Source organism: Meles meles, chromosome 3, assembly GCF_922984935.1.
Source record: "Meles meles chromosome 3, mMelMel3.1 paternal haplotype, whole genome shotgun sequence".
In the NCBI taxonomy this organism is placed as follows: Eukaryota; Metazoa; Chordata; class Mammalia; order Carnivora; family Mustelidae; genus Meles; species Meles meles.
The window spans coordinates 139,939,566-140,011,654 of NC_060068.1; the positions used below are offsets into that span (position 1 = coordinate 139,939,566).

Here is a 72,089-nt window from a genome sequence, read left to right on the forward strand (position 1 = left end):
GTATTTGGCACCCTGTCTCCAGGCTCCACTATGACACTAGTCCAAGCCTACAAAGCCTTACCCCTCAAACTGTGATCTTTAAATCTGTCCTATCGGCACCACCTTGGAATGTCTAGAAATGCAGAACCTTGGGGCACCCAGGTGGCTCAGTCGGTTAAGGATCCAACTCTTGATGTCGGCTCAGGTCAGGATCTCAGGGCCCTGAGATCAAGCTCTGCATTGGGCTCCACACTCAGCGGGAAGTCTGCTTGAGGATGGTCTCCCCTCCTCTCCCTCTGTCTCCCCAACTTGCTTTCTCTCTCTCTCTCTCTCTCTTTAAAATAAATACATCTTTAAAAAATTTTTTTAATAAAAAAAAAAAAAAGAAATGCAGGGGCACCTGGGTGGCTCAGTGGGTTAAGCCTCTGCGTTCGGCTTAGGTCATGATCTCAGGGTCCTGGGATCGAGCCCGGTATTGGGCTCTCTGCTCAGTGGGGAGCCTGCTTCCCCCTCCCTCTCTCTGCCTGCCTCTCTGCCTACTTGTAATCTCTGTCTATCAAATAAATAAATTTTTTTATAAAAAGAAAGAAAAAGAAATGCAGAACCTCAGCCCTGTGCCCCCTCCTTCCCACAAGACCTACTGCACTAGAATATTCACAAGACCCCACAGAGACTTGTATATATATTAAACTTTGAGCATCACTACTCCAGATCACCTATCATGATGCAGATAAGCTTTGTGAATCCTCTAATATGATTTCATAACTATTATTAACCACCACCACTCATCTCAGCTCTTCTGCTGGATACTCTGGAACCCATGGTCTATACAGAAAAATCCTCTATATCTTCAAACTTGGTTTTAGCTCCTCAATCACGTGATGAGTTGTGTGTCAATTATGAAACCTGCTTCCTTTGCAGGCCTTTCAAGTGAAGATTGTTTTATCTTCCACACCCCACATTGCAAAGAACATGGATGTTAAGCTAAGTGCTCTCCTTGATCCTTGTGATCACCTGTGGTCAACCATTTCCTCCTTCTTCCTTCCAAAATCCTGCTGTTTTTGAAGCATGGACCATCAAGCTCTACCACCCATTATCATGCCCTGTTGCTGTCACCTGCTATTCTCCTTAGCTTCCTTAGTCACTGATGACTTAGTCTCAAAATCACTGTCATACTCTTCACCCCTTCTACACTACCATCTCTTGTCCTCCTCTATTCCACAACTAAGTCAGCATTCCTGACCACTTCCACACCAATGCCATGGTCACCATCCAACCCTGTGCTTCTCAGCCCTTTACTACCTCAATTTTCTATGTCACCTCACTTTGGCCATCCACCACCATGCTCATACACTAGACCTTGTTATTGCTAATAACTGCAATGCTTATGAAATATGTTGTCAAACATCTGATCTTATTTTTTTAAAGATTTTATTTATGTATTTGATAGACAGAGATTACAAGTAGTCAGAGAGGCAGGCAGGGAGAGAGGAGGAAGCAGCTCCTCACCGAGCAGAGAGTCTGATATGCGGCTCGATCCCAGGACCCTGAGACCACGACCTGAGCTGAAGGCAGAGGCTTTAACCCACTGAGCCACCCAGGCACCCCACATCTGATCTTATTTTTGCAGCTAAGTTAATTTTATAATCTCCCATATATTCCTGTACAATTTCTCTAACTACCATTAGGACGTCCAACACACCAGGCCCATCACTTTTCATTGCCTATTACATGTCTTGTGCCCTCTGTTCCTCCCTTATGCTTCTTAGATGCCATGATCAACCTCTATATCCACTCCTTTCATTTACTCCCCTCCCCCAAACCCTGGATCTTCTTCCCTCTGTCAGTCTCGTTTGGCAAATCCCCAACTGTAGTTTAACTCAGTCTTCCACTTATTGTGCAAGGACACTCAAGCACCTGAAAGGGGATGGAGGAAAACTCAGTAGAGGACTAACCTGTGTCTCTTTAACTCTGTGACCACCATACTCAAGAGGGCCTCTTGTACCACCCAGTAATCTCACTCTATTCTCTCCAAAATTCACTCTTCCATTTCCTGAGGTGAATGTTCACACAACTTCATCTCCTCTAAAATCCTCAACACTCTCTCCTTTCTCTTCACTCTCAGCTCTTAACTTACTTTTTATTTCACTGAGAAAATGACTTGGCTCTTATGACCAGCATCTCTTTCTCCTCTTTATTACTTTCTCCCTAAATATTGGACCAACCCCAACAGCATACAAATACAGTACCATTTCATCTGTATTTTTAAAAGATCCCTCCAGTGGCCTCATGTCTTTTTCCAGCTGTTTTGTTTATCTACTCACTTTCAGAAAAAAAATTCTTGAAAATATGAAGATTTTTTTCAGTCTCTTATATTGTGATCTCTTTAACCCACTTTGGGCAGGTTTTTTTCCCACCACCATGAGGAAGCCACTGTTAACCAGAGTCACTAGCAAACCCCATCATGCACAATCAGGGTTAGCTCTCTACTACAATCTATACTCTGTGCTTCTTCCTTCCTTTTCTGGCCCTTCTTGTGCCCCAGACATTTTGCTGGGTGCTGTTCTAACTAAGAACCTCTTCTCAATTAATCCAGGAAGCATTAACAACTTCCCATTTAACATGTTCCTTATCCTAGAGAGATGCAAACTTAGTAACAGGCTCTTATTAAAAAACAAAAAGAAATAATCAAAAAGCAGCAAGACTCTGAGGAATAAAATCCTGTAATGGGATTTCAGGTATTATGACAGAAAGCTTCCTCATTTATGAGCTGTGGAGTCATAAAGCAAGTCATGTCATCCCTCAGGGCCTCCATCTCTCATCTGTAAAATGAGGAGGTTAGAGTCAGAAAAAGTCTAAGGTAGTTTAATTAGGAATGAGAGAGAAACTGTAAGCATCCCTAGAATGCGATGTATTATTGGTCAGTGGCTGAAGGCAGAACCAGGACTGCGTGAAGTCTGAAGAACTAGTTATATCATCACTGCGAGAGGAGGCACCGTAATTCTCTGATCTGTCAAATAGGAGAAAATAGCAACCACCAATGTGGCACTGAATCAGGGCCCAGGGGAAAGCATGGTCCAATCACAGAACTCGGTTGAAATGTGCCTCCTCCCTGCTTCTCAGAGCATGAAATTATTTAATAGGAGGAAACAAGAGCTTTCATTTCACAGTCAGAGATAAGAGATATAACTCAGGGATTCAGGAAAGTAGGGGGATGGGAAAGGTGAGCAGAAGAAAAGAGTTAGGACGTCAGGAGAGACATTTCAGGAAAGATGAAGACTGGGAAGATTTGGATTTCCTAAAAATGTCACCTACTGCCCAGTTTGACCGTGCACCCACTCTCTGGCTTGTAGGTTCTGACAAACGCATAGCTATTTTTATATAATATGTGGCGATTAATACACAAGAGTTCTTAGATGATTTAGATAAACTAAAATGTTACTGTTTATCCTCCCATAATGCCAAATTTGCATTCTTCCTATTCACTTTAGTATTCCAGAGCAGGAAGGGATCTTAACAATCATAGTCCAAATATCAACTTTTCAGCTGATGACACAAAAGATTGACATACTGGACATAAGGAAAACAAAGAGCGCCTCCCAATCTAGGTTGGAATTCTCCAGTTTTTTATTCAAGTAATAAAAGAAAGTAACATAGCAGGGAATGCATACTGACTGCTTTCCATGAGCCAGGGATATGCTAAGTATTTTACATTATTATTTCATTTAACCCTGTCAGCAGCTTAGGACTTTGCTTCTGTTATTATGCTTCTCGAATAGACAAGGAGACTCATCTTAGAATGATTAAGTGATTATTGCAAGTCATCTCAAACTCAAATCTAGGTTTCTGGTTCCATAGCTTGATCTCTTAATCAGAAGACTATATTCCTGTTTTGTTGCTGGACACAGGGCAATGAATACTAAATATTGAATATATGTCAAACATTTCCAAAATTGGCTCTAAGTATGGATCTTCCTCACCAGGGCTGAGATGTGTGTAAACTGGAATAAAATGAGAAATTTGAAGGAGTCGTGCTGGGGAAATTCTGGAAGACCTGCAACATAAGGCAGATGGAGAACAACATGAGGACATAACACTGTTCCCTCCAGTTTTGCCAGCACTCTTGGCTCCCAGTACACTGCAGCCCACATGCATCGAGGGCATAGAATATTTTGTTCATTGGCAAGATATTTTGAGACTTGGTTTCTCCTCAGGGATTGTAAATTTTATAGCATAAATATAAATTAATTAATGGACTTCTATTTTTAACCAATATACCCAAACATGAATCCAGATGACCACTGTTGTTTCAAAAGCAATTGCCTTATGAGGCTTCCCAGCTTAATTGATAGAAGGGAAAGAGACAATCTAAGTTAGATAATAGTCCAGATGGAAAAGATCTCTTTGGCTCATCTGTTGCAACCTCCTCATTGTAAACACAGAAGAAATTGAAGTCCAAACACAGGCATCTAAACAGTCCAAGAACATACTGTGAGTAGAATCATTTCTAAGTCTAGAACTCCGATCTCCTGACTTCCAATCCAGTGTTCTCACCACCATAACTTTTAGTTTAGTAAATTCCACATAAAGCTCAAGCAAGTGGAGAAAAAAATGTGAAGGAGAAAAAAAAATGTAAAGGAGAAAAAAAAAAGTCTAATAGAGACCAGGAAATGATTACCCCAAAAGGAAAGAGTCACATATCCTTTCATATTTGTAGTTTACAGAATATGTAAAATAGATACTGTTATAGCATATTTTCATTTATTATGAACCAGAGACTCAGAAAGTGACATATCTATTCATACATTTGTTCATGTAGCTAATGTTACCAAGTGCCTGCCAGGTGCTGGAAACACAGCCATAAGTGAAATAGATATGGTCCTCACTTTCATGAAGCTTACATTCCAGAAGCGCAGACAAACCATATGAGACAGATGAAGTAATCACAAAAGAACAGTAATTATTCATCAAGAAAATATTACAAATTGAGATTGCTATGAAGGTAAAAAACTAAAGGCTATAACAAAAAATAATAGAGTATACTTGCTTTAGGTAGGGTGTTCAGGAAAATTCTCTGAGCGTGTGACATTTAAGCTGAGAAATGACCTATGAGAAAGAAGCAGTTTTGCAAAATCCTAGGAGAAGGAACATTACAGGCTGAAGTAGCTGCATATGCAAAGGAGGAAAGGAGGGTAAGTCAAGGAACTCAATGAAATCTCCTGTTGCTGAAATGCAGTGGGTAAGAGTCAGAATGGAAAAGGACGAAGCGGAAGTGAGGTCTGGTCAAATGGTGTGGGACCTTGCAGAACAGAGTGAAGATGCTGAAATTTATTTGAACAGAAGAGGGAAGCTAATGGAGGATTTTAAGTTGGGGAACGACATGACTCTTTTTTGCATTTTATGAAGATCACTTCTTCAAGATCAGATGGGCTCCATTAAAACTCAACAAGGACTAAAACTCAGGAATCCCCACCCTATGGATGGTTATCTTGAGTCTCTCATGTGTACCTCACCTCATCAGTGGGGATGCCAAGGGAGTTGATGAATATGAAATCCCTCTGGGGGCACCTGGGTGGCTCAGTTTATTAAGCATCTGTCTTCAGCTCAGGTCATGGTTTCAGGGTCCTGGATGGAGCCCTGAGTCTGGCTCCCTGCCCAGCGGAGAGCCTGTTTCTCCCTCTCCTTTCTGAGTCATTGTCTCTCTCACTATCTCTGTTGCCATCTCTGTCTCTCTCTCTCTCTCTCTCTCAAATAAAATCTTAAAAATATAAAATAAATAAAACAAAACACCTCTGTAGTAGCAAGCACAGCCAAACTAACCCCAAGAGTAAGGAATGTCCCAGCATACATAGGGTCCTCAGTAAAGGCTGGAGTAGGTAACAGCTGTTACCAGTTCTCTTACATTTTCTCTCCTCTTGCTCACAACAATGCCAACAGGATGTATAATTCTCAGTCAGATTTATATACAAAAGAACTGAAGCTAAGAGGGGTTAAAATAGTCCTTTTAACTTCTCCATCAATAAGAAGTCAGAATCTGTTTCTAAGACTCTTGGTGTCAAGCCCAAATCTCAATTAATTCTACTTCTTAATAAGTCTCTTCCTCAACAAGAAGCTCTTAAGACCTTCAGCCTTTGACAGTGGATAAAACAGCAGCACAGAAATTTAAGAAAATTTCTATTAAGAAAATTTATAGACATTTCTGCCAAGATTCACCCTATCTCCAGGGAACCCACATGACTTAGTTTAATTTAAAACTAACTCAGTGTCACAATAATCCTCTGATATCATCCTATGATACCAAGTCACGAAGACCCATTGTAAATAGTACTTGAGCTCTAGGAAGGACAGACAGAAATATATCAAATGATGCCTCATACTAATGGGTTTGGAGACCAAGAAAGCAAAGACAGGGTAAGATAAGAGGTAGTGCTAATAGCTAGACAGGACATGCACTAAGAAGTCAGCTCTGAGCACTGATACTGTTTATCTTCTCAAGCCTTTAGGTCCATTCATAACACCCTCCAAAGTGAGCCAGGCTTTATTAGGAGGTTCAGGTCAGGGGCTTTAAATGACTAAATAAAGTTTAATATTTGGGGTGGGAAATCTTCTGGATTTATTTGCATTTCCATCAATTTCCTTCTGCTGAGGAAGATAAAGTTTTTGTTTTCTGAAAGCCTTTGGGAGCAGAATATAACAGAAGAATGTATCAAAGGATTAGGAAAAAAGATGCTTCTCATTCCAGCTCAATCTACTTACCTCTTGCTTACTGGGTCCCCAACAAGGGCTCTCCCATGTCTAGGTCCTGTTTCCTCATCTCTAAGTGGAAAAGTCAGCTTAGATCATTTCTAAGGGTTCTTTCGCTCTCATAACCCATAATTTTGTATACAAATACCCAAATTAACTATTCTCAATAGGTCATGAATCTGAGTTTTTCTAGAGACAATAGAAGGTGTGTAGGAAGACAGACATACAGTTTCCAGTTGTATCCACTAGCCGCGGAGCATATCTGTACATGTGTGTATACTGTACAGCCTATAACCGTACAGAGAAAAAGCAGACAAGATGATCAGTTCTTCAACTTGGCTATGTCTTTGCTAAACCTGGGATGCTTTGTGAATATGTTTATGAGAAACAATATAATCATAATCAAATAAAATATAGCTATGTGAGAAGAATAAATGAACCAAGATGGGATTGGGAGGGAGACAAACCATAAGTGACTCTTAATCTCACAAAACAATCTGGGGGTTGCAGCGGGGAGGTGGGCTTGGGAGAGGGGAAGGGGGTTATGGACATTGGGGAGGGTAGGTGCTATGGTGAGTGCTGTGAAGTGTGTAAACCTGGCGATTCACAGACCTGTACCCCTGGGGATAAAAATACATTATATGTTTATAAAAAAAATAAATAAATATGAAAAAAAATGAGAAAAAAAATATAGCTATGTGAGGACCTGCATCCATCCCATTTACTGCTCAGGGCTCAGATCCATGAACTCCAGTACCCCTTCACTGAAGAAACACATACACAGGAAGAAAGGAAATGGGTTTATGACCCGTTACTGCTCCACTGCCTCTAACTTGGGATGAGTTCATGTTAGTCTGTGTTCAGGCCTATATTCTAGTATCACCATGGCAACATCTTCCCATCATTTAAAAAAATGGCATAATAATGAAGACAGCTGCTGTATAATGAGCTGGGCCCAAACAAGGGCAGAGCCTGGGAGGGTAGAGGGGAAGGAACAAGTGCTTGCATACTGGGCCTTATCAAAAGGGTTTCCCTGGGAGAAGTAAGTCGATTATACACAGTTCTTTTGTCAAAACTTGGAGTTGAATGTTACAGACATTTTTGAGATAATTTGTGACATTCTCATCAGGCTTAGTCCCTATGATCTGCTATAAATAGCATCTTGATCATCCAAATGCACATGCTAACTGTACCAGTGTAGGGGAACTCATTTGATGGTTTCAGACCTCTGAGTGTGGAGTGTTATTTTTCTGCAGGATCCAAGGCTGTCTTCTCTTCATTTGCTGCAACTAAGAAGGAATCGAAGAGCTGGAAGTCTTCAGTGTTGTGTGGAGAGGGTATCATTTGGGGAAACCCAGTGGTCTTACATCATCTTTCTATTCCTATCATGAAGCACAAAGTCTTACACTTCATAGCAACTGGTGCCTGGATAGAAGCTTATATCACCCACCAACCCATCACTAATAAGTAGGTTCCTCTTCTTCACTACTCTATCTTGAGTGTCAGAACAATGCCTGGCTCAATAAATGTGTGTTGACTGACTTACTGACCAGACTAACATGGGTTTTTATCACTTCTAGTAATCTTATAATTTTTTTCTTATTAACTCAGTTTCCTACTTCCTGATAAGCCCAATTAAATCATCTCCACTTCCCTCAAATTTCTAGCCCTAGCTCTGACCTTTCCTCCATCCCAACTCCCTCTCCCTCTCACCTCTTTGATGACTCTCAGCAGAAACCATGGTCTTGTATTTTACAAAGAAACTGGAAGTCACCAGACAAAGGCCAGAGTCCCTCCACTTCCTGTTACAAAATCTAGAAACCGTCTTCCCATCTCTCACAATAAAGGAGATGTTGCTTCCTCTTATCTGAGTCCAACTCTACCGCTGAGATTTGTAGGCTCCCTTTTCCCCCTTCTCAGCAATCATACACCCACAGTGTTCCCTCACTCTGTCATATGCACTCATTCATCCCCATGACCTTCCTCTCCCCCATGTTCTCTCCCTCTTTCGCATCATTCTTTCCTCTTCCTCTCTCTTTCAGAGGAATCCTTTCTGCTCTTAAATGAGTCTCTTTCATTAAAAATCACAAATTTCCCCTCAATTCAAAATTACCTTCCAGTTACAATGTCTCTTCTTCCTCTTCTCAGACAACCTTTCCAAAATAAGTTCTACAATCCTATTAATAAATCCTCAGTTTTCTAACTCCCCACATCAGTGCAATCTGCACACCCCATCACTGTAATTATATACCTCTCATAAAGTCATCAGTGATTTTGTCTTGACTTCTTAAAGAATGGGATCTTCTTGACCTTATCTTGGTTTTATTCTTCTTTTCTCATGCTCTTTGGGGAGGTTCTATCTTTCTACTATATGTTGGAATTTCTCAAGATTCCAATCTGAATTTCTTATCTCTACTCTTTCCCTAGTCAACCTCACCCATGCCAACAGCTTTAATTATCTTGCATAAGCTATGTCTCACATACTTCTATCACTAATAAAGTTCTCCCTATGAGTTCTAGACTCCCATATCCAACATCCTCTGGATTTTTACACATAGCCAACACAAAGGCATATCAAAGTCAGCACATATCTAAAATTGAACTCATGATCTTTCCCTCTCAACTCAGGCATATACTGATGCTTATGTTTTGACTAGGTCTATGTTGACTGGTACAATTGAATGGATGAACATCTATTCAATAAATGATTCAATGGATGGGTAATCCATTCAATTATACCAACTAAAACCTAGAATCATGGTTGTCACTTTCCTCTCCTACACTTCCTATATCCAATTTAACATTAAGTTTGCTTTACTTCTTTAAATAGATCTCAAACCTCTTCAGTTTTCTTCATCTCTACTCTATAACACTGGTGTAAGCCACCCTCATTATCTTATAGACACTTACAATTACTTCTCGATATACTGTACTTCTACTCTCAGCCCCTCAAATCTGTTGATACAGCAGCTGCAATACTGTTTCAAAATGTAAACCTGGTCTTATCATTCCCATGCTTATAATTCAATAGCTTCATATCCCTGTTAGCTGGTGCCTTAAAATGACAAAATACTTAAAATACGTGTTAAATACTTAAAATGACCCCAAAGGTCCACAATGGTGGCTGTACTGCCCTTTTCAGGTTCTTTTCATAACTAATGCCTACTTGTTCTCTGCACCTTGCCACATGGCCCTTCATTTGTTTTCTCAGATAAAACATGCTTCTTCTAGGCATGGACTCTTTTCACATTCATCTCATCACCTAAATTCTAACCCTGAGCTCCCACCACCTGGTTAACTCCTATAACTCCTATATGCCCTCCATTGTCACCATCAACTCAGACTTCTTTACCCTTCTAGACAAGATCAAGTCCCCATACACACTCTCTAAGCACACACACTATATTTCTCTTTCCCCACAATTACTCCAGCTGTACTAGTGTTTATTTAATCAACTTAAGTGTTTATTTGATTAAATGACTGTCTTGCCACTAGAGTCCACATTCTATGGGGGCAGAATTGTACCTGCAAACTATAACTTAAATATTAATTAATGATAAATAAATTAATAAAGTACTCGACAAATGGTGGTAATAGTAATAATATTAGGAGCAGAGCCATAACTCTTTCTCTGTAGACAAGCAAATCTATGGAAAGAAAGTACTTACAAAGTACTTGGTACTTTGAACCCAAGCCCAGCCATGTTCTTTTATGTAGCTAATCATGATTCCATTTTTCTGAATCTTAAATACATCTATGGCCTTCTCTGGCAAATCAAAGAGAACCACTGAGATAGGGATACAAAGATGTTACCTTCACAATTCAGGTAGTGGACCTCTGTTGTTATTACCTGTCTGGTTTCCTCCTCCCTTCTTCTAGTTGGGAGTGGACCTCCTCTGTAATTCACAGCATTAGGCAAGAAATTTAGGCTAAACCAATCTCATTCTTTCTTTAAGGAATTTGACTCTTTTTTTTTTTCAGTGTGGGTTGGGGAGAAAGGAAAGAGAGAGGGAGTAGGGGTAGAGGGAGAGGGAAAGTCTAAAGCAGACTCAACATCCAGCACAGAGCCTAACATGGGGCTCGATCTCACAATCCTGAGATCATGACCTGAGTGGAAATCAAGAGTTGCACATTGAACTGACTGAGGCAGTCAGGTGCCCCAAGGAACCTGAGTCTTAAACAGAGATCCAAAAGTAGGGAATGTAGTGGGAATTAAGCATCAGAGGCTGTTCAAGAATATCCCGTTTGGCTTTCCAGAGCTAATACAGTTTCTGTCCTGCTTGAGGCCAGCTGTTTATCTCATCCTTTAATTTTTTTAATTATCCAATTTGCTACAACTAAGCAAGTTGTGTTTATTTATTTGTTTGATTCTACAGTGTTATTAATGTTCTTCATCAAAGAAACTTAACTGATATAGTCTGTAAGATGAAATTAACAGATACAGGTAAGACTACATCTGACATCAAAAATGTATCTTCTTTTCCAGTTTTCATATAACATTTATAAAAATTAACCATAGATCAGAATAAAGAAAAAAATCTCAATATAATCAAAACTTTAAGTCAAATGATTAAAAAAACCTAAAATTTAATGATGTAAAAGATTAATCCTGAATTTACAGATCACCATCAAGCAAAATGTGATTGAAGACAAAAATCACTCTCACATTTATGGATTCTACTTTACATCATTTATTGAATGCCCACCATGTGCCAGCATACCAGCCATTGATTAAATCTTTTTATTAGATCAACCTCCTTAAATTCCTAGTAAAAGAAAATATCATTTATTAAATGCTTACCGTATGCCAAACACTGTGCCAAACTCTACACCCATTTTGCCATGTAATCCTCACAACAATCCCAATGAGTTAGAACACATCAATCCCACATTACTGATAAAACTGGTGCTTAGACAGGCAAGTCACTTGCCCAACTCCATACCGTTTCAAGCTGCAAAATTAAACTCAGGTCTGCGTGACCATGACCACAGAAACTCAGTTCTTCTCACTACACCATTAACCAGTTTAGTGCCATCACTAAAACGCAAAACCTGTGAAAGAGACATCAGCCCTGGTAACCAGAAAGAGACTGCGGGGCACCTGATTATCACAAACAAGACTCTAATGTCCCTTAAGCAGCAAACGTGCTGCCTTTCCATTTGTCTCCCCTCCTCCTTCTTTCCTGCACGTATATGTACCTACCCATTGGCACAACTCAAGTAAGTACTCTTTATGCTTTGTATGCAGCAGCACTATGCTAGCCGCACAAGCGGAAGAGTGAATAAGTAAAATATCATCCTGCCTGCCACAATTAATCTGGACATCTTTATTGGGAAGAGTGATGATCTCAACAAGAAACCACAAACATCTCTTGGAAACTACAAAGTATTATTGGAACTCAAATTACCCGGTAAGTGAAACAGGAATCATTCATATTTTTATGCCTAAGACTACCGAAGTATAGACATATGAAATACCTTGCCCAAGGACCCATTAAACCAAACGTAGTCCTCTGGGATGGTAGAACTGGGCCTTACAGATATGTCTTCCAACGGCTGATATTGGGTCTTCCATCTACCGCTCCTTTCCCCCCATTTTCTTCTCTGGCCTAAATCTTGACACTACCTTTTTACTGAAATAACTGATGGCAAACCTCAGCTGGAGAGTCAGAGGAAGAACTAATGAAGAGCATACATCACTCTGAAGAGTGCTGGCATTCTTGGTTGATTCTCTTTCCCACTCTAACTGCTGCTCATACTGCTCCTCACAGCCTGCTTTCCTACTCCTGAAAAAGACTCCTTCTGAGATGCTACTTTTCTCCCTCTCCTTGATTTTGGTGTTTGGCCCTGAGAACTAATTTAAAAGCCAGTTGTTTAAATTAAGAAGTGCATACAAATGCATGCGCCTGTGTATGTTGTGTGTGTGTGTGAGGAGGCAAGAGGAGGAGGAGGAAGAGAGAGAGGGACAGAGATAGCAAGCTAGGGAAAGAGCAAATCTGGTTAAAAATTAAAGTATAAAAAAGTTATCCATTTTTATTTTAGCTGAGGCAAATCACTGTAATCATAATCCCTGGGTTTCTTCTAGCTCAGAGAGTCAACAGCTCAAAATTCACTCTGTATGGAGCAATGCCTACTTCTGCCGGTGTTACCTGGATATTGCTGTGAACTTGATGTTGGAATGGCTGGAGGAGTTGGAAAAACCTTAAAAGCCTTGCCAACTCATCCAGCACCTCCCCCCAGGGTCTTCACACCATACCCAATTCCCTCCACTTGGCGATTCCCTCTAGACTCACAGGATTATTGATTGAGAGAGAACTAGAGAGTGATTTTCATACTTTAATGTACAAACAAATCTCCTGGGAGTCCTCCTAAAATGCACACTCAACCAGGAAGGCCTGGGTTGAGCCCTAAATTCTGCATTTCAAATAAGCTCCCACATAACATCGATGCTGCTGGTCTGTGGGGAACACTGAGTAGTGAAAAGTTCATTCATCTTTATCTGACTTATAATGCTTTCTAGCAACTCTGAAAGGTCTCCAGTCTCCCTAAATATCTTCCCTGTGAAGGGGTCCCTACCTCTCACAGAGCTTCCTTTATTTTTCTTCAGAGAATTCAAAAACCGTTAGAAATCTCATTATTTTAGGGGCACCTGGGTGGCTCAGTGGGTTAGGCCTCTGCCTTCAGCTCAGGTCATGATCTCAGGATCCTGGGATCGAGCCCTGCATCAGGCTCTCTGCTCAGCGGGGAGCCTGCCTCCCCGCCCCCGCCTGCCTCCTTGCCCACTTGTGATCTCTCTCTCTGTCAAATAAATGAAATAAAATCTTAAAAAAAAAAAAGAAATCTCATTATTTTAACTCAATAGTCACTGTAGCATCTTTACCTGGCTCAAAGAAGCTACATGGGAAACATTTAATCCATCTTCCACATGACAGTCTCTTAGAGGTGTGTAAACTTCTCTAATCCTTGTACCCTACCAAAGCACTCACTACCCAAAACCAAATCTTTCCAGGGGTTTTGCGCTACCACTTTTATGATTTCTAATCTCCTTACTATTTGGTTGCCTTCATCAGACTCTTCGCAAAGTTGCAACAATTTACTAGGGTGTCATCCTTTAGTGTCTGTTTCTGTGGTATTTGCAAAAGTCTAGTTCACTGTTTATTATTTAATTAGGCAAACTGTGTGAAAAGGCATTTCAAAGAAAAAAATGGAAATGACCATTAAACATTAAAAGTGTCATCTATCTTAAACCCAAATAAAACAATGCTGTACCCCAAAAAGGAAACTTTGCTAATGTCTAGTGTTGGCAAGGTTTTGGGGGCACCCATATGCTCTGTCACCACAGAGGAACTGCAAGTTTAAATAGCCTTTTTTGGAAAACTAGAAAGTGAAAGATGTGTTTAATTTTTTTATGTCTCTAACACAGGTTTAAAAAGGGGAGTTACCGGGGTGCCTGGGTGGTTCAGTGGGTTAAAGCCTCTGCCTTTGGCTCAGGTCATGATCTCAGGGTTCTGGGATCGAGCCCCACATCGGGCTCTCTGCTCAGCAGGGAGCCTGCTTCCCCTTCTCTCTCTGCCTGCCTCTCTGCCTACTTGTGATCTCGATCTCTCTCTCTGTCTCTCTCTGTGTTAAATAAATAAATTAAATCTTTTAAAAAATCTTTAAAAAAAGGAGAGGTTACTAAAAATATATATATTTAGGGTTAATTCTTTTTAATCATTTCTCTTTGACCCAGGATCTCTACTTATATGAATCTAGTTATTGGAAATATTTCCATTTTAGTCATTTATCCTTTATCCTACATTTGATAGCATTACCATAACTACTATGAGGTCTCCTTCCATTAGGAATACTAATAATAGGTATCTCTTAGCTATTCCATATTCCATATGCCAGGTAAACAGGTGAACTCATAGATCCTTTTAGTAAATATTGCTATTGTTTCCATTTTTACGGAGGTAGAAACTATGACTCAGGAAAGTCCAGAATTTCTCAAGGTCACATAGTCAGGAAGTAAGAGGCCTGAGCGAGCGTTCAGTAGTCCTGTTGACCATATCCCCTACCTCTATCTCCTCCCACCACCTCCACTGCCACCATCTGAACCCAGGTGACTGTCTCCTCTTACTTGGATTAATGAAACAGCCTGTGTCCCCTCATCTTCTCTACCTCCAATCATTTCTTCACTGTAGCCAAAAGGATCTTCCTGAGGATTCTGTCCTGTTTAGAATGTATATTTCACTGGCTTTTTTTAATAGCAAAAGGAACAAACAAAGCCCTCAGTGTGGCCTACAGGTCCCTCCCTGCATGGTCTCCATCTCACAATATGCCCCACACACCTCCTACTCATGGGTACTAGACTCCCCCTCATAGTGGACTCACCCCATCACCGCAGGATATTTGCACGTTTTTTGCTTTGCCTGGAATGCTCTTCTCCCAAACTCCATCCCTAAAACTTCGTATTAGTTTCTTCTTATCTCTCAGATCTCAGAACCAGATCACATCTTGTAGCTTTATTTATAAAGTATCTCTTTTGTATAACCCTGCTATGATCTTATATTATTTACTAGTGAATTAGTCTGTCTCTCCAAATGGACCACAAAAAAAACCTCTGATTATTTTTATTCAAAACACCTTCTACAGTGACTGCCATGCTGAGTGGTGCCATCTACAAGGAACCCTTTATATAAATAGCACTAAATATGGCAAAATGCCACTTACTTTATTCTGTGGATGAATTTATACCAGAACAATATGGATATGCTTCTATGTAAAAGCATTTTGACAGGTTCTATTGACTTGGGTGCATAAAATTTTATTTTTTAACTTCAATAAGTAGTCCTCTAAAACACGATTCCCAGAATTGAGTGCATGCCTGTCAGCTATGAACTGACCTTTGGTGAATATATTGTGTCCACAGGAACACTCTATTTAAAAGTAGATATTCCTGAAATACAAGGCCCAGTAATTCATATAAGAATAAAATGGAATTTGTTACATGGTAATTCTGAGTCATGATTTGGGGCAAAGTCCTTGCACTGAAATAGCAAAGGGTCAAGTCTGCTTGGATCCAAATAGGTTCCAAATCACCCAAACAGGATAGTCTGTTTCCTGGAATTGATAATAATTAACTATGTGAGTTTGTGGGGCATCTAACCTTTCTAAATACTGGATTTTTTCATCAGTGAAAGAATAATAATAAAAATACCTCCCCAGTGGTTTTTTTCAAGGATTGTATTAGAGAATTCAAATAATTCCAAAGTGCTATTGGAAGAGGTCGTCAAGAGGATGTGACCACCAGTTGACCCATGAGCTGGAACCCAGGTAATTCGAGGCTCCTTACCCCCTCTCCTGTCCTCAGAATATAGTTCTACCCACCATCTCCACACTGGCAGCTGTTCTGAGAGCAAAGCACTGAGAGGAAGGCATTTCTGAGACATCTAGACAGTATACGTGACTGAATCCAGTGAAGACCCCTCTATAAACTTTTAAGATTCTGGCAGGCAAGGGCAGAACTCTATTTGTCTTGTAGACACCCATGACAAGACTTGTGCATACGTGCCACCTACCAGTCTGGAATGTTCTGCCTCATTCTTCAGTCTCTCCTTGCTCTCCATGTATGGAAACCAGTGTGCAAATCAATAAGCACTTAGATGATTCCTGGCACACAGTTACCACTCCATCATGGAAGTTGGCATTGCTACCACTGCTAATGATGACGAAGATGATGATATTTTGCCCTCAGAAAGGAAAGAAGCTTAAAGGAGTGAGATTTTAAACATTATTGGGGCAGGACTTTTAGCCAATGGGGACTTTCATCCCCCTTGAAAACATGCCGTATTGTCAGGTGCTGACTTTCCCTGAGTCACATTCTGACCTGCAGAGAAAATTGTCTATTCTGGATGCTGCTCAGGTATCTATGTTCATAAAGATGTAATTACTAAAGTCTCCATCTGTTGGTGGCTTAAGCACCCAAGTCATTCTCTGTTTCCAGTCAATATAAGTCATCGAGACAGAAGTGGAGACTTCATTCTATTTCCATCAAAGAGCTTTGAAAGAAATCAACAGCCACCATGATTCTCTTCCTAGATACATGACCTCTCCTGCCACAGAAGACCCCACTGACTTTCTGGGAAATTGTGAATCCAGAGAGGTATCTGTGAAAATTAGTCTAATCAAGAATCTCTTCTCCTTTCTCTTTTATGAATCAGCCAACATGCACACTGCTGGGCTTTGTTTCATCACCTGTAATGCAAAGATGAAAAGAGACCCTACCTCACAGAATTATTGTAAAGATTACATATCCTAATACTTGTAAGATGCTTCAAGTAGTGCCTGGGAAGAATAATTGCTCAACAAATGTCAGCTATGGTATTTTTTTTTTATTTTATTTTTTTCAGTGTTCCAAAATTCATTGTTTATGCACCATACCCAGTGCTCCATGCACTACGTGCCCTCCTTAATACCCGCCACCAGGCCCACCCATCACCAGGCCCACCTACCCCCCTCCCCTCCAAAACCCTCAGTTTGTTTCTCAGAGTCCACAGTGTCACCTGGTTTGTCTCCCCCTCCTATTTCCTGATGCTCCTGGTACCCTCACACCACATCCCCTTAGCCCACCTGATTTAAGCCACAGCTACCAAGAGTAGCCCCTATGCATGTTCAGACTTCACCTCTGCTGGTAGAGTTGCACCATAAGTTCATGCTACATTTCTGTTTTTCTATCCCATAACATTCTCTGACAACATGGGAGCATGTTCAAATTGTTCAATCCACAAGCAAGAACAGTTTAGAGATGGAGGGGGGTTACTGTCCCCAGGAGCAACCTTCAAACATAGGACAGGAACCGGTGGATAAATCCTAAGCTTCTTTTCACTCAGGTGAAAGGTTTTCTGTTTGATTATCAGGAAATTCCAGGGGAATTCACCCCCCTATTGTGGCTTCCTTGGGTTTTCTACACATGAGCTTCCCCCTCTTTCCTTAGATGTCATCCAAACATATTGTCAGATATTTGACAGTGACCCTCATATCCCACTTTACTCTTCTGAGTCTTCTTCAGGCAAAACATTCCCAGCCTTCATCCTGTCTTCATGATACTGAACCCCTGATCAGTCTCACCGTCTTCACATAGCTAAACAGTGCGGGTCCAGACCCAGGTGATCTGGGGAATAGATGTGCATATACTTTCTTATCAGCTACTTTGACTTGCTCTCCTGTACTAATGGTTCATTAAAACTGAGAAGTCAGGGTGCCTGAGTGGCTCAGTCATTAAGCGTCTACCTTCGGGTCAGGTCATGATCCCAGGGTCTTGAGATCGAGCCCAGCATCGGGCTCTCTGCTCAGCGGGAAGCCTGCTTCTCCCTCTCCTACTCCCCCTGCTTGGGTTCCCTCTCTCACTGTGTTTCTCTCTTTGAATAAATAAAATCTTTTTTTTTTAAAAGATTTCATTCATTCATTTGCAGACAGAGATCACAAGTAGGCAGAGAGGCAGCCAGAGAGAGAGAGAGAGAGAGGAGGAAGCAGGCTCCCCGCAGAGCAGATAGCCTGACGTGGGGCTGGATCCCAGGACTCCGGGATCATGACTGGAGCTGAAGGCAGAGGCTTTAACCCACTGAGCCCACCCAGGCACCCCTAAATAAAATCTTTAAAACAACAACAACAACTGAGAAGTCCTTTTCACATGAACACTCCCAATCATATCTCCAGTTTTTAAATCTTGCAAGTCTTTTTGACCCTAATAAAAAATACACTTCTATTATTAAATTATTATTTTATTACATATCTTACTATTAAATCCTTATCTAAAATGCTATTCCATTTTAAATAATATGTCTTGAACATTTCATCAGAAGCTATTTCACCCTACTAACAATCCTATAAGGCAGTATTGCTAATTTATTCATTTGCTGATGGGATAACTGAGACTCACGGAGGTTAAATAAGTTCCTCATGGTTACTCAGAGAGTAGGAGTCATGCTCAGGATATGGACTCCAAGCCTGCACTAGAGTCCACACACTTTATCCCTTCTACATCATCTCCCCACACCAATCTCTTTTTTTTTTTTTAAAGATTTTATTTATTTATTTGACAGAGAGAGATCACAAGTAGACAGAGAGGCAGGCAGAGAGAGAGAGAGGGAAGCAGGCTCCCTGCTGAGCAGAGAGCCCAATGTGGGACTCGATCCCGGGACCCCAAGATCATGACCTGAGCTGAAGGCAGCGGCTTAACCCACTGAGCCACCCAGGCGCCCCTCCCCACACCAATCTCTTATGCATTCCTTACTAGACACTGTTCTATTTGATTAAACCTCCCCTGTCACAATAGAGAGATGCCTTTGACTCTTTAAATTGTTGTCCCATATATTGTGTATCTTCTCCAGCCAGGATCCTAGAGTGAGTACAGCATGGGACAGACCCTCCAGTTGGCCAACAATAAATCTGTAGTGTGAGTGAGAAATAAATCTTTACTGTTTTAAACCACAGAGATATCATCTCTTAGAACAGCATAAACTGCCCCATCTTGACCAAGAGATTATTTTTGGACTTGACCTCTTGACCTCTTTAGTCTTAGTTTTATCATTCAATTTAAAAATAAAAGGGAAATAACGTTTGGTAAGCATCTCTTAAGTATAAGATGGTTTAATATAACTACTCTCATTTAATCCTCTCAACAACCATATATGGTACCATCCCTTGTAAAAATAATCCCAAACTCAAATTATTTATCTCCCAAATCTACTGCTATCACAGTAATCCAAGCCATAATCCAAGCCATTATTATTTCTTAGACTATTACACCAACCTCCTGCCTATTAAAACTTTACCCTTCTTAATCCTGTTCAAACTTTCCAAAGATTTCTCTCTGCCATCTGAATCAGGCTGAAACTCTATATCATCCTAGAAAATTTTACATGGTCTGGTCCCTGCCAGTCACTTCAAGCTAATCACTCATATCCTCCTGTCCACTCATTAAGTCCCATCTAGATTTGTCTTCTTGACGTTTCCGAAATGCATCAGGCTTGTGACTACCTCAGGACTTTTGCACTGGCTATTACTTTTGCTGGGAATGGACTTCCCTTAGCTCCACTATGACTAACTTTTCATCATTCAGACCTCAGCCCAAACAACATCTCCTGATGTAAGATTTCTTGGGCCTTGATAAAAGAACACCTCCAGCCTTACCTTTGTGTCATCCCGTACCTTTTTCTCTCACAACACAAATTATTATCTTTAATCATATTATTAATTTACTAGTTTGCTTGTATATTTTCAGAATTCCCTATTGTAAGAAAAACACCAAGCGATAGAGATTTTTGTCTGGCTTGTTCACCGATGCTTCTACAAAGCCTAGAACATTGCCTGATACATGGCAAATCCTCAAGAACCATTTGTTGAATAAAATAGAGTGAATGAATCTACAATTTACAGAGAAGGAAATGAGGCTGGCAGAGTTTGAGTGACATTCCCAATATCCTACAGGATTTCTACGGATGGGACTGATTCTAAACCCCAGTGTCTTTTAGGATAGCAAGGCACTGCCCAAAGACACTGAAGTGACAGAGAGCAGGCAGGGCTAGATGATGTGCATGTGTTCTTTCAGGCTTTGGATTCTATTGTGGCTATAGTCGAACCAAAAAAGTCACATTGATCATGCTTTCCCCAGTGAGCCCTGAATTTCCAATGGAACAGGATAACTTGAGAAATCTATTGATCTCCCTTTTTTGTCATGCTGTGCAGGTGACAAGGATCAATGGAAACTTGTACTCTCCTGCCCAACACCCTGCAACTTTAATTTGCATTTCTACCCAGATTCCCAGGACTCTGCAAAATGCACTGCTCAAAATGCCCACAGCTTATTCAAGGTAGAGTATCACTGTTTGTATCAGCTGTTTTCCCTGCTCCTTCCAATTCAGAGCAACGTCTCCTTCTCCTCTCCAGCTCCCTGCTTCCAAGCCAGCTCTCAGACCCAGCCTTCCTCTTGCTGAGCATCTGACACACTCATTGGGCCACAGCTTGTGGAGGGGCGGAGTCTCTAGCTCTTCAAAAGGGATCCGGGTCTGAACAGCCCAACCTTACTGAAGTGCTCACGCTCTCCCACCCTCTTTCCCCAAGTCTGTGCTTTCCTGCCTGCTTTCTCTTTCTTTTCTGGCTCAGCCTGGGACACACGCTGATATCAGAGGAGTCTCAGGTCTTGCATTTTAATGTCAGTGATGGAAAAACACAAGAATGATTCCTGGATCCACCAGCAGGAACTGGAAGACCCACCTGAGAAATACCTGAACAGCAGTGAGGACTATCTGGCCTTCCTCTACGGGCCTCCCCGCAGCCACTTCTTCTTCCCAGTGACTGCAGTGTATGCCCTGATTTTTATAGTAGGGGTCGTTGGCAATTTCCTGGTGTGCCTGGTGATTCTTCGGCACCAGACTATGAAGACACCCACCAACTACTACCTCTTCAGCTTGGCTGTCTCCGACCTCTTGGTCCTGCTCCTTGGGATGCCCCTGGAAGTCTACGAGATGTGGCGCAACTACCCCTTCCTGTTTGGGCTCGTGGGCTGCTACTTCAAGACAGCCCTCTTTGAGACGGTGTGCTTTGCCTCCATCCTCAGCGTCACCACCGTGAGCGTGGAGCGCTACGTGGCCATTCTCCACCCATTCCGCGCTAAGATGAAGTGCACCAGGCGGCGGGCTCTCAGGATCCTTGGCATTGTCTGGGGCTTCTCTGTTCTCTTCTCTCTGCCCAACACCAGCATTCACGGCATCAAGGTCCACTACTTCCCCAATGGGTCCTTGGTCCCAGGCTCTGCCACCTGTGCAGTCATCAAGCCCATATGGATCTACAATTTCATCATCCAGGTCACTTCTTTCCTTTTCTACATCCTCCCCATGATTGTCATCAGTGTCCTCTACTACCTCATGGGGCTCAAAGTGAGTATCCAAGCTCGCTGGCTTAGGATAGCATCCCTTCTCTCACTGATTCAAAGTTCAGAGGAAAAACTGAGAACTGAAAAAATTCAGAATTGGAAGGAGGTATAGAGAAAAATAGAGTGAGCTTAGAGGGGAAGCAGAAGTTAAAGGACTAGCCTCAAAATTAGGCAATCCTACCACAACTATAAACCATTTCCTTTAAGTTACCTTGCATTACTCTTCCTTTATGCCTGTGGCTTTCAAACCTAGGAGTTCCTGCTAGTCACCTAGAAATCTTACTCTGGGAATCAATGTGCAGACCCCCCCCCCCCCGGGAAATTCTGATTCAGTAGGTCTGAGGTGGAACCTCATTTTAAACAGTGCAAGGTGGCCACCCCTGGAGGGACCATTCCACAGCCTGTTGTCTCCAGCCCCCATCTACTGCCTGTATTGAAATTTTCCTCTGTACCAACTTGGTCAGAGGGTAACATAAGCCATCTCTGCCTGTCTTCTACTCCAAGACAGACTTACAGTTTTAAAGTCAGACTGTCCCTTATGGTTGCTTTGACACTTTGGTTGAACTATCAGGCTAAAATGCAAAAATATGGCTTGTGGGGGACCAACCTGGATTTCTCTTGACCAGGTGGAAATTGAGGGACAGGACGTGAACAGAGCACATTAGAGTAGAAGAAAATGGGAATAAATGACAGCTGAGATGAATAAAAAACTATCACTTAGTTTGCAATATACCTAATAATTAGAGGTTCCTGTACTCATGGTGGTAAACTGATTTTCCCCCTTTTTTAGGATCTAAATTAGCTGAGAGAAACCACTTTTGGTGAGGTAGTAGTGCATCTATATAATTCCTCTCCTGGTATAGTCTGCATCCAAATTCATAGAGATGAAATCTAACTGTGACAGCTTTATGCCCATTTAAGGAGGCAGCTTGTGTAGGAAACAGTCTTGGGACCATTTAGAGTCCCAGGTTGAAAGCTCACATAAAATACACTTTCAGGCAAGCCACACAATTCTCTCCTGGAGTTTCTTTTCACATTTACAAAATGAAAAGGTCACATTAGATCATACCTAAGGCTCCTGATAGCTCTAACGGTCTGTGACTGTGATAACTTAAAAAAAGGAATAAAATATCTGTGAGCAGGAGCAATGTGAATTATAAATGAAGGGAAAACAAAGCAAATATCACATTCACATCATCTGCTTCAAGATGGCTCTGCTACCATGTATTCTATGACAATTAATGTACTCCCACCTCAGAAAAAGGTGAATGTCAGAAATGAGTGCCCCACAGTGGTCCTTTTCCACATCTGCTGTGCCTAAGGTGAGCAGCAGAATCCAAGTAGGAAGAACAAGTTCCAAGACCCACAGATGTCTGGACAAAGGAGTAAATTTAATCAGGCAGAGAGTTTTGCCAATCTCCTCTTGGAGGGCTAGCCCCTCTACATTGAGAGACACATGTCACCCCAGACTAGCCTGCAGTGTCTTACAATGCCCTGTGTATATCACTGGAGGAAAGGACTTCTTCATGATTCCAAATATCAAGAGCCCTATGAGAAATCTCTACCCCAAACTGACCAATACCATTTTGTCCAACACCAAACAATCATTTATCTTGGGTTAATTTGGAAGAAGCATTTAACTTGGAGTAGGAAACACTCATCCCCTACCCCCAACCAATTACTTTGTGTTTCACTTTGTTTTATTGTCATGAACCTATAGCCACCTTTTATTGGGAGCTAAGGGGCAGCTCAGAAAACAGCTTTATGTGTATAGTGCAACATATAAAATTCCTGTTCTCAGGAAGGATAAACTGTTACCCAGGACACCAGGGAAGGAATTATCTGCTTAGTAAGTCACTGCTAGAGGAATTTAAAGATCTGTAGAATAAGAGTGAGGAGAAATAGGTCCTAGTCTATGGCATTGGCCTCAGGGTCTTTGCACATGTTGTACCTTTTGCTATATCATTGCCTGAATTGTTACTACTGTTGGCCATCACAATCCCTTTTGCTTTTCTAACTCTAACTTATCCTTTCAATCATACTTTATCCACACTTTCTCAGTGAAGCTCTCCCTGACTTTCTAGCTGCACCTGGTCCCTTTGTATGTGCTATGATTCCTGGTGATTTTCCTTCACTGCATTTCTTACAACTTATAATTCTATATTTGTGGGTTCCTTAATTTATTTCTCTCCAACTAGACTGTAAGCTGAATGAATGAATTAATGAATGAATGAGTGAATGAAGTTAAATTATTTCATTCATTGCTAGACTTCAGCTTTTCAACCTTCGAAAGCAAGAGAATTAGAAACATTATTTTAAAGAGCTTTTTGATCTAAGAGATTTAAAAGAGACTAAGCAAATCTGATGATTATTAAGTTATTGGCTCCCTTGGCAAATCTAAAGTTATGATTGACTTTGACTTTGGCACTCACTGACTTCAGAAGGCCAAAAAAAAAAAGAAAGAAAGAAAAAAAAAACAAACAAACAACAACAGCAACGAAAAACTAAGCCTGATGAAACCCTAGGACCAAAGAAGAAGGAGGGGGCCCATGTATGTGCTCAAAGCTGTGCATTCAGGACATGAGTAGCCACTGAGATGCTCTCCAAGATTAGAACGTGTTAGAGATAGCAAACAGACAACCCCAGAACTGCCTTCTCTCTGAGAGGAAATTCTTTTGGAGCTCTCATCTAGTAGTTGTAATTCTGCATGCAGCATTAACACTGGAATTGAAGAAGATGGATTATGAATTGCAGCAGAATCCAGCCATGCCAAACAGAGTTGCACTCATTTTTTTTTCCAAATAAACAGATTTCATTCAGATTGTAGAAATATTTACACAACAGCTAGGATTATATTTTGGTATTCTGAAGCTTAGTCTCCACACACCACATAAATGAACATCTGCAGGAATGATTATAATCATATGAACAACTGATCAGCATAATATATCAACCTGAGGCAGCCCCACTGACCTCGCCCCTCACCTTTTATCTTACACAGCTAAGGAGTGTGGGATAGGAAGGCCTCTGAGCTTCCTATACAGTAACCACAATATTTCACTCATTTTGTATCTTCACTTTTTTTTTTAAAGATTTTATCTATTTATTTGACAGACAGAGATCAAAAGTAGGAAGAGAGGCAGGCAGAGAAAGAGGGGGAAGCAGTCTCCCCACTAAGCAGAGAGCACGATTCGGGGCTCGATCCCAGGATCCTGGGATCATGACCTGAGTCGGAGGCAGAGGCTTTAACCCACTGAGCCACCCAGGCGCCCCGTATCTTCACTTTTAAAATGAAAGTTCAGAAGTGGGTAGAATACTTAGTGGTTGCATATCTATTTTGCTAAACATCTGAAGGGAAATAAAAGTGTCCAAACATAAAGCAGTATTAAATGTTGGCTAGACAAATTGTTTGGATTCTATTCTACTATATTGCCTCCTTCAGATTCTGTTGAAATAATGTGTATGATGCACAAATACGCAGTTTTACACTCTTTCCCTCTGGCTAGTTGTATCACTAAAACCTACAGAAGCTGGAAAGTAAGCAATGATTAACACATTTATAATTTTCTTTTCATTGCAACCTACACTACAGAAAGCCTGTTCATGAAAGAACTGTATGAACTGTTCACTTTATGTTTGATTTAAGAAATTGTTTCTTTTTTTTTTAAAGATTTTATTTATTTATTTGACAGACAGAGATCACAAGTAGGCAGAGAGGCAGTCAGAGAAAGAGGGGGAAGCAGTCTCCCCACTAAGCAGAGAGCACGATTCGGGGCTTGATCCCAGGACACTGGGATCACGACCTGAGCTGAAGGCAGAGGCTTTAACCCACTGAGCCACCCAGGTGCCCCAAGAAATTGTTTCCTGAAGTAGAGAAATTACCAAAGAAAACTGTGAAACCCACCCACAGAAGGGACTAAGAGATCCCAGTAGTTTTTCATGGTTCTTAATTATGGACTGACATCAAATACTGGGATAAGTATCTTGTAACAATGACAATTTTTTAAAAATGGTATGAAACAATTGGAACCTTCAGTAGATTTAATTGATGATGAGTTAGTAAGATTTGCACTTTGATTTATTACTCTTACCTTAACAACAAGGCAGGGTTTTTTGCTTTTGTTTTTGTTTCGTTTGTTTGTCTCTGCTTCTGGCTGCTGCTTTGTCTCAAACAAGTTCTGCTTATGAGTGAGCAGTGCCATGAGGAGAATTTCTGGAAGCGACTCAGTAATCCATGAGTGGACCCACAGATATAAATAAATAACCCTGTTTCATCAAAATTCAGTTTTTAATGATGTCTTTCAAGTAAGAGGACAAAAATCAGAATGACAATAGTAATATATAACTTGAGTATCACGTGCCAGACACTGAGATGCATGCTCTACCTGTATTAGTTTGTTTCACCATTAAGTTTATAACTTCTTATCTTCACTTTCCTCCCATCTATTCCTAATAACTGCACAGTATTTTCCCTTCTTTCTTTCTAAGTTCTAGGTGACCTCTGAAGTGTCAAATCTCACAGGAAATTTAATCCCTCACTTTGTGAAGACACAGGTGTATGTTGAAAGCATCAATATATTCAGAGACAGATGGTCAGCTTTGTTAATCATCCAAGTGGATGCTTTAGGACTCATGTGGTCCTATGAGCTACCTGATTTTTAGGAGCTTACGTGTCTGTTAGAGACAGGATATTCCTTTGTTGAGCTTTGGAGGCAACTTTTAATGACCCTTCAGTCCAAGTCTTATTTGATTTTAAATACCTTCTCTAAAGTATTCTGTAAAAATGCCATCCAGCCCAGGAAGCTCACTGATTAGAGAAGTTTGTTCTGCTGTTGCAGATAACTACTCCAATCTCTCTCTCTCTCTCTCTCTTTTAAAGATTTTATTTATTTATTTGACAGACAGATCACAAGTAGGCAGAGAGGCAGGCAGAGAGAGAGAGAGAGGGAGGCAGGCTCCCTGCTGAGCAGAAAGCCCGATGCAGGACTCCATCCCAGGACCCTGAGATCATGACCTGAGCCAAAGGCAGCGGCTAAACCCACTGAGCCACCCAGGAGCCCCTCTCTCTCTCTCTCTTTTTTTTTTTTATCTTGAATTGGAATATATTTTCCAATAAACTGATCCTAATCTACCCAAGATTATGTAGAGTAAGTTGAACTTTCCTTCCACCTAATGCCCTTGATCAGTGTTTCAGAACTTTCTACAGTATTAAGGAAGGAACCCCAACTCAATCTGGCAACATATGATAGGAAGTATATGCCTGGAAAGTTAAGAGGTAGAGCTGGCTTTTGATGAAGATTAATTCCATAAAACACACAATGTTCTCAAAGACCTAGCTTTATTTCTGTTTCTTTGCTCTTCTTTCTATACTGTTGATTTCAACCTCAAGATCGTCACAGTAGGCCATTGGTGGCTCCAAGCACTTCCCTCATGGTGGGGGAGAAAACAGCTCTTGTATTCCAGAACTCACATGCAGAAAACAAGAAACAAAAGCAAAAAAACTCACATGCAGAAAACATGCTCCCAATGAAAGAGAATTAAAAGTTCCATTCCTAGAAGTACAAGCAAGTATCTGAAATCTCTTTGATTCCAATTATGCAGTCACTGTGATTGAAGGTTAGTAGCTACATTATTCAAGGACTGAACCTGGAGCTGGAGATGGGATCATTTCCATCTAAATTAACAACTAATAATGCAGAAGGACTAAATTCTCTAAAGTAAAATCAGGGTACCACTAGTAGGAGAAGAAGAGAATAAATGTTATAGAATCAGTCACAACTATATACTATACTATCTTCTAGATACTTGATAGTAGTTTATCATGAGTCCTTAAAGCTTCATTTCTCTGGTTGTATATCCCCCCAAACTAAAAAATATGTGAATTAAAGAGAAGAAAATTCTACAGCTAAGTGAATGATGCAGATCTTCAGTGCTGTGGGAGTTCAGAGGAAGGTCCAGTGGCCACCAGAGTCTTCTAGAGTAGATGGGACTTGAACAGGGTAGGGAAAATTGCACAGATAGTGTTAATATTTGAAATTTTAGAAACTTCTCCAAGGATCACCACATCTTGCAACAGGATGAGTATTCTTTAACATCTAAACTCAGAAACATATGCACTCTTATCAGTAATATTAGTAACACAGATATTCCCAAATTGTGCTCCAAGATGTACTAGGTATTCCACTGAAAAGGACTGGGTCAGAGGGAATGTTGTTGAGGCAAAGAAGCACTGTCTCCCTTGAAGCTGGGAGGGTGAGGAGATATGGGGTGTGGAAGGTGGGGATGAGGGAAGGGTGATCCACAAACCCCCATGAAGATGTTCATGGACACTTCCATCAAGCACATTAAAGGATCTGACAGGACCCACAATAAAAACTATAAACTTTATGAAACAGAAATCATATCCATTTTTGTTTTCTACTGCCTACCTATTCTATAGCAGAGGGATTCTATTCTAATAATCATTGAATGAATGAATAAATGAATGAATGAAAGAAAAAGGCTACCTAACATTTTTCAACTTTAGATTTCATACGTTTTATGGAATACCTATTAATAAGCTACATAACTAGGGTATTATAGAATAGCATGTGATACATGATAGCTTTGTAATGTAGCCACAACTTGAATTGAGTTAGATGACTCCAGTTGAGTTAGATGACTTGAATCCAACTTCACCTCCAACTTATTAAACATTTGACAAATTCTTATAGTTCTTTAAGTCCCAGATTTTTGTCTGCAAAATGAGTGTTAGAGTTAACACTTCCAGGATCTGGTCAGAAGGAAACAATGTTTCCCTCTCTTAGTATCTTTTTCCACTTCCCTTGCAGCTAAAGAAAGACCACCTCCTTGGGGCAGATGAAGTGACTGCAAATATTCAAAGACCTGCCAGAAAATCAGTCACCAAAATGCTGTGTAAGTCCTCTACTTTGTTCCGGGCTTGGTTGGTTGGTCTGTGAAAGCAAAGGACATGGATTGCATACTGAGAAAGTGCTGATGGGATCAGAATCAAAATAGTCCTAACCACAACATTGAAAACTTGGTTTTCTCAAGCTCCTAGGACCTGTCTGTCTTGTTTCTATTTTAGTTTTTAACCCTCAAACAAGACACAAAATTGCATCATTGGAATACACTCTGCGGGGTATTCAGTAACTCTCACTCTGTAAATCTCGCTCTCTGTGATTGTAAGCATTTCTTTTCCTCTCTAAAATGAACAGGTTCAGGGGGCGCCTTGGTGGCTCAGTCAGTTTAGGGTCAGACGCTTGGTTTTGGCTCTGGTCCTAAGATTGAGCCCTAGCCGGCTCTGTGCTCAAAGAGGATTCTCTCTCTCTCTTTCTCTCTCTCTCTCTCTGCCCCTCTGCCCCTCCCCTGCCTCTCTCTCTAAAATAAATAAGTAAATCTTAAAAATAAAATAAAATGAGTAGGTGACTTTTAACCTATTTTGAGTTATGAGTTTTGTTTTGTTTTTTAAACTAGATGAAAGCTATGAACTCTACACTTAGAGAATGTGCAAACACACATGCACAAAACATTTTGCATCCATTTCATGGGATCCTGTGCCTCCTGACACCCATCCTTGGACTTCCTGGGATCCCTTAATTCCACATTTAAGAACATCTGGCCAAGAGTAACTCTAAGCCATCAGCCTGCCTATAACATTTTATCATTTTATACAAAACAGTACACTCTTTGTCATAGAGAAGATGTTTTAAAACTCAGGAACTGATCAACAGTCTCCCAAAAGAATGTTATATATGATCCTACACTAGGGTATGAGAGATATTGATGAGAAAGGAGATTTATAATAAATTTCCCAAGTCAATACCTAAGGTTTGGAAGAAACAAATCCTTCAGGCTAATGTTCATATAAAGCACTCACTATAACTATGTGAGGTTTATGAACAAAAAACCTGTGAAGTCACTAAAGTTTGTCTAATAGTCATCTTCCTGGAAATTGTTTAGCACCTGTTGGCATTTGACTTTCCCTATTAAGAAATCTCGTGTCTTCATTATCTCCCCCTCCCCTTTTTCCTTGATCAAAATCTGCTCTCACAAAAAGACTTGAAGTGCACTCACATTCAAGTCACAGTGATAAAATATACAGTAAAGAATTTATTTGTCTTTGCGGAGTAGAGGGTTCAAATTTAACAGTAGGTACATTTTTTTAAAAAGATTTATTTATTTATTTGAGAGAGAGAAAGAGAGCATGGTAGGGGGGAGGAGGGAGGAGAGAGAGAAATAATCCAGAACAGACCCTGCTGAGCGATGAGGGGCTCAACCTCCTGACCCCAAGATCACGAGATCACAACCTGAGCTGAAAACAAGAGCTGGACACTTGACCTGCTGACCCCACCCAGGGCCAACACTAATTAAATTTTTAACTAAAGGGTACAGTAGGCAGTATACTATTATTCCCTTAGGTAAAAATTTAATTAGTGTTTTTAGTTAAAACAGATTACGAACTTTTCCCTGAAGGGTAAATTTAGAAGATCTTTCCGATATTCTTGGAACTACACCACACAGACAGACCACTTACTCTGAATATGTTACCGCCAACAGGAAATATATGTACCATTTACTATGGAAACTTCAATTGTGCTCACAAATTCAGAGAATTGTAAAATAAACACCTATGTATGTACCCATCACCCAGCTTCAATCATTATCAACTCATAGCTAATCTTGTTTCATCTATATTCCTATCTCTCTCTTAGCCCCTACAAAATTGTTCTGAGGCAAATTTCAAGCATCATGTCTTGGGAAAAAGAAGTATTTTATAACTTCAGAAGAGGAAAAAAAATGCTTATTTATATTGATGAAGACTGAATGCCCCAAAGAGAAACTATGGTAGCGCTAATATCTGCCTTGGGAACTGAAAATAAAAAACTGGGCAATAGTATATTTCAGTGCATCTATAATTATTTCAAAAGAAAAAAAGAAGAAATTGGAAGGAAGTCTGTACTCTAAAAAGTTATAATATAATAGACATATCCCCATCCCAATGAAAAGATGCTTGTAAAGCAATATTGTGCTCATGATTCTTCTCTTTCTTTCTGTCCTTCCCACCCCTTACAGAATGACTGAATTCACAGAAGTTTCTAATTATTTCCAGAGTAACAAGATAAAACCATACAACATTTTATTACATCCTACATTAATACTACATCCTACATTAATAGTTTGTTATTAATCTATGACTTTAAAAAACACCAATTGCTTGAGCCCAATCACTGTATTTCTATAATCAGTTTACGTGGTTCCAGCAATCTTCTTGTAACATATTTCCACAATAAAATGTTTTCAGAACTTTGAATAAAGGCAATACTATTTTAAGTGTTCCAAAGTACATTTAAATTATATAAGAAATCTTGTACAACCATATGGAAAACTGATCCTAAATCCTATATAATTCATTCTCATGTGCAAATATTCTATGTAAAGGCTCCTTAAGATCTAGATGGTCAATTATAATGATAGCTTAAGAAAGATGGGGGGGTGGGGCACCTGAGTGGCTCAGTGGGTTAAAGCCTCTGCCTTCCGCTCAGGTCAAGGTCGCAGGGTCCTGGGATCCAGCCCCGCGTTGGGCTCTCTGCTCAACGGGGAGCATGCTTCTGCCTTTCTCTCTCTCTCTGCCTGCCTCTCTGCCTACTTGTGATCTCTGTCAAATAAATAAAACCTTAAAAAAAAGATTTATAAAAAAAAAAAGAAAGAAAGATGGGGGGAGTAATGTTATAAGGAATGGATGGACTCAGAGTGGGCATTACATACCTATCCTTGCTTTGATTGTCTTTTGCTCTCTCATTCATCATCCTTTTCCAGTTGTCTTGGTCTTAGTGTTTGCTCTCTGTTGGGCCCCATTCCACATTGACCGGCTCTTCTTCAGCTTTGTGGAGGAGTGGACTGAATCCCTGGCTGCTGCGTTCAATCTCATCCATGTGGTGTCAGGTAACATTTTGGCTGGCTTGGTTACATCCGAAGTGTTCTGGTAATTGCAGCTGCTTCATCTTGCTTAGAGCAGTGGTTCCACTGCATATGCCGTGATTATGGGGACCCACCATATAACAAAGAACACATTTGTAATTTTTATTTCATTCACATATTGATGAGGTATGTTATAAATCCAAAAGAAATATACCAGATCAGTATTTTAGATGCTACTTTATTGAAGACCTCAACTCTAAGCATGATGATTACAGCAGGAAAGTGGTCTAAGAGGTGATTCCTTTGTTTTGCTTCCAATGACCACATAATTGAAATGATTCTTATTATTGAAACATCCATGTTTAATCCCTGAAATCTCATATTATCTTCAGCAAGTGTTAGATCCTCATGAAAGCCAACCAAATGTTATTCACGAGGCATCAAGATCTGCTCTTAGGCTACTGTAATGCTGCTTGTGAACGATACCATGGAATTTGGTGGAAAGAGTGGCAGAAAGGTCATTAAGTCAGAGGACCTGGATTTGCATCTCATTCCCATCAGAGTGATCTGAAGAATGAGGCCTCCTTCATGTCAAAGTTACCTCAACTATAAAATGGCAATAATGCCTGCTCTGTACAATCCATGGGCTGATGATATAAGAAGTATATGACATAATAGCTTTTTAAACTGCATGATACTACATTATCTTTCTATAATTATCACAACAAGTAGATGTTATTATCACCACTTTACAGCTGAAAGTTCCACAAAAAAGACCTGCTTTGCCCAAAGTCACTTGGCTGGCAAACAGTTAAAAACAGCATTCCAACCCAAGTCACCCAACTTCAAGTTCAGGGTTCTATACTCCAAAGTAGAGAAGAGAATGGTCACCCACGACCTTCTTTCTCAGCTAGTGTGACTGTTAGGCAGACCACCTTGCTCCTCTACCTTGATGAGTCACCGGCTGGTTCTGTGGGCTCTTTAGATTACCAAAGACATCACCAGAGAGGAGAGAGAAGAGCAACTTGTGAGTGGGATGGTCCATGTGTGCATAAAGCAAAGACCACAGTGTTCATAGGAGTATTGAATGCCATGTACATTATGTGTTTTCAATCACCGTCTCTTCTGTACTCAGCAGGCCTTGTGAACCTAACTATTTATACCTGGACATTAGTGCTTTCCTCCATGTTAAATTTAATTGTGAATTCTGGGTGAAATCTCAAAAATATTTATAGCTTTTTGCTTATCTTTGTGGTTAAGCTGAGAAAAATGGAAGTGACAAAATGAATTGGAAAACACCGCAAGATCACATGAGACTTAACTAGTTGACTCTCCATCTCCAGATGTATCAAGACAACCATTTTAAGATTTCCAAATTATAGCATTTATATTAACATTTTCCTGTTAAAATATCATCTGTAGGCAAAAATGCCTACAACTTCCCTTTTGATCAAGTTATGTATTTCCATTCATAAACCACACATTTGTCAATCTAGATAATTAGAGAATTCTTCACATTTTGCATTATTCCTGCATAATATAACCATTCCTGCCTCTGCACATTTGCACAGGCTATGCCTTCTAGCGCAGAACTCTCTCCTCTCTTCTCCAATTATCTACTGCCTGCTTCAGGGGCTGGTTAGTATTCAAACAGTAGCCATGATTAAATCCTTCATGACCATCATTGTCCTTGTGTTTATGCTATCATGTGAGTTTCCATAGGATGACTGTTAGTATCATATATTTTGCTCTTAACAGATACAATTTGGTTCTTTTGTCAGCAGCTAAAGTTAGGTATAGATTTTGCCTCTGTAATACTGTTCTAAGTCCTGGGAGAACAAAGTTTAAATCTACTACCTACTAACGTTCCTCAAAGTTTCTGGAACAAAATAAGGATTTATTGAATGAATTAGCAGTCCACAGCAATACTCTTCTTCTATATTCCTCCCTGTCCAGTTCTGTTCATAGGGCATATGGCACTCTGTAGGTCCTGAACTACATAATTGGGAACAACTATGACTATGTTGATGACAGTGCCTATTGCTTGTTTTATATTCTTAGCCATTCTCAGTCCCTCTGTGGATAGCATCTCAACTTTACCTTCACAGTAATTCAGGGAGGTGGGTTAGGATGGCATTCCCGTTCCCATTTCGTGGAGAAAAGAATTGTAGCCTTCTAAGGTCACAGAACAAGCAAGAGCCAAGATCAGAAACACAGTCCTCTACTTCTCAACCTTGGGCCCATCTTGGGCCTTGGGGAAATAAAATAGGATATAGCAAAAAGAGAAGTGTGTATACCAAGGAGGAAAATGGCAGTGTACAAAGCATTTGGTGGAGAAAACAAATGGCAATATAGAATTATTTAATAGTAAATTTGGAAGATGGGAAGAGCCATCAAGGGGAAAGGCTAGGTAGGAAAGGGGCATTAGGGCATATTTTTTTGAAAAGACAGTTAGCATTATAAGAAATATCAGCAGAGACTATGCCTTAACTGATTTGCCTTTCCTCTCTTACTTGGCAGTTTCAAATTATAGATTTAAGCAAAGCTCCAATGAGATAAAAAGCATCTCTCTTTCCTCTGATATTTAAGCATCTCTCATTAATGCTTTGAGAGCATGTTCTTTAATTAAACAAGTGGGGATCAAAGGAAATTGCCAAGCATCTCAGAGAGATCTCATGCCAGCCTAAATTTTTCCAAGACTCTTTAATCTTTCCATGTTTGATTCCTAAATACACAGGTGGTAGATCCGTTCAGAGCATTTTGTATTCTCAATTAGAGTCTTGTATATATTATTACTTCCCAAAGAGGTGGTCGCAGGGATTTGAGGCTTTTGTTAAATATTTATGCTTCGCTCTATCATGCCTCTCACTCAGTTTCTCCTCGGTGTGTCTCTTTTTAATCTCCTGTGTTCCAGGTGTCTTCTTCTACCTGAGCTCAGCCGTCAACCCCATTATCTATAACCTACTCTCCCGCCGTTTCCGGGCAGCATTCTGGAACGTGATCTCTCCTTGCAAACAGGGGCACTCCCAGCACCACGCACAGGGGCCACCTGCCCAGCGGAACATCTTCCTGACAGAATGTCACCTTGTGGACCTGACTGAAGATGCAGGTCCCCAGTTCCCTTGTCAGTTGTCAATCAGCAACTCTCACCTCCCTACAGTCCTCTGTACTGGACAGGCACCATAAAAGGAATGCTCAAAGAGCTGACATTCCTCTATGCTGCCTTACTCTAGGGAATGACTCCTGTAATTTATGGCTCCTGTTGTGATAATAGGGAGGTTAAACGAGTCTTAGAACTTACATACCCATTTCTAATTTGGGTGGGTTCTCTTTTTTAAACAAACTTCTACTAAAACTGGATCTAAAACCTAGAACCTCCTGATTTTTAGTGACCTTTCCATTATCCCAACTGACTCATGCCCCTTCACTAGTTCATGGAAAGAAAAAAAAATTATGACCCGTAAAGTGTGATACCTATACTTTGAGTAATTTTTACTTTGGGAAATAATTTATCCTGACTCATGGGCACTTGGAGTCAAGCTGTTAACTCTCACAACCGATGGCCCCTGTGGGACATAAAAGAGAGACATGTAGATGCTATGCTATTTTACATATTTGAAGGATCCGTGTCAATGTTCTTTCACAGCAAGTATTTATCCTACTGCCTCATATTTTGTCATTATAATGTAATTCGTCAGTATTTTGAAGCCTGTTACTTGAAGAGTCCTGGTAATATGGGGATGCCTCTTAGAACTATTATTTCCACCTTCCTGATAATCAAGTCATTCTTAGTCATTCCTCACCAGGAATGAGATCAATCGGATCCAAGTTCTACTTAGAGAAGAAAGGGACGAGGGAGAAGGCCATGGTGGAGGGTCACAAGAGGCATAAAATGTTCCAAACACAAACTTACCTGTTTTCATAGTTTGCTTTAGACATGGATTTCCAAAGTCTTACTCCATAAACAGATAGAGGTATGGTCTACAATCTTGGGGAAAAACCCAGGTCAGATAGTAACTACTGGTCTCAAACCCATGATTTTACTTAAGAAATCTTTCATTAACTGTGTAACAGTCATCACACATATGAGAAAAATCAACTTCCCAGACTCATCTCCTATTATATCAGCACATGTAATATATATCCTATTTAAAATGGATTACTTGCTCTTCTAATGAAAATATGACCCAGTTGTCCCAGCTGCACATATTTGCTTAGAAAATGCTCTCTTCATCTCCAGGCTCCATCTGTTGCTGTCCCACCCATCCTTCAACGTCCATCTCAGCATGGTGCCACCATAAAACCATGCTTGATTTATTCAAATAGATGTAGTATCTGACCTCTCTGTCAGTCTCTCTCTTAAGCTTTTTCCTCACTCTGCTTTGTAGTTCAGGGATTTATATTCTTGTTTTGTCAGAATGTAAATTTGTCAAAGGCATGAAATATCTTGTGTTCACTTTTGCTGTTGCTGGAATCCTGGCAATATATCTGTCACAATGGTAGATGTTCAATAAATATGTGGTAAGTGAGTTGACTTCACATTCCAATGTACTGAGCCAAAGAACAGCTCCAGGTGGAACCATGTCAAGAGCCAAAAGACTAAGATTCTGTTTCTGAGGAGGATATCTGACCTTCAGTTGGCCGTTTAGCTGGTTGTGATTATAATAACATGTCTGCAGTGCCTGTGGTACAAGAGGTTCTTTTCAATCCCAGAATCTTACTGATGCTGAAACATTCAAGTTCCAGCTTTTAATCTCTGAATTTTTCCTATATTGAATGAACCATCCTACTGATAAATGGGGGTATTGGTCCCTGACATCATTATTTCCTAACTAAACAATCATCTTCAAAGTGATATTCTCTCTCTCTATATATATGTGTATATATATATAGTATATAATTAAATATTATTTTGTTTTTAATATATTATTATAATTAATTTAAATTAAATATATAAATATATAATATATAATTAAATATTCTGATTCATTGAAGTTGGCTTATAATTAGCAAAGAGATTTTTATATACATAATACATATAAAAGAGATTTATATATATATTTATAGATCTCTTTGCTATATATTTATATTAAATCTCATATATATTTATATATAAATATCTCTTTGCTAATTATAAGCCAACTTGAATGAATCAGAATCCTCCATGATATATATTTTTATATATAAATATGTATATTTATATATATGTGTGTGTGTATGTGTATATATATATATATATCTTCGCTAATTATAAGCCAACTTGAATGAATCAGAATCCTCCAGTGGTAGTTTATGTTGATGAGCAGAATCCTCAGGTCATTTGAGAATTAAGTTGAAAAGACTCAGCAAAACAAAACCTCAGAAATCAAGGAGAAATGAATTTCTTTCTTACCTTTTAAAGGCATTCTCGAATGAAGATCTACTAAGGTCATCAGCCTTAACATCAACTCCTAGTGACCAGAATTAAATATGTTGCTATTGTAGGTAGATGGATATATAAAGGAAAAAACACTAAAATTGAAGCTAGTAATTTTGCTTCGATTATAACTTTAACCTCATTTTTTTGTTTTCTCCTTATTTACCTTTTTCTCTTCAAAATGTATATAAAAATTATTGTTTACTCATTAATTATTTCTTTCAACAAATCACTTAGTACCCATTAGGCAAGGTGTATTAAGCCAGGTTATGAATTTTCTGGCCTTGAACGTTTACATCTAATAGAAGAAATGATTTGTGTGTGTGTGTGTGTGAAGTGTGCTACAAAATAAAAATACAAGTGCTATAAGACTATATAAAAAAAGGTGTTTGGTCAAGTCATGGGCAACAGACTCAATTAAGCCTAGCATTTAAAAAAGGGGAAAAAAAAGTGTGAGTGTTGAGATTGTGGCTATATACATACCCATACACACAGGTATACACACATACACATATATAACTTACATTTCAAAATGAAAATTGAAATGTCCCAAGTCTTAGAGTTACCACTAGTAGGACAAAGGGAAGAAACAAAACTAAATTGCTCAGTGCTACTCAGTAGTTGACCTCATCATGTCCTTGTTAATTCCTTATGATCTCTGCATTTTGGAATAATGACAGAAGAGCCCAGGTAGTAAACATGATGAATAAAATACTGGTAATTTAACTCTTTTGCAATTAAACAGTGACTTTTGAGCTCTCTGATAATTCATAAATTTAGTGAACTGAAGAAATGAGGTTCAGAATGTTGATTGCCAAATTAATTGTCTAGCCCATAAAGAGAACAGAGATTCTTAATCTGAGACCCATGAACAAGTGTCAGAAAGTCCTGAAATTGTATTCATAATTCTTTTTTTAAGGATTTTTAAAATGTATTTATTTGACAGAAAGGAAAGAGAGAGCAAGCACAAGCAGGAGGAGTGGCAAAGGGAGAGGGAGAAACAACTCCCGACTGAGCAGAGAACCCCATATAGGGCTTGATCCTAGGACCCTGGGATCATGACCTGAGCCAACGGCAGACACTTAACCAACTGAGCCACCCAGGCTCCCCTGTAGTCATAGTTCTCAGTGTGTACTTTGTGGTAGAGGAGGTTTATAGCTTTGATTAGCTCCTCAAGGTAGTCTATGACTTAAATTATTATAACTACTATTGTAAAGTACCCTTAACAGTCTTACATAAAGACTCTCTTAATGAATGAGTTATAGTTGAATGTAGGCATTGTAGGAGAATTTAAGTTTCGTTATTCCAACAGAAGAATCTAGTGTTTGTAAGTGTTAGTGGTTCAGTGGTGTGCTGATGCTAGCTCAGACTGGCTTGCAAAAGTTTATTATTACATATTTAGGAATTTTGAGAGCCTGGTGTTATATGATTAGTAACCTGAAATCAGCCACAGTAGGAATATTTACACCATAGAAATTGGCAAACATATTACCTTGGGGCTCTTTCTTCCCCCCAGAGAGCCATCTTATCAGCACACTACTAACCATCTATATACTGGCAATCTGCCATCTTGCTGTCATATACATGATTTGTTTGTAGAATAGATGCCCAATAACACCATTATAATTACAGACCACTTAAAGTTGTGGTTAACTCATTGAAAAAAAAAATTGTCAATGGACCAGATTTTGACCCAGAGGTATGAGATAAAATAAGCTAAAGCATACTAATTATAACATGAAAGCCTCATCAGCATTTTATAATTAACCTAGAATGGAGGAATTATCCTTGGATGCTGTCCATTAATATCAGTGCAGAAAACAGTAACAGCTCTCTCTCTACATGTTATCATCCCTATACATCTGTTTTTAAATATCCCATAGGCCTCACTGTAAAAAAGATGCAAGATTTCCAAATTTTCTTCTCTCTACTTGGCTGGGGACCTCTTTTTTTTTTTTTTTTAGAGAGACCATATGCAAGTGAGTGAGGCCACATCAGCTGAGGAGGGGGGAAGGGTGGTTGGAGGGGCAGAGGGAGAGAAAGAATCTTAAGCAGGCTCCATGCTGAGCACACAGCCCCATGCAGGTAATCTCACAACCCTTAGACCACGAGCTGAGCTGAAATGAAGAGTTGGATACTTAACCAACTGAGCCACCCAGGGACCCCCATCTCATTTTTTTTAAATATGTAGAAGTATACCATATTAACATTATAAGGAAGCTTGAGGTCATACTAATTTATGTAAGCCAAACAAATCTGAACAATCTATTCCTTCCCTTTTTTTCATCCCCTTTAAATCATTAAATCACATTTGAACTCTACATTAGACATATGTATATGGTATACTTTGGAAACATTGTCTAGGTAATGTCAAAATTTGGAAGCTTCAACTAATCTCTACATGGCCTAGAAGTTGTAGCGTATACTTAAATGATACCATTGCCAGTGAAATATATACACTGTGAAAAATGTATACTGTGAATTTAGTAGGCTAGAATAAGGTTAGACTGAGCTGGTAAACAAAATACTATTTAAAAAGAAAAACAATTCATTATTTTTAAAGACAAAAAATAATGAACATTAAGAAGCTTATGTTAATGCATAAGTAAGAATAATTTATAAGTATATAGGTATTTTGAAATTAGGTCTTAATCAGACTTGGGTGAAACTTTTTTTTTTCAATGTTACACCAACAGAAGGAATATCTTATCAAAATTCCATGCTTTCTTTCATAAATGTTAAAAATTAAAAATTTTAATATTGATCCTAACAGTATCAGCAATTCTTTAACAATAGAAACTCCAGGTTTTAGCTCGTGTGCACTATTATCTCACTAAGTTCTCACAGCTTCACTAGAGGAAATTAGCAACTCCCTGCTTTACAGTTGACAAAATAAGACTCGTCCTGTTTTACACTTGGGGAAATGGACAAGCAAGCCCAAAGTCTGAGTGAGACTCCGAACAGTATTTACATCTTATTGGTATATCTGCAGATTAGCTGGGGCAAGTCCACACTGCTCAAGCTGGGGAATTTACAGGAAACACTGGGGCCACCTGCAATATGTGCTCCCTGTGCTAAGCAAGTCACATGGCCAATCCCACAGCTGGGAGACCTGGAAGTACACTCCACTCATAATGAGCACACGGCCTGACTGAAGGTGAGATGTGTAATACTACCGGAGGTAACAGAGTATTGAGAATAAAGACACAAAGCTAGTGAATGGTGTAGTGAGTTGAAAGCTAGAACTATCTGACTCCAAAGTCTGAGCTCCTCCATTTTACTACACAGATTCTACATGGGTCTCTATCTAACTGACATCTCACTGGAACTATCTGACTCCAAAGTCTGAGCTCCTCCATTTTACTACACAGATTCTACATGGGTCTCTTATCTCACTGACAACTTCCGGTTTAATGCCATCTCCCAATATTACATCTTCATTATTGCCCACTAAATCATTAATACAGATTGGAGAGCAAACACACTAAAAGTACAAGGACATTGGAGCCAGATGGCCAGGTTCAAATCTTGGCTATACCATAATTAACTGTGTGACCTTGGACAAGTTACCTAAACTCTGTTGTTCAGTTCTACCATCCATGTAACAGACATCATGGCAGTATGTATCTATATCAGAGTGGTTACATGAGGATCAAATATGTGAATGTACTATTTGTAACACTCTAAGGAGTGCAATACTAAGTGTTTCTGGGAAGATGATAAATATGGATGGAGGAATTTATCGCTTCATGAAGATCTATATTTTTTTATACCATTTCACTTTGTTTACAGTTTTTAGAGAATGTTACTCTCTCTAGCAGCATTCAAACGTAAGATGATTTCAATGCGTTCTGTACCAAGAAATGTGTCAGGAGTTTTCTTGTAGTCATTTCCACAGATAAACAAGCTGCCCAAGATTCCATTGCCAACTGGTAGGATTTCATAAATAATGAAGGCAGGAATATGTATTAAAGATTGTTTTTCTGTTCCATGAAAGATTAATCAATATTATGATAGGGCAGTCAGCAAAGCCAAAGGCTCCCAGGCTGCCAGGGACGCCCAAGCATATTAATTGTTTTAAAAGGCCTTTGGCATGTTTTCATCTGGGGAATTAAATGTCTGATTTTGGGCTCTCAGAATCAGGAGACAGAGGCTAACTATCCAAGTAATGGGATCATTCTAGCATAGACATTGGGCTCAGAGAGGAACAAGGAGACAAGTCTCAGGGGTACTGATGGTTACATTGTCTCTAGCACATGTAGAGATGAATGTTTAGCCATTTCCTGTGCCTGAAACTGAATATCAAATTTAGATCATATATGGCTATTTACTAAACATTTAAGACAGCAGGCCATGTGTTTGACATTTTCATCAAGTAAAGCTTATAACAAGCCCCATTTGACAAATGAGATCATTCAAGCTTGAGGAAATAACTGAGATGCCATTTATACAAATAAATAAGTGAGAGGACTAGAGGTCAAGGCATGAAGTCTGACCAGGAACCTGTTCTTAATTGCTCCATGTGCTATATTCTGTCCACCTTCCCAGCAAATACCATATGTGTGTGTGTGTGTGTGTGTGTGTGTGTGTGTGTGTGTGTGTGTGTGTATACACCAAGTGGCAGACATTGATCTAGATCTAAAAACACAGACAATAACAAGTATGTCCCTATTCTCAGTCTGTTGAATCCATGGATATTCAGATTTACCAGCTAAAAGGAAACCCACATTCATTCTTTCATTATCTGTTCTTAACTCTGGCCCTGACTGAGGAGAGATGTGCAGCCCATTTTGAATGCCTATGTAAGTTAAAAAAATTTATAGAAATTTAGAAAATGAAGAAGCCTTCAAGATCACCTAGCCAATGTGCCTTTCAGCTATCAATAATTATTGAGATTTTTCAGCTACTGTACTAAGAATTTTACATTTATCATCTGATTTAACCTTCCCAAGAACTTCCCCAAAGATGGGCACTGTTATAATCCTCAATCTATAGAAGACAAATATATTGAAACAGAAAAGTTAAGTAACTTGCCCAAGGTCACACAGCTAAGAAATGTTGAAGATGAGGTTTAACTTAGTTCTAAGTTTAGACTTCCAGCTCTTAGCTACAAACCTATATCACCAGCTTAAAGCACAAAAAGGAAAGGCGGCTTGTCCAAGATAAAACCATGAGTGGCAGGGTTGATAATTGGACTGATTTCTCCTGACTCCCATATTGCTTCCTACATGTTGCTTCCTACTCCGCATCTTACTACATCTGAATGAATACAGAGATTGACAATCTGGATAATTCAGATAATGAAGCATAATCTAAAAACAGTGTAATTCAGGAAGCCTGGGTGGCTCAGTTGGTTAAGCATCTGCCTTCCTCTCAGGTCAGGATCTCAAGGTTCTGGGACTGAGTCCCACATTAGGCTCCTTGCTTGTCAGGGAGCCTGTTTCTCCCTCTGCCTGCTGCTTCCCCTGTTTGTGCTTGCTTTCTCTCTCTCTCTCTGATAAATAAATAAAGTATTAAAAGAATAAAAACAACATAATTCCTAAAATGCATAATATTGGCCTTTGGGCCTTACTAAAGAGGACTTCATCAATAATAGGTTTCTAAGGATGAATACCCAACTTTTGTAGCAACATGGACGGGACTGGAAGAGATTATGCTGAGTGAAATAAGTCAAGCAGAGAGAGTCAAGTATCATATAGTCTCACTTATTTGTGGAGCATAACAAAGAACACGGTGGACATGGGGAGATGGAAAGGAGAAGGGAGTTGAGGGAAACTGGAAGGGGAGATGAACCATGAGAGACTATGGACTCTGAAAAACCACCAGAGGGTTTTGAAGGGGCAGGGGCGTGGGAGGTTGAGGGAAGGTGGTGGGTAATAGGGAGGGCACGTATTACATGGAGCACTGAGTGTGGTGCAAAATCAATGAATACTGTTACGCTGAAAAGAAATTTTAAAAAATAGGTTTCTATCTACTTGATTAGCTATAAAATTAATTTACATTCCCTACATACAGACCAATTCTAGACATAGCTTTATGTCTAGCTTTAAAGCTAGGTATAGCTTTAAAACATATCAAGGTTGGGGCATCTGAGTGGCTCAGCTGGTTAAGTGTCCGACTCTTGATTTTCAGCTGAGAGCATGATCTCAGGGTCATGAGATCAAGCCCCACATGATGCTCCACACTCAGTGGAGAGTCTGCTTGAGATTCTCTCTCTCTGCCCCTTCCCTAACTTGTGCTCTCTCTGGAAAATAAATAAAATCTTAAAAGAAAATACCTAGATAAGTGTTACATGGTTCATGCTGAGTAGAAAAAGAATTTTAAATCATATTTTGACTAAAATTGAAGAAATGTCTAAGAATCTAGTCTTAATCTGTCCCCTGTGATTTTTATTTACTGATGCTGTCATTGCACTGAGGTATAAAATAAAACAAAAATTGCACCAGACACTAGTTAAAAATGGTGAGGAAGACTTTATGCAAGACCCTTGTAATAAGGGATACACTATTGCAATAGAGGAGGGAGACTGAACTCAACTCTAATAGAACAAGACCCAAAGGGGATTTATGGCCAGTGGTCAGGGTGAGGGCATGGATGCAAAATTCCTGAGAGGAACTTGGTTAGGTATCAAGAGTCGGGGAGAGGACAGAACTTGATTACATAAAGGACAGAGGATAATAACTTGATTGGATGTCAATGGGAAGGAGGATGCTCTATAAATTGGTTTGGCAGGATACTTTGTTAAAACTGTAGTTGAACAGGCCTACAAGGGGGGCCAAGGACAGCCCTTATCACAAAGAAGGCTCAAAGGAGCCCGGCTAAAGTTTGGTCAAGGAGAGACCCCTCGTCAATGTGCTTATGAGTTGAGAACGGCAGTAGGAGGAACCTGTGGCAAAAAGAGAAACTTCCCAAGTGTTACAGAGTACTGGGTCCTGGAATATGATGCTTAGGAATGTTGTGACTTGTCTGAAATTCTCGCTTCCATTCTCTTTTCAAGTCTTTTTTCCCAGAAGTCTTCCCCTGACCATCTTTTCTCTTATTATAAATTTCCCAGGACTTCTATGAGTCAGGATTCTCCAGGGAAATAGAAGGAGTAAGATGGACACAGACACACACAGACACACACACACTCACCCACACACAGATTGAGAGAGAGAGATTTAACATAAGGAATTGCTTATGGAATTATGAAGACTGAGAAGCTAAGGCTCTGTGGTAAGCAAGCTGGAGACCCAAGAGAGCTGGTAGTGAGTTCCAGTCTGAGTCTGAATGCTGAGAACAAGGCAAGCCAGGGCATAATATCTAGTCCAAGGGCTGAAGACCAGTTACCCAGCTCTGTCAAGTAGGCAAAATTCCCTCTTTTATTTATTTATTTATTTATTATTTATTTATTTATTTATTTGACAGAGCGAGATCACAAATAGACAGAGAGGCAGGCAGAGAGAGAGAGAAGGAAGCAGGCTCCCGCTGAGCAAAGAGCCCCACGCGGGACTCGATCTCAGGACCCCGAGATCATGACCTGAGCCGAAGGCAGCGGCTTAACCCACTGAGCCACCCAGCCTTTTTGATCTATTCGCATCTTCAGTTGATGGGATGAAGCCAACCCACATCAGAGAGGGCAATTTGCTTTCCTCACTGCATTCATTCAAATGGATCCCAATGCTAATCTCATCCAGAAACACCCTCATAGATATACCCAGAATAATGTTTGGCCAGATGTTTGAGTTACTGCATGGCCGCCACTTTGACATGTAAATTTAGCCATCACAGGACTCAGGAGCACTTCCACACAATCACCTCTGTGGTTCCTGGAAATTATTCTGTAGCAGTTTCATTTTTTCTGTAGAATAAGTATGATTCATGCTTAGCATAATAGTGTCCTCCCCCGTCCCCCACCGACCCTTTTACATAGTCACTGGAAATACCTTATCTCTAGGTCTTAAATTTCTAACTCAAAAGATCACTTTTCTTTTAAATTACAAATGCTTATAAGTTATTAACACCTATATGTTTGTTAATTTATATATTTTTTCTTGAGGGAAAAAAATCAAAGGTATTACAGAAAAGGAAATAATTGTTAAATGTTAAACTACAGCTCTGTTTCGATCTGTGGCCCTCAAAGTCAGAGACATCTTTTATTGTCACAAACAGGGGGCTGTTCCTGCCATCTAGTGAGTAGAGGCCAGGGGTGATGTTGAACATCCTAGAAAGTCTAAGACAGCTTCCCCCAACAAAAAAGAATTCTCAGACCCAAGATGTCAAGGGTGCTGAAGTTGAGAAACTCTTGTCTAAAGAAAAGAGACTTGGACCCCCTTAGAACAGAATTTGATCATTTGCTGGGAAACAATGTCCAAACGAGAAGGGATCTTAAAGGGTGTACTCACACTGCCTCTTTCTGTTGACAAGGAAACCATGACTCGGGATTTAAATGCCTCCAGTGCTACAGCTGGAATGCACACAAGAAGGACTAGAACCCTATCTAGTGACATCAGGGCAAGACAGATGCAGGCCATGCCATCCATAAAATAGAAGCTTGATTAACTACTGAGTGCTGTTGAGTCATTTTTCAAATGAGAAATAATTTAAAATGTGACCTCTACCTCTGTGTTAGGCAGCCAATAAAATGGTCTTCATGTCCTACGCATCCCACTCCCTTTGAGTGTGGGCAAAACTATACTGACTAGCTTCTAACAAAGAGAATATGACAGAAATGACTGGATGTCACTTCCAAGAGGAGGTAACAAAAAGACTCTGTCTTCTCTGTTGGGTGTGCTCTTCTTCCTCTCTTTTTGGATAGCTTTCTCTGGAGAAGCCAGTTGCCAGTGAGTTTGGAAGCAGATCCTATCCCATCAAGCCTTGAAGGGACTGTAGGCCTGTGGACACCCCGACTGCAGCCTCTTGAGAAATTCTGAGCCAGGGGTGTCCACCCGAGCTGTACCCCAGATTCTTGACCCACAGAAACTGGGAAGTAATAAAGATGCATTATTTCGATACACTAAGTTTTGCAATAAATTGTTACATTACTCTTATTACAGTAACAATGTAAAAATCTTGAAATTGTTTAAGAGGAGGAGAATAATTCTAGTGTTAGGGTATCTTTATAACCCAGGAATTTTCAAACCATCTTGGGACTACCTTATTGAAATGAATTGAATTGAATTGAACGTAATGGAACTGCCATTATAGAATTAACTCAAATGTCATTCAGCTTCTGGGCATATTTGTTGCTGATAAAACAATTTTAATCTGTATGTTTTTAACTCTCTCAGTACTACAGGGAAAAAAGGAAATAAAATCTGTGTTTGCTCATAATTTCTATTGTGTATGTTGATATGGTAGAAGACACTGTCACTTACAAAATAAAAGACATAAAACAACATCTAATTGGTACTGTTTTCACTACATCTTATGTATTTGCAGAGGAAATACTGAAGACTCCCTGGAGATACTGAAAAAAATACTTTACTACCCCCAAGTGGACACATATGTTATTTTTACAGAAATAAAATAGAAAATGGCTATGTTTTCCAACAACAACCAAAAAACCCTGCATGCGATGATTATACATGAGACTCAGAATCTCAGAATTTATGAGGGCTTTAAAATTTAGAACTTTGAAGTTTAAAAGCTTAGAACTGCTGAGATATTTGAATTCCCTCCACAACCTATCTTACACTTGTACACTTTAGTTATGTAAGTTTGCTGCCTGCCAAGGCAGCTCATTCTCTTTGCAGACAGCTCCATTTTCCTTGTTCTAGGAAATCTTCATTTCTTTTATAAACAGTCTGCACACCAAGTGAGCTCTCTCATGCTGTCTACACTAATCGTAATGTTCTTAATAATTTCCAGAAAAGGAGATGCTATAACTTTCCAGAAAACATATTCAAAGAACCCAGAGAACTGAATTTTAGGCTTTCTGAGCTCTTACCCTCAAACTCCTCCTAATATTTTGTCTTTCTTTTTTTTATGAAAATGACTCAACAGTTTCTAACATACAGAGAACCACTATAGCCTTTAAGACTTGCAAATTTTCCTAGGTCCAATTTGTTAGTCATATCTCTGAGAGTTCAGTTTGCCCAACTTTCAAACTAGAAGTCTAGACCTACTGTCTACCTATGTCAGAGGTTTCCCAATAAAATATTTGATGTTGGAGTAAAAACAAGCTTAGTTCCCCAGCCTTGAGTTTTACTCCAATCCTCTCTGCTGAGTTGGAGAGAGCTAGATATCAGCTTAGGGACTTTCCTTAGCACCCACTAAAAAAAGTAAAAAAGAAATATAATTGCTATGCTTTAAAAAAAAAAGACAAAATGGATCATATAAAGTGCTCAATTAAAATCACAAAAGACAAAAAAAAAAAAAAGAAAGAAAAGAAAAAAGAATAGAAGCCAAAACAGGGACAAAGAACAAGGACAAGAAATAGAAAACAAAAGGAATATGATAGATATTAACCCAACTGTACAGGAAGATTCAAATCAAAAGCACATTGAGATACCACCTTACACCAGTTAGAATGGCCAAAGTTAACAAGACCGTAAACAACAAGTGTTGGAGAGGATGTGAAGAAAGGGGAACCCTCTTATACTGCTGGTGGGAATGCAAGTTGGTGCAGCCACTTTGGAAAACGGTGTGGAGATTCCTTAAGAAATTAAAAATAGAGCTACTCTACGACCCTGCAATTGCACTATTGGGTATTTACCCCAAAGATACAGATGCAGTGAAAAGAAGGACGATCTGTACCCCAATGTTCATAGCAGCAATGGCCACAGTCGCCAAACTGTGGAAAGAACCAAGATGTTCTTCAATGGACAAATGGATAAAGAAGATATACATATATACATATATATGTATGCCCATATATACAATGGAGTACTATGCTTCCATCAGAAAGCATGAATACCCAACTTTTGTTATCAACATGGATGGGACTGAAGGAGATTATGCTGAGTGAAATAAGTGAAGCAGAGAGAGTCAAGTATCATACGGTTTCATTTATTTGTGGAGCATAACAAATAACATGGAGGACATGGGGAGATGGAGAGGAGAAGTGAGTTGGGGGAAATTGGAAGGGGAGATGAACCATGAGAGACTATGGACTCTGAGAAACAAACTGAGGGTTTTGGAGGGGAAGGGGTAGAGGGTTGGATGAGCCTGGTGGTGAGTATTATGGAAGGCATATGTTGCATGGAGCACTGGATGTGGAGCAGGAACAATGAATTCTGAAATACTGAAAAGAAATTTTAAAAATAATCACATTAAATGTCAATCATTTAAATGCAACTAAAAGACAGAGATTGTCAGAGTGGATGAAAAAACTTGACCCTACTGTATGTTTTCTACAAGAAGCCATGCTAAATGTAAAGACACATGTAAATGAAAAGAAAATGGATGGAGAAAAATATACCATGCTAACACCAATCAAATGAAAACAAAAATAACCATATTAATTTCAGACAGAACATACTTCAAGGTAAGGAAAGTTATCAGGGATAGGGAAGGGGGAAGTATACTTGGGTTAATTATAAATTATATTGCAAATTATAGGGAAGCCACCTAAAAACTAATGAAGTTAAAAAAAGAGAGACTTCTTTTGTTTCTCTAGCCAATGTCAAGACAGTTGTTCCTCAAAATATGGAAGAAAAATAAGAAAAAAACAGTGAGAGAGGCAAACCATAAGAGACATTTTTTTTTTCCTTCTCAAACTTTGATTTGCTTTACTTTTTTTTTACTTTGTTTTTTTTTTTTTTTTCATTTAAATTCAATTAACATACAATGTATTACTGGTTTCAGAGGTAGAGGTCAGTGATTCATCAGTCTTTTAATACCCAGTGCTCATTACATCACATGACCTCCTTAAAGTCCATCACCCAGTTACCCTATCTCCCCACCCCAACTCCCTACAAGCAAGCCTCAGTTTGTTCTCTATAGTTAATTAAGAATCTCCAAGAATTCTTATACCTACTAAAGTCTGAGGACCACTGGCTCAGGCCAACTTTCCTAAAACAGTGGTCTATGAATTCCACAAAATGCAAAAAGTATAAAAGAAAAGTTAGGGAAAACCAACAAATTACAGAAAGAGGACACACTAGAGCATCCTCTTACTGTGCCAAGGCACTTTTCATTGTCCCCCCACCAGCAGCAAAGAAGAAAGAGTTACATGCAGGAAGGGGTTACATATCAGATGATCCAGAGTTCTGGAATATTGACTGGACCATTGTTATTATTGGACATAAACACTGTGCCTTGAAATCATAAACATACAAACAAGATTCCACTCCTTCTCCTACACTTCCATTTAAAAACTGGTGCTTCTGTGCAGGCATAGCTGTGATCATACTGTCTTCATTCCACCTCTTCCAAGCACATGAGTTAGGCCTGGTCCTGATCTGCAGACCCATCATATTTTTCCCCACCAATCCCCTTCAAGACCCTTTATCCATGAGCCTGACATGACATAGTAATGTCCCAAGATTTAAATCAGGAGAAGGAAGCATTTTATGTACCTCAAGCTGTAAATATGTTTCAACAGAAACATAGGGCCCTGCACTGAGGTAGGACACTTGAGCAGCTGTTTTTCTTTGTAGATATTACAAAGAAGACACTCCATTTTTTCCTTGTAGATATTACTTGTCCAGGGACCATATGTAAAGAAGAGGTGTCTTTCAGGCCAGAATTTGGGCATTTTTAGAAATCAAAACCATCATAACATCTTAATTCTCTTAAGATTTTATTCTTAAACCTACAAGGTACATTTTCTCCTTTAGAGACTCACATTCATGTTGAAATATTAAAGGCTCTACAAAGTCCTGCAGTGAAGAGATTAATGTAACGTTGTCCAATTTGGGGTTACCATGCCTGTATGTTCACTGTATTCCACTGAGGTAATGTCACTTAAAGCACATTTTAAAAAATGTTAGTATAGATCAGAGGATGAGCAATCTTTTTCTGAAAAAAAAAAAGGGTCACATGGTAAATATTTTGGGGTTTTGAACTAAAAAAAAATAGTTTAAACTCTTTTTCACAACTCCCCAACACTGTCATTCTAGCGTTGAAGCAACCATTGACAATATGTAAACGGATTCACTTGCCTGTGGTCCAATAAAACTTTATTTATAAAAACAGTAAGCCAAATTTGGCCCATGAGTCATTGTTTGCTGACCCCTGATAAAGTCTAAAAGCAATCAAAGGATTCTTTTTATTATTATTATTATTATTATTATTATTATTATTATTATTGGCATCTTCTCCTAGGTCCACAACCCGATACTATTTTTTTAAGGTGTTATTTCTTTCCTGAGGAAAAATATTGGAGGGAAAAAAACCTTATTTTTCATCTTAAACTAAGTTGGTTTTTTGATTCCCGCATGCCCCCCCCACACACAGCTAATGCTGCTAAGACAATGTTTATTGGTTTACAGCTCTTTTATATGATTCAAGCACAATTCTCCTTGATCATTGCATGTACAATTCAATAGAACAATCAACATAACAAACTATCGGTAAATAAGTTTTCTCATTCAGCACTGTTTCACTACATTGCATCAGATCAACTAGCTTAAGGGCCAGTCTGCATTTCTAGGCCTGCTCCCTGCTATGTGGTTTGCTCACTTCTGCAAGCTGCAGTTACCATAGCACTTTAGGGCTGCACTGAGCTGGGTAGTGCTGGTCTCTGACCTGGCCCTAGGACCTCAAGGACCCTATCAGCATGCTGTCTGGTCATCACACTATCTAAAACATGAAAATGTCACTATGTGTTCTTCTTTCTTGATATAATAATATAATTAAGTAAGAAGAAAAGCTTATGTTCTATCTTAAGATAGTTAATTTAATACTTGGAGGCCTACAGTGACTATTTCTCTTTAATTCCTGATTCTTGGATAAAGATTTTGCCAAATCTATACTATATTAGGAATTAAGAATTTTAAACATTAAAACTTCATGGCCTGTATTCTGTAGAGTGTGAAAACATGCAATATTTTTCACCATGACAGTTTTTTTTTTAAAGATTTTATTTATTTGACAGATAGAGATCACAAGTAGGGAGAGAGGCAGGCATAGAGAGAGAGAAAGGAGGAAGCAGGCTCCCTGCCAAGCAGAGAGTCCGATGCGGGGCTCCATCCCAGGACCCCGGGACCATGACCTGAGCCGAAGGCAGAGGCTTTAACCAACTGAGCCACCCAGGCACCCCTCACCATGACAGTTTTAAGGTATACCTATCATATTAACTTTCTTTTTTTATTTTTTTTTCAGTGTTCCAAAATTCATTGTTTCTGCACCACACCCAGTGCTCCATGCAATACGTGCCCTCCTTAATACCCACCACCAGGCTCACCCAATCCCCCACCTCCCTCCTCTCCAAAACCCTCAGTTTGTTTCTCAGAGTCCACAGTCTCTCATGGTTTATCACCCCCTCCGATTTCCCCCCAACTCACTTCTCCTCTGGTTTTAACTCTCTCTCCTACCCTCCTTCCCTCCCTCTCTCTCTCCCCCTCTCTCTTTCTTTCTTTCTATCTACCTATCTTCCTTTTTTTTTTTTTCTTCAGTTAGGCGTTCTTGCCAGGACAACTGGCTTTCTGAGTTGAGTTGGCTTTCTGTTTTTGAGTAAAACTCAAAAACACTGGGCAGAAATCCAAAAAGAAAGAGTATCATGGCCAAGACATGATGGCATAAGAAGGAACATTTCTAAAAGGGACAAGAAAGCCTTTGCCTAGGACACAGCTGCAGTTTTCCCTTTATGCTTTCCTCTAGAACCTTTACTATTAGCAAGATGGACTGGCTGGTCCTTAGGGTCCCTTTCACCTCTGACCTATAGGAGAGGTCTTTCACCTTCCCAGGGACAGAGAGAGGAACCAGAGAGAGAAGATGGTAGAGAGGGAAGGTCTTCTTAAATGGGCGACCTCAAGCTTCAACTAAAGATCAGAGTGACCAATAATTAAAATAAATTCCTTCCCTTCTATCTTTCCTTCTGAGTGTTGGTTTTGAATTTTGATTCATTAAATAACCATTTTTATGCAACGAGTACACTTCTCCATTTATCTGCTCCACTTTTATAGTAAAAATCCATCACAGTGTATTCTCTGCCTCTGCTTCTCGTCTTCCATCTTTTCTTGCAATCACTCTGGTCAGGATTTTCTCTGCACTACTCTAGGCAAACTACATTTATTAAGCCCTCCAATGACTCTGATTGTCAATTATCAAGCACCTTTTGCTCAACCTTTCCAAAGCATTCATTTATTTGGTCCTGCTCCTTAGAAAGCACTTTCTTCACTTGGCTCCCTGGATGCTATACTCACCCTCCAGCCATTTCCCGAACATTTCTTCACCATCATTCTAATCCACGCCATATTCCTTTATCTGATCTATCAAACAGCTTCTTAACCAGTTTTCCTGGTTCCACTTTCCATCCCCAGAGACTATTCTCTACACAGAAGATGGAGTGATAGTCAATTAGATGCTTTAAAAAAGTCTTGATCTGTTCAAAATCTACTAACCCATGCCAACACCCTTAGAACAAAACCCAAATGACTACCCCAGCCTACCAGAAGCCCTGCAAGAAATGTGGTCCTAATCCCACTCCATCCGCATCAGGATAGTCTTCTAGCTCACTCCCATCTCGGCCTTTGTGCTTGTGGTCCTCTCTGCCTATAGCATACTTCTCTCAGACGCTTTGATGGCTTCCACCTTCAATTCATTCAAATATCACATTTCAGAAAAGCTTTCCCTGACCAACACTCCTTCTTTGCAATCTCCCTTATTCTGATTTAATATTCTTCAAAATTCTCATCACATCTTAATAATGTCATGTATTTATTTGTTGGCTGGTCTGTCTGTCCCAGTAGAAAGTAAGTCTCATGAGGGCAGGGACTCTTTGTTGTTTATTCCTCCATCCCCAGAACATAGAACACTGCCCAGAACATAGATACTCAGTACATATGTGTTAAAGGGGCTGGGCATTGGGATAGCAACCACTTATAAGACCTAATACTTAGCTTTATAAGGTTCTTAAATCTAATTCAAAGTATGGAAGAGGAAATAATGGAGAGTCATGCATATGATTCCAGATATAAGTCAGGGTATCTGCTATTAAAAAAAAAAAAAAAAGAAAGAAGTAAAATTTTTTGAGAGTATGGTTAAGTTAGAAATTACCTCTGAGTAGCCAAAGGCTTTACAGAGCACATGACATTAAGCTGAACATTAGAGAATGCATAGTATTTTGTTCGAAAGAAGAAGAAGAAAGAACAGCATGAAAAATGCTAGGGAGGTGTCAAAAAAAAAAAAAAAGCATGTTCATTCTTTCATTTAATAAACATGTATTGACTTTCTATTATGAGCCTGCTAGGCATTGTTCTGAAAGCTGGAGATTCAGTAATGAATGAAACAGAGAGAATACAAATTATAGCCTCCAAAAGTTTATGTTGTAGTGGGAAGAGTTAGTCAATAGTCAAATAGGCAAAGAAATATACCAAACAATTTCAGACCATAAAATAAGCAATGTCATAACACTTTGGGGGATGGGATAAAGAGCTTAAGAGGATTGTGCAAGAGGTAGAGGCACTGCTGGGAATGAACATCTTGCAGAAGTTCTCTCAGAGAAGTCCTAGGAACTAAAGGATGAGAAGAAGACAGCTCTGTACAGAGATGAAGAAAAAACATACCAACCCAAGGGCACACTGGTATGCTTGCTGACCATATCTGGTTCTCCACTTCCCAGGATTGCACTTCTCTGTTCTTATGTTAAGTGGGGACTTGTGATTCATTCTAATCTCTAAATTGTGAGCAGAGATAATGTGTATCACTTAATTACTGACAGAAGGCGTGCTAACAATTGTTAGCACAACAACTAACAATTGTTGGTAGGAAGGGTCATTGCTTTGTCATTCTGTCCTTAAATGGACAGCAAGAAGTAGAGCCCCTCTGCTGATCCACAATGAACAGATAATAACGTTTAGGTACTTTTTTTGTGTGTGTAGACATATGTTTTCATTTCTCTTGGGTAGATATCTAAGAATAGACCTGCTCAGTCATATGGTAGCTCAATATTTAACATTTTAAGAAACTTCCAAACTTTTCCAAAGTGACTGTACCACTTTATGTTACCACCAGCAGTGGGTAACAATTTCACTCACTATTGTCTGTCTTGTTCATACCCACTGGAATGGGTATGCAGTGGTATGTCAGTGTGGCTTTGACTTGCATATCCTTAATGACTAATGACCACATGATTTAATTGGCCCTGGGCAGGAATGTATGCAAGAAGACTACTGAAGAGCCTCCTTTAAAAGTCCAGATGATAAATGATGGACAAGGTGGTAATAATGAAGAGGGTATTAACTGTAAACAGCCATATGGCACAAAAGAACAAACACTGTGCTAAGAGACTTGACTGAACTTCGGCCTATTCTAGGCCACATCTCTAAAGGTGACCCTAGCCATAGCGCTGAGTCTTTGCTTAAAAAAAAAAAAAAAAAAAAAAAATCTGCCAAACCACAAAATGTGCATTGGTCCAAATCACACTGCCAAATCATTTTGGGTAATTCTCCACTTACACCTTCCTGTAATTTTCCATTTCCCCCAGCCCCAGGTCCTTATTGTTCCCTCCTTTTCACTTCCTCATAGTCCCTTCTTGTTCCCTCTCTGCCTTCCCTTTAAAAAATCTGTTTTCTTTGTCTTAATTGGAGTTGGGCTCAGTTTACACTAGAGTCTTGGTCCCCTACTGAATAAAACCTGAGTAAAATCTGTCTTGCCACCTTTAGTAAGTTTTTGGTGCTGTTACTCTTTGACCAGAGAAAGAAGATATTTTTCAGAAATATAATGGATAGTAAGTCAGGAATGAAAGTAAGGAACAGATCAAGGCTGACTCCTGGTGTTGGGGCCTGTGTGGGCTCTGAGTGGGCTTGGGTGGGTGAGGATGTCATATAATGATACAAGAAAGTCCTGGAGGGGCATGGAAGGAGAGGAAGGAAAAATTCAAAAACTGTTTTGAAAATACTAATTTGACATGTCTATAATACATTCAATTATAAATACTAAAGAGTCAGATGGATATATAAATCTGGACCACAGAAAAGAATACAGAATGCAGAGAAAGATTTGGGAGTCATCTTCATCCATTCAACCCTGAAAGCCATGGAGTGGATAAGTTCACTGTGGGAGAATGTGTAGACAGAGAATGATCCAGGACCAATCAGTAGAGAACTCCTAACAATTAAAGGTAGAATTGAAACAAAAATAAATAAATAAATAAAGGAGGATATATAAAGAGTCAAGAAAAATATTATGAGAGGGTAATATCCTAGACACCAAGAGAAGAGTTTCATGAAGGGGAGACTGGCTACAGTAAATGATGAGTAAGAAGTTCAGAGAAGCTTCTGTTCGTTTTGGCAACATGGTCGTCATGGACAGGAATGGTAAAAGCCAGATGAGAGTGGATAAAGAAGTCATATGAGAGAAGGACTCAGATCCAGTGAGTACAAACCAATTTTTCGAGATTTACTGTTAAAGAAGAGAGAGATATGATGGTGGAAGAAGTAGAATTTGGATCATGAGAGGGTAATGTGAAATGTGAGAAACTAGTGTATTTATATGCAATGTGAGTGATATTGAAAAAAGGAAGAAACTGTGATGCAGGGATGGGGGAACTACCTAAGAAATGTGCTTCAGGGAGTTGGAGGAGCTGGGACAGAGAGCACAGGAGACTGGCCCTTGGACAAAAGCAGTGAAAGGACAGAAGATAGAGAATTGCAATCCAAAGAAAGTTATGTTCTGGATTTGATATGAGAGTTCCCTCTGTTTCTATTTTTCAGGCAAAGTTATTAGATAAAAATGAGAGCACAGGTGTGGTAAGATGCCTGAAGGAGTGAAATATAAAAGGGTTTTCTCAGAGAGGAGAAAACAAAGTCATCAAGATGGGAATTCTAGGCAGTGTGATTGCCCTTTGAGGTTTGTGGTCTAGAATTTAAACTGCAATGGATTCGTCACTATACCGTGCTCTTTTCCATTTAGGTGCAGATGTTTATCGGTTTAGGTACAGATACAGACAAGGTAAATAATTAGATTCAATATGCATTGGGTTTAGCCAGGCAAAGACATTGCAGGGTTTGTGAGGCAAAGTTACTGAGAGTTTTTACAAGGCAATGATTACCATGATGGACAAGAAAATCTGAACAGGGTAAAGAGACAAATGGCATTATAGCATAAGAGATAAAATGATGTCAAATTGGAGACCCAGGTGGTGTCTAGATATTGCTGCGAGAATGAGATGATATGTCAGAAGCACAAAATCCGGTGAATAGAAAGATATTTGGAATGACAATTTCAGAGGTGATACAGTTACTGATGATAACAAGGTCTAGGATGAGGTGAGACAGAAGACAAGAACACTTGTAGAGATCAAGGTGATCAATGGATTATCTTCTTAGACATTAAAGTCCCCAGATATTCTGATGGGCAGATAATTTTTGCAATTTCTTCCCACTGAATTTAAATGTGGGAGGCTCTTGGTCTATAAAGATTCATTATTAAAGGCCAAAATCTTGGGTTAGAGGTATTATCAAAATCTGAAAAAAGCTGCCCCAAGCATTATTGAAATCTATGAGAATGGCACTCTGGAATTGTTACTGTATAAGTCGGGGAGCTGTACACAACAGCCCTGTAGACACACTTAGCCTGACCAATGGTCTAGTCCAGTTGTTGTCAACCTGGGATGATTTTTTCCCTTTTCTCCCCCAGGAGACAGTTGGCAATGTTTGGAGATATGTTTCCTTGTGTCATAACTTGGTGTGGGTGTGCAGGGGAGAATGGCTACTGGCATTTAGTGGGTAGAGGTCAAGAATGCTGCTAAGCATCCTATGGACAGGGCAGCTCCCTAAAACAAAGAGTTATCAGGCCCCAAAGTTGAGAAACACTGGTCTAGTTCTGGAAGCTATTTTGGGGCATTACCTGGATTTTTCTCCTACTGGTCAGACAAATACATTGCTCAGATAGATATAAAAGACAACAGTGTGGGGTTTTTTTTATTACATCATGGGGTCCATGCAGATTCTTATCAAGTGGGCCATGCCCTGACCACTCTTCCTACCCCCACCTGTGTTTCTGATGCAACTTATTTTCATTCCTGGCTGGAGCTAGAGAAAACATTTATAATCACTATGTCATTCAATTAATTACCTGATGCATAAAATTAAGGTAATTAAAAAGGAAGAATTAGGTCAATCCTTCTCAATTGGCTACACTCTACTTATCCTATAAGCTGTTAGTCTAATTGCAGAGCCTCCACGGACTCTGAGAAATGGCCCAGAGGTATTTCTTGTCTTCTCTCAGACATTTGCAATTTGCCAAAGGGCTTGCAATGGGGGTTCTATGTTAAGTATCCAATACCTGGGGGGCAAGTTCTGAATAATGTGCTACTTGTCCTAAAATCTTTACTTGAAGTTTTGTGCCACAGTAGGTATTTATTTCAGAGACCAGTTACCCATCCCAGCTTTGCCACTAAATTCACAGTATTATCCTGGAGAGGTCACTTTCTTTCTCTGGATTCAATTCACTGCCTGTAGCTTAAAGAAAAGAGAGAAATTGGGTTCTGTCCAAAGCACAGTATTAAGAATCTCAGATTCATTTTGATAGGTGCCAAGGGATTTAACAAGGAAACTAACAGGTCTGATATGGTCTATGGTCCTCTGGGACATAATCACCAGTATGGGAAAGACAGATACTAAACATATAACAATAAAATATGATGCGTGTATATAGCAGAAAGGCCTACTGTCATGGTCTTGATCCTCCAAGTGTGGTTCTTGGACTAGCTTTATTACCATCACCTGGTATCATCTTCATCGTCATCATCTTACGGGCAAAAACCAAGGTCCCCACCACAGACTTATTGAATCAGAATCTGCATTAGAGAAAGATCCCTCAAGTGACTCATAGGCGCATTAAAGTTTGAGAACGGCTGTCTACGGGTCAGGAGCATCTCTCTGCACATTTAATAAGCAGGTGAGAATAAATCTGAAAAGATTGGCTAGGGCCAGGTTAAGCAGTTTACATAGGCTTCCCTTTGTAGACATTTGAAGATAAGATAAAGAATTTCAGGGGAGGGAATACTTTATCAAAGCTGAGATTTATGAAGTTTCACTTGTTTATGTGTAGAACAGATTGTTGAAAGTAAACTAGAAAAAAGGTAGACAGTTACTCAGCTATTGCAAAAGCATGATACTATTTCCTAATTGTATCATGACAATAAAATGAAGATAAAGTAATGAATAAAATCTAGTTCTGTTTTTGTATTTCAATGGCATATTTACAAAAACCAGAAGATTTTCTTATGATGTTAGAGTTTGTTTTCAGCTTCTGAGACTTAAAATCAGCAGAATGCTCGTAAGTCTCTTTCCAAAGTGCTAGGGGTAAGAATTTTAAAGGGTAAGAATAGGTAAAGTAATATACACATTTCACCTATACAACTAAAACCTGTCATCAGCCACTTATGGACATAGATATTTTATCACCTATGGGTTGCTCTCCATTGCAAAAGTGATCAAGTTAGAAAAATAAATAAATAAACCCAAGAATTGGGCAACATGAATAAATGGATTTAAAAAATATAGGAAAGTCATGTCTGCTTTCTGGAAGGGGGCGTTTCCCCACAGCAACAAGCAATTCTCAAGGTCTTATAATCCAACTGTATTCACCTGGAAATAGCAGCCGATCCCATAGGTTAAATCCCACCGTTCCTCCTACAGTCACTTTTGATGCCAATCACAAGTCCAGGTTGTTATCTGTACTTCTAACTGACTGGCCATAAATCAAAGGTTCCCAAGACCTTCTCATGTTCAATTCACTTGCTAGAGCAGCTCAGAGAACTCAGAGAAACACTTTAATTCCTAGATTACCAGTTTATTTTAAAAGGTTATAACTCAGGAGCAGCCAGATGGAAGAGATGCATGGGGCAAAGTGTGGGGATAGGGTGGGGAGCAGCCAAGTCGTCCCCAGGCATGGAGACGTGCACCTCCCTGCACCTCCACCTGGTCACCAGCCCCGGAGCTCTCTGCATCCTGTCCTTTTTGGGTTTTACGCAGGCTTTGTTACATAGGCATGGCTGATTAAATCGAAGGCCATTGGCAACTGAATACAATCTCCAGATGCTCTCCCCTCCCCAGAGGTGGGGACAAAGGAACTGAAAGTTCCAACCCTCTAATCCTAAATTTGGTTCTCCTGTCAGCCAAGTCCTCATTCTTAGTTTAGTTGAGGGCTTTTAGGTGACTTTTGGGCACCTCACCATTCTTATTGCAGGAAAAATTCCAACTGTTTTAGGGTCTATGAGCCAGGAACCATGGAAAAAGACCAAGTATTTTGGTCATTTGAGTGACCAAACATGTATTTCCTAAAAATCATAATATCGCACCTATGATGACCCCAAGATCTACCCAGGTATGTAGGCATGACGCAGAGTTAAAGCAGATGCTGTTAACCCCACAGAGCTCTGACTCTCACCTTATGATCCTTGTGGGTTGACAGACCTTAAACTATCAGAGAGATGCCCTGAATATTTCAAAACTTAAGTGGAAATCTTGGAAGAGAAGGCATATTTCCTGTGACTGCTGTCACAAACTGCTACAGATTTGCTGGTTTAAAACAACAGAAACTTATTCTCTCATAGCTCTAGAAGCCAGGGTCCAAAATCAAGGTGCCAGCAGAGCCAGGATCCCTCCTAAGCCCCCAGGCTTTAGAGAATCCTTCCTTGCCTCTTCCAGCTTCTGTTGGCCCCAGACATTCGTTTGGCTTGTGGCTATATAACTCTAACCTCTGCCATCATCTTCGCATCACCTTCTCCACTGCCTTCTCCTTTTGTGTCTCTTGTAATGGCACTTGTCACTGAATTTAGGGTCCACAGGAATAATCCAGAATGATCCCATTTTAAGCTCCTAAAATTAGTGACACCTGCTTGGACATACCTTTTTTTGGAGCTACCATTCAACTTATGACAGAATACTTGCTCAGAATATGATTAGGTATTATTAACACCGCTATATAATTAAAGCTACAAGTCTACCAACAGAACCAACCATTGATAACACCCCCACGTTGCCCTCCAAAACATGATGTAAAAAGACATAAATCAAGCGGAGAGCTGAGGTATAAAAGAGGTACACGCTTGGTCATTTCTGTAGACCACTCAGCCCATGGACCTTGAGAATCACTTCAGTGACCCTTCAGAAGTACTTGAATAAATTTTAGAAGAAGAGAAATATTTAACTGAGGGGGCCAATAATTTAACCCTCTTAGGGAAATCCTTTCAGAATCACTCATTAGTAGAGCTCTATTTAAGTAAACAAAGGAACAAAACATAACCTTTGACCCCGAGGAAAGTGAGAAGTGTCAAAAGAACAAATTTCAAAGCCAATAAAAGAGTCTCACTCTCTGTGAGACTGTGGGCTTCAGACCCACTTTAGTATTTTCAATCCACTGCCATTTATGATTTTCAAAGAGTGTGCCCCCAGTCCCACCATGGTCATTGGATAGGTATCAATAGACATTAAAAGCATGGGATACTAAGATTTGTTATTATTATCCCTACTATTAAACTGTACCATTTTGGGGCGCCTGGATGGCTCAGTGGGTTAAAGCCTCTACCTTCAGCTCAGGTCATGATCCCAGGGTCCTGGGATTGAGCCCCACATCAGGCTCTCTGCTCCGCGGGGAACCTGCTTCCTCCTCTCTCTCTGCCTGCCTCTCTGCCTAGTTGTGATTTCTCTCTGTCAAATAAATAAAAAATAAAATAAAATAAAAAAAATATTTAAACTGTACCATTTTAAATGATCTAAATGAGAAAAAAATATTATATATAACATATAATCACATTTACTCACTCACTATTATTTGAGAGAATAAGTTGAATGAAAACACATTCCTCTATGGGGTGCCTCAGTGGCTAAGTCAGTTAAGCATCTGCCTTTGGCTCAGGTCATAATTTCCAGGTCCCGGGATCAAGCCCCTGTGGGTCTCCATGCTCAGGAGGGAGCCTGCAACTCCCTCTCCCCGGCCCCCACTCATGCTCTCCCTCGCTATCTTTCTCTGTCAAATAAATAAACTCTTTTTTAAAAATCCATTCATCTAGCAAGAAGCATTGAAATCTTTCAAGACAGAGAATATCTATCTTATGTTTCTCTGAGCTTTAATACTAACTATAAAATTATCTGAAGGTAGAGATGTATGTCCTGTATGGATGTGACCAAAATGTAATTATAGCCACAAAATTAAAAAAAGAAAAGGTTTCTAGTCCAGGCCTTGAACCTAATAAAATTATTATCCTAGTCTAGAGCAAGACAATTTCTCCTCTACGAGCTTCAGTGTTTCCTTTTGTCAAAAGAAGGGAATTATTATTGAGATCATGCAATATAAGTCTAGGAAAAAAAAAAAAGAATATTGAAGTCAAATTATTTGGGAAATGCTGCAAAGTATATATCCTTCTTAGATATTCAGATTACACTTTAGTATATACTACTGGTTCTGCAAAGCCCAGTAATAAAAAACATACTTATGCAAGCTCTTTTTTAGATATCAACAAACTAATTCTGAAGTTGACACAGACAGGTAACAGACCTAGAGTAGTCAACACAACACTGAAGACCATCTTCAAGACATACTACCTTATTTCTAGATTTATCATAAGCTATAGTCATCAAGATGTATGCTATTTGTGAAAGAATAGAAACACAGATCAATGGAACAAAATAGGGTGCTTAGAAATAAATCCAAACAAACACTGTCAACTGATTTTTGACAAAGGCACAAAATCAATCAATGGAAGAAGGATATAGTATTTTCTTTTTTTTTTTTTAAGATTTTATTTATTTATTTGACAGACAGAGATCACAAGCAGGCAGAGAGGCAGACAGAGAGAGAGGAGGAAGCAGGCTCCCTGTCAAGCAGAGAGCCCGATGCGGGGCTCGATCCCAGGATCCTGGGATCATGACCTGAGCTGAAGGCAGAGGCTTTAACCCACTGAGCCACCCAGGCACCCCGGATATAGTATTTTCAACTAATGATGCTGGAAAAACCAGAAATCTGTAACTAAAACAACAACAAAAAAACCTACACATAGACTTTATAACCTTACACCCTACATAAGAATTCACTCAAAATGGATCATAAAAATGTAAAAGAAAAACTCTAAAACTTCTAGAAGGAAATATAGGGGACTTTGAGTCTGTTGAGTTTTTAGATACAACATCAAGAGTATGACCTAGAAAAGAGAAAAATTGATAAGCTGGATTTTATTAAAATGAAAACCCTTGTCCATGAAAGCCATTGTTAAAAATAATGAAAAGAAAAGCAACAGATTAGGAAAATGTATTTATAAAGGACTTGTATTCAAAACACACAAAAATTTTAAAACTCGACAATTAAAAAAAAATAACCTAATTTAAAAATGAGCAAAATGTGTGAATATACACTTCACCAAAGAAGGTAGAGAATGACAAGAAAAGATGTTCAACATCACTTGTCATTAAGGAAGTACAAACTAAAACAAGGAGTTACTACCGTGCACTATTAAAACAGCTAAAACAAAATTTAAAAATACATAATACCACTTGCTAACAAGGATGCACAGCAATGGGAACTCTCATTGATTGCTAGTAAAAAAGCAAAATGCTATATACTTCAGAAAACAGTATGGTTGTTTTTTGTAACATTAAACATAGTCTTATCATACGATCAAGCAATCACACTCCTAGGTATGCAGCTGGTTAAAAAATTTATGTCCATATAAAAACTTGTACACAAATGTTTAGAGAAGTTTTGGTAACAATCTCTAAAACCTGGAAGCCATCAAAACATCCTTCAATAGGTAAATGGGTAAGCAAACTGTGGTATGTCCAAACAATGGAACACTGTTCGGTGACAAAAAGGGATAAGTTATCAAACTATGTAAAGACATATACATTTTTCAATGTATATTGCTTAGTGAGAGAAGTCAGTCTGAAAAGCCTACACACTGTATGACCTCATTCACAGGATGTACATAAAAGAGTTAATAAGGCCTGAGACTGCTCTCCTTAGAAAGACCTGCTTGCAAGTTTGCTGCCTGGCTGGTGTTTCAGGACTTGGATCTCAGGGGGCTTCCCACCATTCCAAGAATTCATAAGAGTGGATCACGATGTCTAAACTTTCTTGTGCAAACAATATGGTGTGAGCGGGACACCTTTTCTTCCAGGAATCCAGGATTTTGGCACGAGCTATACAGAGTATACCTATAGGACCAACCTCTGATAAAAACCCTGGCCCTGAGTCATTAATGAGTTTCCCTGGTGGACAACATTTTATGCACGTTGTCATAACTCATTGCCGAGGGAATTAAGCACACCCTGTGTGACTCCATTGGGAGAGAACTCTTGGAAGCTTATGCCTTTTACCCTGACTTTGCCTCCATGTGCCTTTTCCTTTGCTGATTTTATTTTGTATTTTGCAATAAATCTTAGCTGTGAGTGCTATTTGCTGAGTCCTGTGAGTCTTCCTCATGAATCATCAAACCTGGGGATGGTCCAAGAGACCCCAATATATATTACATTCTGGAAAAGCAAAATCAGAGTTCGTAAACACATAAGTTGTTTCTTTCCTGAAGTCTAGGGAGGAGGATTGAAGCACAGTGGATATTTTTTTAGGGCAATGAAACTATTCTGCATTATACCGCAATGGTGGATATGTGATATTATGCATTTGTCAAAACCTATAAAGCTTTATAGGACAAAGAATAAAACTAACAAAGCAATTTTTAAAAATGATTTAGGATCAGGGGATCTCAGGATGGAATGGATAATGTGGCCAAGGAAACTAACTGTGGTACAAATGAATGAGGATGGGACAAACCTAACTAGAAATTAGTGGGGTCCATAAGAGCAAAGGCAAAAGAAATTATGTACATAAGCAGGAAATCTATGAGTCTGAAACATGTTACAGCGACAGAAAGTAAGAAAGTACTAAAAAAGTAAATGAATATCCACAATGAAGGTATGTCAAAAGAACACAGAAGACAATTTGGAAAGTTCCCAATGGCCAAAGGTAGAATAATTTGAGGAACAAAATAAAATTATATTGTACTATAATCAATTATAATAATAATTATAATTATAATATCTGGATTCATGGTGTATTTTTCCAAATGGCGATTAGCAAAAGCCCTTTAGTGGTTTTGTTTGGTTCACAGTATCCCTGAAATTTCCTCTAAAACTCCCAAGAAACTATCCCAGTCTCAGAGTTTGTTCCTCCCAGATAAAAAGATCAAGTATGACTGGCTTCTATTGCTAAGACATCTCTTGTTTGAGAGTTATTTCTGCTCTCGTCCTGACAGGTGAGCGGCAACTGACTGGGTTTCCATTTGGATCCAGCTTTATGTTGCCTTGTACTCAGTACCCTGTGGGTTCAACCATGGTTCTTCTTCTTACAAAGTGGGGAGCTTAGAAGCATCATTTTACCCAAGTCAGCATCTTACCTCTGTAAAGGAGATCATTTTACTTACCATGGATTTCTCATGAGAACATCGTCACGGTCAAATAAGGAGATGGATGGCATTAACACTGAACTACAAACACTTCCCCACCTGTGAAAGTAAAGAATGGGGCACCTGCATGGCTCAGTCAGTTGGGCATCTGTCTTCAGCTCAGGTTGTAGTCCTAGGGTCCTGTGTTTGAGTCCCGCATCAGGCTCCCTGTTGCGCAGGGAGCCTGTTTCTCCTCTCTCTGCCTGTCTGCCACTCCTCCTGTTTGTGCTCTCTCTCTCTCTGTCAGATAAATAAATAAAATCTTAAAAAAAAAAAAGAAGAAAGTAAAGAATGACTCTCTTAGACACATCATTCTCTTCTAAGCATTTTCTAACACCGTCATCCTCATAAGGATCACAACTAACTCTCCTTCTAAAAACTTACCCATCTTTCAAGGTTTATCTCAAATACCACTTCTTCCATGAAACCCTTCCCAATTTTCAAGTCAATACTCTCATGGTTCACAGTATTATTTTACACTGCTAATCATTCCTTTCTTGGCATTTAATTATCTGTGCATCTTTCCTGCAGTGGTCATCTCATTCAAGAGATATCTGAATGATATTCTTGCCCTCTCTTTCCTCACTTACTGCACACATCCAAGCAATAATTAATCTCATAATTTCCCTTCCTTGCTATTTCATTCTCTTCTCCCCATGGCCCCTACTGCTGCCTGCTTAACTGTCACTTGCCACTTGGGTACTTGCAACAGTAATTTTAACGTACCCCCAAGCTCTGGTCTTTCTCTGTTCCACTCAACTCCCCAGTGTGCTACCAGAACAATTTTTCTAAGATTCAAATATAATCATGTCACGGTTAATATCTTTCAGTAGTTCCCCACTGCCCTCAGAATGAAATTCAAACTCCTCAGTATAGAATGGCCCTACTATTTTTTTTTTGTTTGTTCTGTCAACAAAATTTTGATGGTGGTACAGAAACAAACAGACCAATGAAACAGAATCAAGAGCCCAGAAATAAACCCAAGCATATATGCTCAACTAATATTTGAGAAAGGAGCCAAGAATATTCAGTGAAGAAAAAAATAGTTTCTGTAATAAATAATATTGGGATAAGTGGATATTCATCTGTAAAGGAATAAAACTGGATCTGTATCTTATACCACTGACAAAAATTAAGTTAAAATGGATTAAAGATATAAATGTAAGACCCGAAGCCATGAAAACCCTAGAAGAAAACACAGAAACAAAGTTCTTGACATGTTCTTGGTAATGAGGTTTTGGATATGACACCTAAAGCACAAGCCGACAAAAGCAAAAACATCAAACTAGGCGCACCAGGGTGGCTCAGTGGATTAAGTCTCTGCCTTCAGCTCAGGTCATGATCTCAGGGTCCTGGGATCGAGCCCCACATCGGGAATCTCTGCTCAGCAGGGAGCCTGCTTCCTCCAATCTCTCTCTCTGCTTGCCTCTCTGCCTACTTGTGATCTCTCTCTGTCAAATAAATAAATAAAATCTTTAAAAAAAAACATCAAAGTAAAAAGTGTTCAATAAAGGAAACCATAAACAAAGTGAAAAGACAACCTATAGAATAGGAAAAAAAATATTTGTAAGCCATATATATGATTAAGGAATTAATTCCAAAACACATAAAGAATTCATACAGCTCAATAGCAAAATATAAATAAGAACCCAATTAAAAAATGTGCAAGGAACTTGAATAGATATTTCTCCAAAGAATATATATGAAAGGCCAACAGGGTACATAAAATGATGCTCAACATCACTAGGCAATGGGGAGATGCAAATTAAAACGACAATGAGATATTACCTCATGCCCGTTAGACTGGTAGTCATTAATAAAGATAAGAGATAAATGCTGGCATGGATTTGGAGAATAGGGAATCCTGTACACTGTTGGTGGGATTGTAAATTTGTACAGCCACATGGAAAACAGTACAGAGGAGCCTCAAAAAATGAAAAATTAATCTACTATATGATTCAGAAATTCCACTTCTGGGAATACACCCAAAAGTAATGAAAATACTAACTCCAAAAGATATCTGCATCCCATGTTCATAGCAGCATTATTTACAATAGCTAAAACATGGAAACAACCTAAAAGGCAACTGATGGATGAATGGATGAAGGAGTTTTGTGTGTGTGTCTATGTATGTATGTGTGTGTGTGTGTACCCACATGCAGTGGAATATTACTCAGCCATGAAACCAAGGCCATCCTAATATTGGTTATAGTATGAATGGATCTTGAAGGTACTACACAAAGAGAAATAAATCAGAGAAAGACAAACACTATATGATCTCACTTACATATGTAATCTAAAATCAATATATCATAGAAAAAGAAATCAGATTTGTGGTTGTCAGAGGCGTGGGTAAGGGGAGAGGGGAATTGGAGGAAGGGAGTCCAAGGGTACAAACTTCCAGTTATAAGATAAATAAATACTGGGGATATAATGTACAATGGGATGACTATCCAGGTAACACTCTTGAATGATACAGGGGAAAGTTGTTAAGAGAGTAAAATCCTAAGATCATCACAAAAAGATTTTTTCCTTTTTTCTTTTCTTCTTTTTATCTTATCCCTATGATAAGGTAGATGTTAGCTGGACTTACTGAGGTGATCTTTTCACAGCATATGTAGATCAAGCCATCATACTGTATACCTTAACCTTAGATAGTGATATATGTCAATTCTTTCTCATTAAACTGAGGGAAAATTTTTCACCTAGGTATCATCTTCTCTAGAAAACTGTCTTTAACTTCCTTCAAAGCCAAGCCACATGTCTGGTCTACAGTTTATAGCGCTATGGACATAACACTATACATACAAAAACTAAGTGAATGTCCTATATGTATCCTATTATTTTCTGTCTCCCCATCAGACTGTACTCCTTCATAGCTAAAGGAATAATACCTATACTGTATTCTAGGATATTCCATCACCTGTTTGGTTTTTGCTAGGAAAGACTGCTCTGAAATTAGTATTTTCCCTTTGAAGTACCTGGCCCAGAGCCTAGTTTCTGGAGATACAGCCTGGTTTATTGTACTATGAACTAGTCTTCCCCAGGTTATTGATGACTTAGGACAAATTAATTTCAGACACTAATCTTGTTACTCAAGGACTTTATGCTTTAGATCCAGTTGGAGGAATTATAAAATAATTTAATTTAGTGAAACAATGTGTTAGTTATAGTCACTAACTGGGTGTTTCCAAATCCAACTCTTGTCTCTGCTAAACAGAAAACCATCCAACTTACAGAATCTAATTCTTAGCCAATTGGTCCAGCACCTCCACATTTTTTTCAAGAAACCAAATGATGTCCTCTCATGCGTGGGCTGAGTAGGTGGAAAACTAGCCAGTGTGAAATGAAGGGTAAAGAGAAGGCCTATGAGGAAGATCCCTCCAGGACCCCATCCAGGAAATACTTTTCCCTTAAAGAATCTGTATTCCAAATCTGCTGCTCATTTCCTTTGCTACAGGAAATTAGTTTCCCGCAATTGTTCTAGAGCACAGGTCAGCAAAGTTTTTCTTAAAGGGCCAGGTAAAGAGTTTAAGTTCTGTGGGCCAAGCAACAAAATCAAAGCAATTATATAGGTACAAATCCAACCATTTCAAATGTAGTAATTTAAAAATGTTTTAAAAATCTATTCTTGGTTTGCAGGCTGTGTGGCTGGATTTGACCTCTGGGCTGTAGTTTGCCAACCCCTGTGCTAGAGTGTTGCTTATCCTCTTTCACAGCTCTTTGGGTATTTGAAGACAGCACTCATAGTAGCACACCCCCAAATGCTGCCCCATACCCAATCCCTAGCTATAGCCTTGACTTCCTCATTCCTCCCCTTTCAGGGTCTCTGGAGACCTCCAGCTTAACATCACTTACAAGTCATCTATTTTAAAACATGGCACTCAGGTTTAATGCAATACTCGGGCTCTTATTTGTGCAGCATAAATTCTGGCAAGCATCATTTATTCAGAATCCATACTTTTATTTAGAATTTTCTTTTAAAATTCTAAATGATTTTAGAATTATTTAGACCAATAAATAATTGGTCTAATTATCCCCTCCTGCCTCTGCTTTCCATAAGTAAGGTCCTATTCATCCTTCATTTTATTTTCTACTCATCCTTTATATCTCAACTTCAGACTCCTCCAAGCAGCCTCCTCTGACCATCATAACCCCAATCCTACCCTCCCTCCCCACTTTTCACCTCTAGTTCAGTGCCTTTGTTTTTCTTCATAGAATGTATCACTATTTGTACTTATTTTTATTAATTTGTTTACTTGAAGGATTTTTGTTTGTTTTCTCACCCAGCAAAATAAAGTAAAAACTTTAAGAAAACTACAGATACTTCTAGTTCTAACCTTTATGGGGTAGCTACTATCAGATTTAATCTCTGCAATAAAAGTTAAAGAAAATATATAAAACAACTGTTTTCAGGCATTGAACAATAACCAATGGAAGGCTATGAGCCTCAACAGAGGCAAGCACGTGAGGTAAAACCTTCCCACTTCACACACCGGCCTTATTTGTGAGGGCATTTCCCAAATCACAATCCAGGAAAATGGAGTCTAGCAGACAGCAGCCGTTCGGCTGGGTTAGGGAAACAGAGATCAGAGTTCACAGCTGCCAAACTGACTGGGATCTGATGTGGAGAGAAAGGAGAGAAGGACAGAAACAGAGCCCCAAAGATCTATGTCAAAATCCCTCTCGGGTCCAGGAGGTGCTGTTAGCAATAATGAAGCAGACAAATTATGCCCTTTGCAGACATAAAACTCCTTGAAGTTAATAAATTGCTCACACACACCTTCCCTCATTGACCCTTCCAACCATGAGGTGAAACGAGGAGACGAAGACTCAAAAATTGTTTAACTATGAAGAGAAGACATGTTCGCCGTGGGTGGAACAGACAGAACCAGACCCCGTAAGAAGGTGATGAGACCAATACTATCTTAAATGTATGTCATATATATTGGTAATATCAATAATTGTTTTGACTAACATTTATTGACCACCTCCTCGATGCAGATAGTGCGTTAAGACGTTTCCATCAAGTACTTCATTTAATCAGCAAATCTACTCTAGTAAGTACTATTCTGTGCTGAACCTCCATGTTCCACTCCTTTCCCCAGAGCCTCTGCCTCTGGTGCTTTCCCATATTTGTGCCTCCTCAGAACTGAGATTGTCAGTAACCTGATTCATTAACACCATTTTTTTTTTTTTAGTTTATTTGTCTAGATGTGAAAAGTAAATCTGTTTCCTAGCAACACTGTCCCCTGTTCCCTCAATTTCCCTTTTCATTATCTTCCCCATGATCAGCTACAAATTAGCCAAATTATGGGCAGGTTTTAGATTTCCCAGAAATGGAAGGGGCACTTGCAGACATTTGTTCTTTTGGCAGAAAGTGGCTCTAAGGACCCATGCTTACCCAGGACAAAGCAGGGAAATGGAAGTGGCCATTAATCTTAATGTGCCTGCAGATTTGGGAACCAGGCCTCCCAGGAGAGCCACTTACGTGCAGTCTTCTGGCCATTTCATGTAAGAACCAATGTTAACCCCAAGAGGAGCCATCATTTTGGAGAAAAGGGAATCCCCATGACATCCTCTGCAAAGCTAATTGTCAACATGGTGGTTTTACTCTCAACTCTGTAGTGAAATCTCTGAATGATCGCTCAGTTCCACATCCTACACTTTCATACCCTGAGAATCAGACGACTATTCAAACTGACCTGCCAAACACCCTTTGAAAAAACATGAAAAGATAACCCCCTATACCAATGTAAAATGCGACTAGGGACTCACACAGCACATGGCTTCCCAATCATGAATAATCTACACTGAAGAGACAATTTTTCCAAATGTAGTTTTTTTCTGTAGCTATTTCCCTAAAAGGTTCTAGCAAAGATAATTTCAGGACTGTGTCCAGGAACCAAGGTTAATCCTGGGTGATATGAATTATATTTTATTTTGATATATTTATCCTTTCCTTTGTTCATTCAGTGCATGTTTTTAAATGCCTACCACACACCAGACACCGTTCTAAATGCTAAGGATGTGGCAGTAAAGAAGCCAAAGTCCCCATGCTAGACATTATGAATGGGGTCTCTTCCAGGGCTATGGTAGGATGACACTTCCCTGCCTGTGTGAAGTAAAGGTTTGATTTGGCCAATGAAATATGATCTTACTGATGTGTATCACGTTGAAGTGGAAACTTAAAAGTCAAGGTATTCTTGGGGCCGTGGGTTAAAGCCTCTGCCTTCAGCTCAGATCATGATCCCAGGGTCCTAGAATCGAGCCCCGCATCGGGCTCTCTGCTCGGCAGGGAGCCTGCTTCCTCCTCTCTGCCTGTCTCTCTGCCTACTTGTGATCTCTCTCTCTGTCAAATAAATAAGTAAAATCTTAAAAAAAAAAAAAAAGTCAAGGTATTCTTTACCATGCTGTCCTTTCCCTCTGTCTCAGTAACAAGCCTAAATCCTAGAGTTAGAAAACTTCATAGGAGAACCCCCAGAAGATCCAGCATAGATATATAAAGATATATATATATATATATACAGATATATAAAGATAACATCTTTATATGTTAGCATATGTCACTGAAAAAAAATACTAAAATCTCACCTTTTCTGACTGATAGAGCCCAGGTGTTATGAACACATATCATCAAAATTCAATCTCTCGTGATACCTACCTAAGTCCTACCTACCCTGATCATATAAAATAAAATCTAATAGTCACAGCAAGACAAACCCTGTTTCTAGGTTACAGAAGAGTGTTGTGATGTCTTTCAACTATAAAGACAGCAGCAGGATACAAAGGAGAGAGCCTGAGCCTGGAAGTAAGAGGACCTACATCCTTGCTGTTGTTGGAGGTTGGCTCAGAATCAGGTACATGCAAGCATCTAAGAGCCCAGTAGATAAGAGGTTTCCAAACCTATCCATCCACTACATTCATCACTAGATCTGGGCAGGGGTACTGAAATTAAGCTCCTCAGTTGATTCTGCTGTATCATGTAGTTTACACAGACATTGCTTGAAATCATAGCTGTCTCCTAACACATGTCATGTTGTCCCATCCATTTGACATACCTGCACCTTGGTTCCTGATTTGCATACTTACTCCTGATCTAAGATTGGGATTCTCTTCTGAACCTAAGCTTACTGGGCTGGAGCCTTGACCATACATATGCCCGTCCCTTTGTTCTGGTAACTGAATCCTGGTCATCCAAACTCCCAGCCACTAGTTTGAGTTTCGCTTAACAGAGGTAGACACTTGATACCTCTGTACTGCTTAAAAAGAGGTCCTGGAAGACTCACTTTGGGATTTAGTGCTGGGACACCCACATTTCCTTCTCAGGAAAGTTTCCTCCACAAACCTACTGAGGGGTGAGCATATTTTAGCATGTGATCCACTATAAGCCATAACCAATGACACACACTGAACACACATAAAAAGGCAATACAAGGAAAGCCAACCCACTTACTGGCTAGGTAATAATCAATGCTCTTTCTTCAGAGTTTGAACAAAGGAAAAAAAAGAGGGGAGGTATAACCAGACTTGGATATGTTTACTTTTTAATTTTTTTGCTTTTGTTTTTGAAATTACACAAT

The 72,089-nt window shown here is 39.4% G+C and overlaps 1 protein-coding gene across 2 annotated transcripts; it reads left to right on the forward strand.

Moving 5' to 3' along the window:
* Positions 1 to 20,815: 20,815 nt before the first annotated feature.
* Positions 20,816 to 36,379, forward strand: NMUR2 (neuromedin U receptor 2). Of its 2 annotated transcripts, XM_045998674.1 has the most exons (4): positions 20,816 to 21,644; positions 28,471 to 28,555; positions 31,460 to 31,585; positions 34,476 to 36,379. In XM_045998674.1, exons 1-4 carry the CDS (start codon positions 20,919 to 20,921, stop codon positions 34,745 to 34,747), a joined length of 1,209 nt encoding a protein of 402 aa, XP_045854630.1. In that variant the 5' UTR covers positions 20,816 to 20,918; the 3' UTR covers positions 34,748 to 36,379. The 2 variants fall into 2 exon arrangements, with proteins under 2 accessions (XP_045854630.1, XP_045854631.1); XM_045998675.1 differs by lacking the exon at positions 31,460 to 31,585.
* Positions 36,380 to 72,089: the final 35,710 nt, after the last annotated feature.

Bases quoted from the DNA above. Each gene is read 5' to 3' on its own strand.
- NMUR2 (XM_045998674.1), top strand. From the start codon at position 20,919: ATGTCAGTGATGGAAAAACACAAGAATGATTCCTGGATCCACCAGCAG. The intron at 21,645-28,470 runs GTGAGTATCCAA...CTTCCCTTGCAG, and splicing joins ACTACCTCATGGGGCTCAAA to CTAAAGAAAGACCACCTCCT. The intron at 31,586-34,475 runs GTAACATTTTGG...CCTGTGTTCCAG, and splicing joins TCTCATCCATGTGGTGTCAG to GTGTCTTCTTCTACCTGAGC.